Here is a 72,089-nt window from a genome sequence, read left to right as displayed (position 1 = left end):
AATTCATTCTGACTTACCTCCTTTATTCTCATGTGTCATTTTAGATTAATTTGTTATGCTAAATACTTGCCAAATAAATAATGAGCTTTCAAATTAGTCCATATGTATTAAGGCAAGAATTCAATTATTTCTGGATCCATTAAGATTTTGCCATGGCATCAAGACCACTTTTTGAAAAGATGATGGACGTGCTGAGATGTTTAAAAAAAACCGTATGCTATTTATGAGCTGCTTTCTCTTTCCAGCATGCTGGTATGTTACATATATAGACCAAAACACATTCAGCTTTGCAATCCAAATTTCAGTCTTCATTATTTTTAATGAACACTCAACTTCAAATTCATTCCCTTGGAGATCCCTCAATGAATCTCAGGTGACTCCTGATAATTTGCTCAATTTATAATTTGTTAACTAGTGATGTCATATTTGACTATTCCAGAATCCATCAATTCCACATTTGAATAGCTCATCATGATAATAATGGCTAGGATCCAGAGGACCATTTGTGATGGGAAGTCCCGCCTGCCTGTGCAAGATGACTCTGTCTTTGCAGTTTTAGAAACCTCACTTTGATTGGGAGCCTTGTGTTATCAGGGTATCTGGTAACAAGGAAGCTTAAAAGACCCCTTATTACCTCCTTATTAAATGTAGTAAGGTTGGGGATAAAAAATATGCATTCAACATCTATGTTGGCATTGAATGGCTGGCTGGCACTGTGTGCATGTTTGCCTCCCCCATTTAAGCCCTTGTACATTCTTTTGAAGGAATGAAAAGAACTCTAAAGGGCCCACCAAACATACACACATGCTGCACTTATCATGGAAACTTAGAATTGTAGAGTTTAAAGGGATGCTTAGGGTCATATGGTCCAACCCCCTGCAATGCAGGAATCTCAACAAAAGCATCCATGACAGATGGCCACCCAACCTCTCATTTAAAACCTCCAAGGAAGAAGAGTCCACCACCTTCTGGAGTTTGTTCCACTGCAGGACAGCTCTTACCATGAGAAAGTGCTTCCTAATGTTTAGTCAGAATTTTCTTTCTTATAACTTGAAGCTGTTGGTTTGGATCCTAGCCTATGGAGCAGGAGAAGACAAGTTAGTTCAATCCTCCATGTGAAAGCCCTTTAGATATTTGAAGATGGCTATCATATTTCCACTCAGTCTCCTCTTTTCTAGGTTTAACATACCCAACTCCTTCAGCCATTCCTCATAAGGTTTGGTTTTGAGATCCTTGATCATCTTGGTTGCCCTCTTCTGTACATGTTCCAGCTTGTCAATATCCTTCATAAATTTTGGTGCCTAGATTTGGACACAATATTCTAGGTGTGGTCTGACCAAGGCAGAATAGAATTGTATTAGAACTTTCCTTTATTAGAACGCTATACTTCTGTTGATGCAACCTAAAATAACATTAGCTTTTTTGTTGCTGCATCACACTGTTGACTCATGTTAAGCTTGTTGTCTACTGTGCTAAGATCCCAAACTCTTTTCACACATACCATTGGCAAGCCACGTGTCCTCAATTACATCATGCAGTTTGTTTATGAAGATGTTGAACAACAACAGGCCCAGGACAGAATTCTGCGGCACCCCACTTGTCACTTTTTTCCAAGATGACAAGGAACCATCTTTGAGTTCAGTCAGCCAATCAGCTACAAATCTGCCTAACAATTATTTCATCCTGTCCACATATTACCAGCTTCTTTTCAAGAATATCATGGGGGACTTTGTCAATAGCCTTACTGAAAGATATGCTATGTCCACAGCATTCCCCTGATCCACCAAGCTTGTAACTCTATCACTGTGCTGTGGCCCTTCCTGATGTAGTCTGGATGTAACTATGGTATGACTAATGGTGGATCCACCTCTCCCTATTTTTAAGTACTTTCCCATCTCTGGATACTTAGTAGCAGCAGTAGTAGTAAATAGTTATAAGGGGATAATAATGTACCAAACATAGAGAGAGCGCAGTTGGTAAAGGTTGAGACTCTTAATATTTGAAATCAGTTTAGAAATCAGTGGGGAAAGCATACAGAGATCATCAACAAGTAAAATAAAACTCAAACGCATTGGGAAAGTGGAGAACATTTTGTATTCCCCTCTGAATGTTTATTTCATTGTTATTTTTGCTGAGAGAACAAAACAAAAACAAAAGAAAAACAAGGGACAGAGTGTTTGAAAAGAGATCAAAGAGCGTATTGTGATTTTATGCATAACGACATGAATCACAGCAAAGATTTGCCCTTATTCTATCAAAATACTTTTTGTTGCTCTCAACATTTAAGAAAAAATATACACAATTTAACTTTGTTTCAGCAACACCTCGATGAACAGTCTGGGATTGCCTGAGGCTGCAGACTTGCTGAAAGTAAGCAATAATGATTGGGGATGGAGGGTCTGATACATTCTCAATCCATGTCAGTTTTTGCATATTATTCACAGGTCTGCCCTGACCCCTTTAAAGGGACACAGGTGGCAGTGTGGTCTAAACCACTGAGCCTCTTGGGCTTGCCGATCAGAAGGTTGGCGGTTTGATTCTGTGCGATGGGGTAAGCTCCCATTGTTCCGTTCCAACTTCTGCCAACCTAGCAGTCCGAAAGCATGCCAGTGCAAGTAGATAAATAGGTGGGAAGGTCAACAACATTTCCGTGTGCTCTGGTTTCTGTCATAGTATTCTATTGCTCCAGAAGCAGTTTAGTCCTGCTGGCCACATGATCCAGAGAGCTGTCTGCTGACAAACACAGGCTCCCTCAGCCTTTGACTGGACTTAACTGTCCAGGGGTTCTTTATGTTTACCTTTTACCTGACCCATTTATGAATTTATCTGTGATTAAAATAAACTGTACAAAAATATTGCCGGTACATATTTATATATTATATCACAAAACATATATTTAAGTCCATATTTCATTTCAATGCACACATTTCTAATTGCATGTTTTAACCCTAAAGTATACACCTCTATGTTTCTTCTCCTTTTAAAAAAAATTTAGCTGAGAGCTGTATTGCAAAATTTGGAGAATTTCAAAATCCGAAAGCTAATTGTGTACTTATTTTTATTTTCAGTCCAATTGGGGTTGTTTTCTTAAAAATTCCAATTGACCAAAACTCCTCCATGCCAACTTGGAGTCAGATTGGTTTTTGAGAATCTCAATGTAACAGTAACAGAATATAGACATAACGGATAATGATAGCAATACTTAGATTAGACCCATTTAAATTAATGAATATGTTACTTATCCAACTAAGTCATGCTGAAAGCAGATCCACTGAAAGCAATAAACTTTAGCTGATAATTTTCAATTGTTCTGTTTTGAATATCACAAACGTTGAGTATCACCCAATGCTTTAATATTATTTCTGTGGAAGGAAATGAGCCTTAGACAGCTTCTCTGAAATCTGCTTGCACATGAGGCTTCCACCTCCATTTGCACCACTTCTCTTCTCTTTGGCGATCACTCATGGCTGAGTAAGATTGTCTTCCATAAACACAGTCTTAACAGTGAATCTGTAAGTGACTGTGGAAGCCAATTCTGGTTCCACACATCCTTCCACAGTGGTTTGCGTATCGAGGCCCCATGACCACCCTGTTCCCTAAGGTGCAAATAACTAGACAACATATGGCAGCTTAGTTTTGGGGATCAAATAAGGCCACAACTTTATTGGTTACAGATGTGAGGTTTGGCTATTGGCAGTATGGTAAGCAACTGCGTACATCACTCCTGCCAGCCACTGGGAGTGTTTCTAAGAGTGAAGCCAGCAGGGTGGGAATGACCTATGACCTACATCAAATTGGGGTATCCCCCAAACAGTCCCCATTGGAGGAGTGGTATGGCCCTAGCCCCTGTCTAGCGAGAGAGAGGCTGAAAGGCCCCACAGGCTGGGCAATTAAACTTCCCCTGAGTGCGGTGCGAAGAGCAGCAATTGGTCAGTTGGCCCTGTACCCAGGGGAACACCCACCACCCTCCACCATCATTGGCCCATTTGATGGCAGGAATAGGATCTGGCCTGCAATAGGCTGGTTTTCAAGAGAGGCCTGGGGTGCACCCGCAATGCCGCCGGCCCCATAAGGGGGTTTACAGACTTGCCAAATGTCCCATCCTCTTAGCTCATTTCTCCAGCAGTACCTTCATCAATCTATATAGGGAGGACAAAATTTGTGGCAGTTACGTCAAGAACACCTACCAAGGAATAATGTTTTAGATTGCTGAAGGATACCTTCCTTCCACAACAAACTACAGAACTGCACCATGTAGTTTTTGTTTCCCACTTTGAGAATGGTGGGATATCAATAATTTAAATAAATAAAATAAACAAAACTATGTCCAAGAGAGAATTCCCCATTAAACTGCAGTGTAGATATGTCTTATATAGAAGAAAGGGAACACAGAGAGGGAGGGAGACAGGCAAACAGACTGCAGTGTGAAAAACATAGTTGCCACCACCCAAGCACAGAAAAGTCATGTGCCCAACCAGCCAGATAGCCAACCTTTCTGGGAGAAGACAAGGGACTAGAACAATTCCCATTAGCAGCTAATTAATGCAGGGGAAAGTAGTAAATGGGAAGGCTGTTTTGTTTGAGATATTTATTTACACCAGGGATAGGCAACCTGTTCACATGTTGTAGGATGCTAACTTCCATCAGAACCAAGCAGCATAGCTAATGGTCAGTCATGAAGGAAATTAGAGTCCAACAAAATCTGGAGTGCCACAGGCTCCCCCATCCCTGGTTTGCACATAGTCAACCACTCCACTGCTTGGAGTAGGGAATGAGTACTATCCCCTCACCCCATAAAGTAATGGTAAAGATGCTCTCCCTCCCTTTCATTATGCTGTAGCAGTTTCACTTAGCAAAGTTCCTCACTGTCTCATGTTCATGCTCACTCCATGGCATGCCAGATGTGCAGAGGTTCATTGGAACTGAAGTCAATGTAGAAGTGGTTGCCTGCTGGTGCTTTGAAAAAGCCACTTCCTTGAATTAGTCCCAGTTCTTCAGTGAAGTGGGCATTCCACTGACTTTGACAATTCAGTCCCAAGTCTTTATATAAATTAGAACACAAGAGCTTTGTGGGATGAAGCCAAAGACCCATCTATCCCAGCATGCCATTCTCACAGTAGCCAATCAGATGCCCCAATGGGAAGCCCACAAGTAGGACAGCACTCTTCCCACTTGTAATGGTTTATTATTAAACATTATTATTATTATTATTATTATTATTATTATTATTATTAATTTATTAATTAAATTTGTATATTGGCCTTCGTCCGCAGATCTCAGGACTGTTCACAACATAAAATTACAATATAAAAGCACACAACACATTTAATAGGGCATCAGAAATCAATCAGCCAAAGGCCTGGCTGAAGAGATACATTTTCACCAGGTGCCTAAAGATATATAATGAAGACAGCAGCCAAAACTCCTTGGGGGAGCATTCCACAAATGGGGAGCCACTGAAGAAAGGCCCACTCTCATGCTGCCACCCTCCAGATCTCTTGTGGAGGAGGCACATGAAGAAGGGCCTCAGATGATGATCTCAGAGACCAGGTCAATTCATATGGAGAGAGGTCATTCTTGAGGTCTTGAGATGCTTAAGGTTTTCCCAGAAGCTGGTCGTCAAAAGCATACTGTCTCTGACCTAGCTATCATGGCTGGTAGTCATTACTAGCCTTATTCTCCATGAATTTGTCTACTCCTCTTTTAAACCACCCAAGTTGGTGGCCATTGCTACATCATGGGAGCAAAGTTCATAGTTTAATAGTGCACTGCAGAAAGAAGTAATTCCTTTTGTTTGTCCTGATTCTTCAAATGTTCAATCTTATTGGATGGTTCCAAGTATTAGTATTATGAGAGGGAGAAAAAATGGGCTTCAACCAAACAGCTTTTAAAGTAGTCCAGCTTTTAGAAAGAAAGAAAGAAAGAAAGAAAGAAAGAAAGAAAGAAAGAAAGAAAGAAACTTGAGTGCATAAATCTCTCTCTGCTTCCCTAATTCCATTTTCAATCAAAGGTGATTTAATTCTAAGGGAGACCAGAAAACCATGTTTTCCTAATGAAAGCACCGTGCATTTAAAATGTGCCCTTGTCCCCGACACACCATTTGTATACCATTTTACTTTGCGCTTTTTTCATTTTCCCGCAACATTTCCTCCATAATGTCCCTCCTTGTGTCCATTATGTCTCTGCTCACATGCTGTACTGCATTTTAATCAATGCTTTGAGTCAAATCTTTTTCAATGCCTCTTTTATGTTTCCTTTTCTGGAAGTTTTAAAGTCATTTTTTTCTTACTGAGTATATTTTGACCTGCTTGGAGTTGCCAATTTTCAAGTCACTCTAGCTGGCAACTAGACCCAGCTGGAGACTTTTTGCAAATGACAAGATGGCACCCTCACTGTTCCACATACAGAAGCCAGCTTGACTGGCAGTCCAGCCTTCAATGCAGGCAACAGGAAATCATGGTACACTATGACTATGGACAGAAAGGTACCTTAGTGGCACTGAGCAGAAGGGATGCAAAGGTTAGCAAAGGTCTGTTCCAACCTGTATATGTCACAGTCAGCACTGTTTCCATTTGGCTGCAATTCAGCTTCCACTCAAAAACTATTATTCATCTCGCTGTCTTGCTGTCAACTTTGTGCTTCAACACAAAGGAAATGTGGGTGATGAGGGTGATGGAGTCATCAATTATGTACTGTTTACAGATTAGAAAATACAACAATAGTGTGTAATTAATTCACTTGCTTGATTCCTGTTCCAGACCGCAAATGAACATGCAAACTGATGCGGTTCGGCTTCTGTGATTGCTTAGGGTGGATTTCTCTGCCCAGTGGTGGAGCTTCTTGCTCTGGCACTAGGGGTGGAGAGCTGGCGGGGCACACTGCCCAAAGTGGTGGGACGCACATCCTGGGGGCGGGGCGCGCTGCCCACAGGGGCATGGTGCACGTTTTGGGGATGTTGCACACCGCCTGCAGGGGCAAGGCACCCAGCGTGGGCGGGGAGGCAGCCGCGATGGAACCCCACTGGGATTGCGCTGCCAGGGGCGGTGCTTTTCCCCCGCCCCCCTCTTCCTCCATTAGTGTCCCTGCCTTCACTACTGCACTACACTGTATTTCAATCCCTCACCTCTGTTCCCTACTCATCAGCATTTTTCACCCAGGGTTTCTTCCTCACTCTGCTGACTGGTAGAAGGTCCCCCAAAGAACCATTTATAAGAAGTAGGTTGTCTGGGGGGTGGCAGGGGGTGGCACCCCACATGCTAGAACCTGGTTACTGCAATGTGAAAAGATAATGTGGTATGTAACACCACCACCCCCCCAAGTAACCGAAGAAGGAGAATTTGTATTGGCAGAATGAAGTACTGGCTGAAATTCCAAAGGTTCCTATTTTTGCCTACAAGAGAAGAAAGGGCAGCCCTACAGAATAGTTCTTACTTTGCAACCCTGGATTGAGGATGAGATCACCTGACATAATGTGGCTACCTTCTCCCTTACAGCTTTTCCTACAAGTTCCAAAGATATGAGTAGTCCACTCTGAAGTAACTCAGAGCAGGGCTTTTAGTGTGGCTGCCCTGTTTTGTCCATTCCTGCCCAAATATGATAGGCAACCACTAGCTGAAGTTTATGGAAAGAATTGAAGGCCTTTTTTGTTCCAGCAAGGTTTCCCTGTTGGGTCTTTACATTATTTTTAAATTCATCTGCTACTATTTTTAGCTGGTTGTGTTTTTTTATGTTTTGTACATCTTGGGACAGACATGTGTAAGGTGATTTTTATGAAGAAAAAGAAGAGCCTGACAGGAAGAGAGGTGACAATCTTCTGTCAAAACTACCCATGGATCAAGGGAGTTCTTATTCTTGTTGTGCTGAGCTTTTCCTTTTTTATCACCTCCCAGATTTTCCACTGTTCTCCTGAGTTTTCCCTCACTACAGTGGACAGTATACGAATTAAATTCATTCTGGGGGTCCATACTTAACCTGAAAAGTCTGTAATGGGAGGTGCCGCTTCTGCACACACACATGGAGTAATAGAGTGCTTCTGCACATGCGTGTGGTGTGCAGAGCGCTTCTGTGCATGCGCGTGCAGCGAATCCCAGAAGTATACACTTCTGGGTTGGCCACGTTCACAACCTGAAATTTACGTATCCAGAGTGGTACATAACTCGAAGGTCCACTGTAGAAGAAAAGAAGAACAGATGTCATTTCGAAACCTTAAAATCAGAATAAGAGTGAGAACAGAAGACTCACCCATCATTGCAAAGGCAGCCATTAAAAACTCTTTACCACTAATACTTAGCACAGGTTAAACTACTGATGATTTATGATCAACCATCCATAAGAATGCAAGTTTGTTGCAAGAAGATGCTCTTTTTTCCACTGTGATGAGACTAAACGTGCCCATATGGCTAATAGCATTTTTGTCAGCACGATAGATGTGACAGAGACAACAATAAGTTGATCTATTGTACAGGCGTCTTCATTGTGAATCCGCCTATAGGAGAATTTTTTATGATCATCACCTGTGCAATGTTGAATACAAAGGAGGAGCTGCCATTTGCCTTAAATCATGCTTTTTGAAAATGGAGGCAGAATGGATGGAATGAAAAGAAGAAACTGCTTTCTACAATAAAGACTGCAGAATTATTAATGACACTTTTAAAATTATGAATACCAAGAACCCTGAAGATTAAAGGAATTGTGTAGAATCACCAATTGAGGTTGTTGCGTTTGGGTAGGAATCTGGGTTCTGGGTTGCCTCTGGAACTTCAGGGGGGTTGCCTGTGGCCTCACACTAGAGACACGTTAATCAGACTGAAGGCTCTGTGACTAGAAGTATGTAAGTCCCAATGTGGTGGTGTATAGTCCTTGGGTCACCTGACCAATGTTTAGGTAGGCTGGTATGTGGGTGGCGCTGTTGGTTAAACCACAGAGCCTAGGACTTGCCAATCAGAAGGTTAGCGGTTCGAATCCCCGCGACAGGGTGAGCTCCCGTTGCTCAGTCCCTGCTCCTGCCAACCTAGCAGTTTGAAAGCACATCAAAGTGCAAGTAGATAAATAGGTGCCAACTTGAATAAAGCATGGGGGGCAGGCAAGCCCCGCCCTGCATAATCAATCACAAGACATGGCATACACACACCATTTGAATGGCAATGCCCATCAATTTGGGACGGACACCTCTCAAATATTTTATGGGGGGGTGTCAAAACTCCTAGAGTCAGCCCCTAGGAATTGGCTCCTATGCTTGTCATAATTGCAATGTGTGAACAACCTTAATCACACACCTGGATGTCTTACAAGGAAGGTAGTTTTCATCTCAAGAAAGCAAAATGCTTTGCTTCTGAATAAAGCTGTACTGAATGCCCATTATTCTACTTAAAGGGTGGGGGCCTCAAATGAAGGGTTTTTTGTTTTTGTTTAGAAGCTAAATGTCATTCCTCTCAGTCTCCAATTTTAAGCCTGTTCACCAAATCATTATAGATCTCTCCCAATTTTTTTTGGCCCTCCTTATTTGTTTAGATTTGGGAAGTCAGCCAAAATGCCCCCACCCCAAATGTGGCAAACCTTTGAAGTGAACGGAAGCAGAATTAGTCCAACTTTTTAAAGACATTTTTAAAACTGAGAACTGCACCAGAGTATTCAGGAAATGTAAACGTTCTGATACCTATATCATTATTATTACTGAACTGAACATTAGTTTGGGAGATGGGGATCAGATACATAAACAACTTAATTTTAAAGGAACCCTAATTAAATGTGTCATCATCTTGGATGCCTGCATGTCCCACTGGATGAAATCCCAGATGGTAGCCCTCATAGTGTGGAAACTCAAGGGAGCAGCCTAAATTTTCCTATCCAGTGCATTATTGGCATGCTTAGAAGGGCTATTGACAAGTGGCAAAAGAATGATAGCAACTTTTTAAGCAGTGAAAAAGATTCTATCATCTACCAGTCTACCCACCCACCCACCTACCTACCTACACCCTTGTGCAAATTAATTGTAACAAAGCATGTTTTCTATCTTACTCGTAATCCTGTACTCAAAACAAACATAGAAAGTCAGTTAATCATTATGGTGTCAGAAGCCTGCAGCCAATAGCAGGAATCATACGCTGGCCACAATATATTGAGGTTCTACAAAAAAGAGTTATTTCAGAGCTGGAAAAGAGGTATCCTGACAGGACTGGGATATTGCAGCAGGACCTAGCCCCCGTCACACATCAAAAGTGGTGAAGAAATAAATGACAGAGCAGCAAATACAGGTACTTGATTGGTCAGGGAATTCCCCAGACATAAATCCCTTTGAGAATTTGTGGGTTATATGCAAAAGTCGCCTCCGTGATGTTGACTGTATGACTATGGAGAAACTCATTCAGGCACCTATTCAAGTGTGGTACAGAGATCCGAAAATCAACAGTGACTGTTCGAAATTAGTAGACTCCATGCCAAACCGTGTTCAAATGCTGCTTAAAAATAGCGGAGGTCATATCCGTTACTAATGTACGTATATGTGAGTTTTGTACATGTATATGTGAGTTTTGTACAATAAGCTACATTGTTTGTTTCAATTAATTTGCACAAGGGTGTACCTATTAGGCTCCAGCTTACTTCTAAGTAAAGCTGTAAATCCAATTAACTTTTACCCCAACAAATACTATTTTAGTTGTTTCTCATTCTGTGAAATCAACAAAATTACTGTGTAATTTTGATAAATTGAGCAATATTTTAATAATATCCCTGCCCCCTTTAACAACTGCTCTGATAATTAGGGACTCTGGCTGTCTGTGTGTGTATGTACACAGGTAATATATTTTCAGGAAAACTAGAGTAATTCCAGTAAGTTTAATCCAGATTCTAATACTAAAACCATTTTCCCAGTGCAAATCCCAGTTGACCATTCCATTGGCAACACTGTGTGAGTTTCATTCCAGTTTTGGCTTAAATTCTGCATAATTTGTATAAAAAGGGTTTTTTGTTGTTGTTTCTATTAGAGCATTTAATTAGTGATATTTAAATTTCGAAAGTGGTGTCAAACTAATTGGCTGTTACTTGAGTGGATAATGGGTGCTCTTGCTGTCTGGTGAAATTGTTAGCAACCCAATTAGTCTAGAATTAGTATATACATATGTGGTTCTGGCCAGTACCCAGACTATCAAGGAACAAGACCTGTGGATTTAGTCACTCATGTTCCTTTAGGGAGTTTATATTTCATGACAGATTGAAATTATTGCATGTCATCTTTAATATGTGTTCTCTGTCCCAATCTGAGAGACTCTGGGAGGAACAGTGAACTTTAATCAGCCTCAATATAAATAAAAAAAATAAAACCATGTGCAGGTATTCGTTCCAGGTAGAGATTGACACTTGGAGGACAGTGTCAGGATCAAACCTCTTGGACCTTTATAACACAAGAAGAGTCTGATAGATCAGGCTAGTGGCCCGTTCAGTCCAGTATCCTGTTCTCATGGTAGCCAAGCAGATGTCTAGGGGAACCCTACAAAACGGATCCAACTTTTTCTGACCCACATGTGATAAAGGTCCAGTTTGCATAGGGTTTATACAAGTAGACACTCTTTACATGTTGCCAGCATGAAATGTGTATACAGAGCCTATCTCAACTCCCACTCCATGTGTTATCTCTGAGACAAGCAAACATCCTGAGAAATGCCTGGGCTCTCTGCTGATTAAACAGCAGAAGAACTTTCTGACGAGAAGAGCTGTTTAACAGTGGAATGAACTTCTTCAGAAGTTGGTGGACTCTCCTTCTTTGGAGGTGGGGTTTTGGATGCTTTTGTTGAGATTCCTGCATTGCAATGGGTTGGACTCAAGTTGGTAGAGCATAAAACTCTTAATCTCAGGGTTGTGGGTTTGAGAGCCACATTGGGCAAAATATTTCTGAATTGCAGAGGGTTATACTAGATGATGCTCTCAGCACCTTCCAACTCTACAATTCTATGATTATAACTCCTCTGATTTCTTCTGTTTTCTCTTTATTTCTTCAAAATTTCCTAAGAAGTTTCTCTCAAGTCTCCCAAGCCACAGATGCACTATATATTTAAAGAACTGTGATACCACTTTAAACAGCCAAGGCTTTCCCCAAAGAAACCTGGGAAACATATTTCATTAAAGGTGCTGAGAGTTTCCTGGGGTTGGAAACCTTGATGGTTAAATCACTCTGATAATTGTGACAGGCCTAGTGGGCTTTCCTAACAACTGTTAGCACTCTTAATGAACCACAGTTCCCAGGATTCTTTGGGGGAAACCTTCCCTGTTAAAGTAGTGTCTTAGTGCTTTTAATGTCTGGTGTGGATGTGGCCCCAAATTCAGCTTGAAATAAAATCTGGTGCTGAAAAAAGAGCCATTAGGTTGGGCCTATATTTAAAAAAATAACATAAGAATAGTAGTGTCATTCCTCCAGAAGTCTCTGGGAGGCTCCAAGCAGGACATGAGCACAGTAGTATTCCTCTCACTTGTGATTCCCAGCAAGGCTCCTGGATATCCCAATCCTCTATGTATTTGTCTATAAGGGTAATGAAGTTTGGGAGTCGAGGACCTGCCACCCGCTTAGGGGTAAATATGACACAAGGACACATGTATTTTAGGTTAATGGGCTAAATAAGGCCACAACTTTATTAGTTACAGCATGTGAGAGGTATTGGCTTAGGCATTGGATCAAGCAATCTATACATGACCCCACGCTGCACAGCGGGGAGTCATTTGAAGGTTAACACCCAGTGGGAGGAGCTTGTTGATGGAAATACACCTGGAAGCTTCCCCTGATGTCACTGGCGGTCATGCCATGGCCCTAGCTGCCAGTAGGGCATCGGACAGGATCCATAACCGCCGGATTCCTTTAACGGCATACCCGACAAGGGGAGGGGTAGGTGATGGCCACAACCTGCCCTCCAACACACAATACATATTCCAATGCCTAACCGCCACCCGAGCCGAAGAGGCTCACCACCAAATACCCTCACAGCTGCAACCAATCCCTAATGCTTCTGATGATATCGGCCAACCACACGTCATTGCCTTGATCAGACAAATGAACGCCATCATCTCAAAACAGAGCCGTGTCGCTGAACCTGATGTCAGCATGCTTGATCACTTGGCCATTAATGTAACACAATTTGTGGGCCACCACACGATTTAAGAGTTTCCTGGATTTGTCGATGATCACAGGGCAATGACTACCATGCCAAACTCTCCTCTTCAGAAGGGAGGACCAGAACAAGTAGACTCAGGCAATAGAGTAGTAAGTTCATCTAAGTCCTTTTTTATGTTTAATAACAAGTCCATGCTTTTTTTTGAAGGCCAAGTCATTTTCCCCAAGCTGAATGATCAGGATGTCAGGATTACCAAACGCAGCTGCACCGGGCAGCAGAGTGAGGACATGGGGCTGCCGTGGCCGCTTGAATGTGGCTCAACCCAGCCCTCTAGCCAGCCCTATTGGCTGGCTTGATGGGTGGGGCGCGGCAGCCAGGACAGTGATGCAGGGGGCCAAATATGCCCCCCTGCTGACACAGGACCGGCTCCCACTCACAACACCTTCCCTCTGGTAGGAGGAGAGGCTTTACTGCAAAACTCCCATTGAAACCACTGGAACTTAAGTTAGTTGTGACAAACAATTAGCATTGGTTCAATGGGACATCAGTGCAACTAACTCATGCCCTGGGTGAAGGCCATTTCATCTAGTGTTTAAAGGAAATTGATGGCAACTTTCACTTCCTTGTGAGCTCAGCACAGCTTGTTATGCAGTAACCAAGACAACTTGACATTTCCAAGGCAGGAACATGAGAGATAACACCAACTGTTGGTTAAGCCCTTCCAAAAATTTATCTTTGGAATATGTACCAATCATAAGCCAATTGTGCCAAGTCCATGGTGCTTCCCTCACCCCCTGTGCCAGCAAAATATAAAGTTCATTCCTTCCTTGTGGTTTGGCTACCTGCAAAATAAAAGTTGTGCCTTGAGGCAAAGAATAAGAACATAAAGAAGAGCCTCTTGGATCAGCTCAATGGCCCATCTAGTCCAGCACTCTTGTCTCACAGTGACCAAACCAATGCCTGTGGGAAATCCTCAAAGCAGGGCACAAGCAGAAGAACACACTTCCATTCTGAGGTTTCCAGCAACTGGTTTTCAGAAGTGTTCATTACATTACATTACATTACATTACATTACATTACATTACATTACATTATATTACATTACATTACATTGATGATGATTTCATATCAGAAGTACTCAAAAACATTATATTGTACATTAATACACACTAGAAAATAGAATGCATCCTTTGGTATTTGATGGTTACCGAGTATTTCAAAATGTACCACAGCAGCTACAGAGTGTGAAGTGGCAACTGATGTATTTCACGACGCCTTAGAGTTTGTGTGTCTTCATTTGCACCTGCATTCACACTGGAGCCAAGGTGCATGTCCACCCCACTCAGAGACTTAACTTCTATGATCCCTGAAAAATGGCACATCTAGCAAGTTACAATCACTTTTAACTAGGCATCTCTCAGATATGGACAAAATAGGGAGAGTGGTTTTTCAGGAACAGGGATCAGAGAATAGATCTGGGCTGGGGAACCTGTGGCCCTCAAGATGTTACTGTACTAGGGCTTTCAAAATCCCTGTCTATTAGCCATGCTGCATGGTGTGTGTGTGTGTGTGTGTGTGTGTGTGTGTGTGTGTGTGTGAGAATTGGATGCCCAAAACAACTGGAGGGTAAGAGTTCTTGAACTCTATATTAAGAGCTAGTGAACAGGAACAGTTGGAGTGTACAGTAGAAGTGTTCCATAAATGTGGTGCCATTACTGAAAAGACCCTCTCTGCAATTACAATCTGTGTTGTCTCTGAAAACAGGAGAGCTCAGTGAAGCCTCTCTTAAAAAGCTTATTATGCTAGGGCAACAACACCAGGCTTCTTGAGGAGGGATAGATGCAACTCTCATTTTAGCTTCTCTTATTTTCCCAATCTTAAGTTCAAAGAAAGTCTGCACACAAAAATGTGTATAGATTCTAATGTTCATTGCTCTGTTGTATGCATTTTTGTAGGCATATTTGATTAATGTACACTTTCCTCTAATACGCACTTCCTCATTTTTGCATGCCTTATTTGACTGAAGAACTGCTGTCTCTCACAAAATCTGGAAATTTGAATTGTGAGCAATAGCAGCATTTTGGCCCAAGTATTGATTTGGGAAGTGTGAACTGGGGCCCCAACCCTCAGGGAGGTAAAATTCTCAGAGATCCCTGGGTATTTGAATGATTGTTAAACCATTCTTGGAACTGTAGCTCTGTGACATAGGAGCCAACTCCCAGGGGCCAAGGGGCCTCCCCCCATAAAATATTTGAGGCGGCTGGCCCCCACAAAGTTGATGGGCATTGTCATTCAAATGGTGTGCATGCACTGCATCATGTGATCAATTGTGCGTTGTGGGGCTTATCTGCACTCCCAATATTTTATTCAAGTTGGCACCCCTGCTCTGTAAGAGGAATAGTGGTTTCCAAACAACTCTCAGCACCTTTAACAAACTACAGTTCCCAGGATACTTTGAGAAAAGACATGACTAAAGTGGCATACTAATGTTTTAAATTTATGGTATGGATGTGGCCTGGGTAGGCTTGCATCAAAATGCAAACTAAACAGATCCCACACCTGGCTAATGGGGTTGCACTTGGCTCTAGTAGGTCACAGATTATGAATACTTGTGATAACTCTATACAAGACACTGCAAAATCTGAGTAGCCATTCCTTCCCCCGCTTCCTAGTCTGCTCATTTATAAATGTATTAAGGTCAAGGGCAGAGAAATGTCAAGTTATTACAGCAAACATCAGTGCTTATGAATGTTGAAACCATCCCAAATTCCCACAAGTATCTGATTATTATTATTATTATTTTCCAGTTTGCACACTAGACCTTCAGGAGCATTATTATTATTATTACTGTTATCATCATCATCATCATCATCATCATTATTATCAATATTAGTTTATTTATATCCCCCATTTTCCCTTTACAGAACTCAAAGCAGCTTACAGATAAAAACATGAACAGCTAAAACCATAGAAAAACCAAGCATTAAAATACCAGGTGGATTTTTTAAATTTGCCAGAATGTATCTGGCTATACTTTTTAGATGAGACATAGACATAACTGGTGGCTGAAGACTTGCTTTGCTCTTTTCTTCCCTTGCCCACCTCAGCAATATATCACACCTCCTGCATCCTACATAGAGTAGGGGTATTTAAAATGAGATCGTCATAGCGTCCTCTTTTTTGCTCTTCAAAATATGGCAACCCTAGCTAGGTTTTCATACTTCCAGTTAAGAAGTGGTGAAGGGAGAACTTGAACATCTCCTATATACATGATTGTCACATCCTTGTGGAACTTGCACACTAGTTGCCCCTTTGAATACTACTCTGAAGTCCCCAAAGTGGTGATATCTATTGTTTGTGCACCCACATCTTGGCACTGCTCATAATGTGTTAATGAGCTCTCAGTTGCATGGGATTAATTTGCCCCTTTATATACTCTTCTGTGGCCACTGTGAAAAATTGCTCGAAGGCTTACCATTTGGATGTTAAGAAACCATTCAAATCATGCCAGAAATGGCAGAGCATGAGCGTGAACCTTATGTTGACAGTTGATAGATTGGCGAGTGAAGAAACACTCTCTGGATGGACATCATATGTCACCGGGGGGCAGCCTAGTCGTTCTCTTGGAGCCTTTGCCAGTGGCTCATGAAAGTGAGGAACGTTCAGAATCTCTAAATTTCAGAGATCATTACACAACAGCAAATTGGACTCCCATCCTTTCAGCAATCCATCAATAGCTGGCTTGCCTCCCAAGGTCTCCACTCTCCATCTCTTCCAACTTCCCCTAGTTCTATTTTGTTTGACAATGGAGCACATTCCAGGCAAAAATAAAACAGGAAAAGCAATGCAGGCACACCCACAACACAAAACCTCTGTGCATCAAGCAGCCTTGGGTACCAGGTAAAAAAAATGGGCAGGGGGCCAAAATAGTTAAAAGAGACTGCCTTTAAGGGCCAGAGTATCTTTTGGAACTGCATGCTGTCACAGAAAGCAGAATCTCCATAGTTCAAGCCCAGGATGCTAGCCACTACAGTTCTGCATGACTTGCGAACCCATCAATGTAAGTGCAGCCTCCTCAACCTAAATGCAGCCCATTAGCTGTGAACTGTGGGCTACCTGGACAATCTCCCTTCAACGCTTGCAGTCTATAAGCCCTCAGAAATGGTCAGGCTCCAGAGAATCCATGTACAAAATGGTGGTGGTGGTGGGAAAAGAATGTTCCAACTGCCAGTTCAATTGCATCAGTGTGAATTGCAGCACCCCTGAAATGAGATCCAGAAGCAGAGCAACTCTGAGAATGAAAATCAAAGACATGAAAAAAAGGGATTGTGGTGAATAACAGGCCGGTGAAGAAGTTAAGGAAGTTTTAAAAGCCAAGAATGAGCTGGAAGGTGGATGGAGTCATTGGTTGCAACATATAGGACAAAGGGAGTGGCAGAGAAGGAGGGTTTGAGAGAGAAGGAGCTATGGCTATCTGACTGAGATGTGTGTTAGGGCAGGAGGATGGAAACTTCTCTACCTGAGGGTTAAAAAAGACTGCTTCATGCACAGCCTTCTTGTGAGCCATGTGGCAGCAGTGGCATCGCAATGGGGGGGGGGGCGGGGGGCGGTACACCCTAGGTTCCATATCTGCGGGTGTTGACAAGAAGTCACCCTGCGAGGGTTCGTGGTGGCGCGAGCAGCCATCGTTCCGTTCATGGCTGCAGGCATGAACAGAGGATCCCAGCGCCGGTGGCAAACCACTAAGTACAGTGCATGTGCGGCATCACACGCATGTACTGTACGTAATGACAATGTACACGCGCTGTATAGTTGTGTGCTGTGCTGCTGCTCCAGCACCGTATGACCGATTCCTCCATTCAGGGCTGTAGTGGTGATGGAGGGATCCCGGCACCGTCCATATGGCACTGGAGCAGCGCCGGAGGCCAACCGCTATACGGTGCATGTGCGCCGTCACTACGTACGGCCCATGCATCGTACGTAGAGTCGTCGCACATGCGCCCTACCTAGTGACGCCCGCCCCAGGTATCACAATGCCTTCCTTCACCCCTGTGTGGGTTTTTATTTTTGTTTTAAGCTAAAAGCGAAATCCTAATTCTGCTTCAAGACTTGGTAAAAAAAACAAAAACACAAATCCACCACCACCAGCAAAAACACTCTTAGATAATTGATGCAGTCAGCATACATATTGGACAGAACTGGTTTTTATATCTTTCTCCACACAGAGTGCACTTGCTTGCAGAATAAATCACTCTCCCTAGGCTACCATCCAGCAATGTTTTATTTTCAACAGTCAGCTTTTCTCCTTAAACCACTGACCCTCATTCTAAATGCCCTTTACAAAGCTATATTTCTGCATATTTTGAAACTGGTTGCAGATCCTAACAAAGTGGGCCAGTTTTGGACGTTACTGGATTCAAGTAGTTGTCACTACAGGCAGTTTTGGAACACAAAGTGCAGGAAAAACAAAGGGCAGTGCCAATCAGTTAAGATGTTTTGTCAGTGGTGGCCAGCAAACTGGATGGCTTTAAATGCTCTCCCCCCTCCCTCAGTTTCTGGCAGCTGGAGGCTAGTAGCCATCAACAGCCTTCTCCCCATGAATTTGACTAATCCTCTTTTAAAGCCAACTAAGTTAATGGCCACCACTGCCTCCTTTGGAAGTGAGTTCCATAATTTGACTGTTGAAAAAGAATAGTTGGAAGGTAGTAGATTAGGGTGGGGGAGTTATTCATGGCACTCACTAAAAATGTGCTCATATGCCTAAAAATACTGGTGACCCCCCGGACTATAATCTGAAATTGATAGTACAGAACCATGTGGGTGGTGGTGATTATCTTGATCTTGAGAGTTTTTGCTATTTCCTCTGTCCCTACTAGCTATCAGCTCTGTCATCTGGCTCCACTAGGTGACACTGCCAAGCAAAGCATCACCCCTGAGACTTCAGGCTCCACCTCACCCCCCAACCTTAGAGTCTGACCCTACTGATTACAAAATGATTCTCCTAGAATGGAGATAATTGACCAAAGTGTGCTTGTATAGATTAACATCCTTAGACTCAAAGCACATATTTATCCATCCATATTTAATACATTCCTTTCTGAAAACTCCACACAGCATTACAAAGCACGTTCTTTTAAATTAGATTTTTTAAAAGCAAATACAGTATAACTTGGAGCAATATCAGTTTTATTGACACATCTCACTACTTTTTTTATTTGGCAAGAGGTGCAAGCTTTTCTTTAACCTGCTATTGTTTCACATGTTCAAACTAACATTTCTGGATTCAGTTCTGCTGCTCAAACATAGCAACTTCCTCTGTTATAGGCTTTGCTTGGGCCAGGGAGGGAATGCATGAAATTCAGTAACTGCTGCAAAGTACTAGAGGTGAAAATTCTGAGCTTTTCAATACATCTTCCATATTTGAATTGTTTGCTTGCCTTCCTCATTTTGCAGCCACATTTGCAGGCCAAGACTGTGGAAGAGGGGCATCTTGCATATGTCTCCACCAAACAAAAAGAGGTTAAGTAAAAGCCTTGGAGAGGGCCTTTGGGGGGTAGTGGCACCCTAGTTATGGAACTTAACTTATTAACTAACTTAATAAGACTAATCTATGCATAATGAAAACAAGTAACCTCAGACAATACACTTTGACCTCATTGTTTTTTCAAAGCCTTTCTATTCCCTTCCAACACAGACAGCATTCATTTGTGGTCTTGCTTGCTGCTCTTGCAATGCAAGGGGGCTATTTTCATCACCTTCCCTCCTGATAAAGCTTTTACCAAATGAACTGATGGCTGAATATTAGTTGATTCTGTTCACAACACTGGGATTTATGCAGACCCCACCAGAATGTTAGTGCAGAAAATCACAATATTGGGCACATAATTGTTTATGTTGCCATCTTACTGACTCCTTTACATAGGTTAGCAAGAACACAACTGGGTGACAGTTTAATTATTTGAGAGTTTAATTATTTGAGCTCTGATCTTTGACCAGGTTTTTTTTCTCCTGTTCCCACTCCCACCATATAGGAAAGAATATTATAGTTATTTCCACATTTCCAGTACCCCAATGAGTAATTCATATTAATCCTTTGTACAGTGGTACCTCGGGATGCGAATGGGATCCGTTCTGGAGCCCCGTTCGCATCCTGAAAGGAATGTAAGACACGAAGGCGCGTCTACGATTGTGTGGGTCGCGTTTCACCACTTCCGCGCATGCGTGTGATGTCATTTTGAGCGCCTGCGCATGCGTGAGCAGCGAAACCCAGACGTAACACACTCCATTACTTCTGGGTTGCCGCAGAGCGCAACCTGAAAGCACTCAACCTGAAGCTCATTCAACTCGAGGTATGACTGTATACCCATCAATTTATAACAATTTATTCTGTGAACTGCCCTGAGACCCCCGGGTATAGGGTGGTATATAAATTCAATAAATAATAATAATTTCAGGGTTTTTTTTTAATTCTGTAGGTTTAGTTCTACTCATAGTAGGGCCATTGGGCTATCTCCAATAAACTCCTACACAGAGTAGAGCCATTGAAATTAAGGAATGGAAGTTGGTCATGTCCATCCATTTCAATGGTCCACTCTGAGTAGGACTAACAATGGAAACAGCTCATGGGAATTAATGCTCATGGGTAATTTAGGTCCATTAATTTGAGTGGAACCAGTGCTTTTTTCTTAAAAAAAATGTCTAGGGGTACTCTCATTTTCCTACTCATATTGAAATACTGCCCCTCAATGAGTCCAAACTTAGATTCACAAAATGTTTGGGGGTATGCATACCCCTGCATCTCCCCAGAAAAAAGCACTGAGTAGAACTGAGTGGAACCTTCACTTTATGCCTGAGTAGAATTTGAAACAGGAATTAGCCTGTTATATAACTGACATACTATCAACTGTGCCACCCTGTCTAGAATGAAACATATGTCTACTTATTTATTCTATTCATTTCATAAAATTTCATACAAAGCTTGATTGTGAAAAACCTTGATTCTAAAATGTCTATGACTTTATATCTGTGATGTCATATTCATACAAGCGAGTCATCAACTTCCTGCTGTAGGACATAATAGAACAGTGTATAATTATTCCTGGTGTGGAATCTGCTGTTGAAATGGAATACTGAGGATGAAACGGTAAAATCTGCTATGATAAAATGGGCACAAGATGTTGGTCATAACATTATGTTTGCTGATTGGGAACAGTTGTGGACCACCGGTATGAAATTTACAGCATGTAATGCCTTAAGAGAGAATATTATGAAAATGATATATAGGTGGTACATGACCCCAGTCAAGCTCGCAAAAATCTACCATTTGCCCGATAATAAATGTTGGAAATGTAAAGAAACTGAAGGAACATTCTTTCACCTTTGGTGGACATGCCCAAGGATTAAGGCGTACTGGGAAATGATTTATAATGAACTGAAAAAGGTATTTAAGTATACCTTCCTGAAGAAACCAGAGGCCTTTCTCCTGGGCATGGTCGGCCAATTGGTGCTAAAGAAGGATAGAACTTTTTTTTATGTATGCCACTGCAGCAGCAAGAATACTCATCGCAAAGCACTGGAAGACACAAGATTTACCCACCTTGGAAGAATGGCAGATGCAAGTAATAGACTATATGGAACTGGCTGAGATGACCGGCAGAATCCGAGATCAAGGAGATGAGCAGGTGGAAGAGGATTGGAAGAAGTTTAAAGTATTTACAAAAATATTGTAAAATATATGAATGCTGAGGACATTGAAAATGAAACGAAGGGGTTCTAGTGACTAAGATAGGTAAAAGTATAAAGGGAGGGATAAAGGATGAAAAGGAACAATGAAGGAACCTGCTGAATTAATTTCTAACTGGAATACAAGAAAGGAAGGCGGGTGGAAGTAAGGGAAATAAGGCTTTGAATGTTATAAATTTGAAAGAGAGCCTTTTTTATGTCAAAATTTTCTTTTTTATGTTTTCTCCTTTTTGTATTTTTGTGATTTTTGTTGATTATTGTTGGTTTGTTAAAGTTTTTTTTTTCTTTTTCTTCTGTAAAACCTAATAAAATATTATTAAATATATATATATATATAATTATTCCTGGTGTGGATAGGTTGGAAAGAAATAGCTTTTTCTCCCTCTCTCATAATTCTTAGGCTGTCTATAGACACATCAAAGAAGCATTCCAGTTAAATGTGTTGTAAATTTAAACAGGGAAAGCAGGTAGAGAAAAAAAGGGACTCCACAGCGCCATCTGGTGGCACAATGATATATCACATATACAACACATATAAATCACTTTTTCTTTACCAATCTAGCTGAGTCTCTAGAATCTGAGGTATTCCAATGAACCTTAACAGTTGGAGCTCTGGGACAGACAAAAGTGAGGAAGTCTTCACACAGTGTGTGGTTAAACAACATAATTTACCACTCCATATTTGGTGGTAGCCACCAAGCTGGATGGCTTTAAAAGGGGATTAGACAAATAAGGCTATCAGTGACTAGCAGCTCTAGTGGCTGTGTAGCACCTCCAGTACTGAATACCAGTTGCTAGGAAGCACAAGTGGGGAGAATACTGTGACCCTGATGCTTGAGGGCTTTCCATAAGATTTTGGTTGCCCACAATGGGAATAGGATGCTGAATTAGATAAGCTTTCGGTCAGATCCAAAAGGAGCCTCTTATGTCATTAAGTGATGGGCATGTGTTCCTATACCAAATTTAATGTGGGTTCACATGGAGTGCATTGTTGGATAGTCAGTGTTTGTGACTGGAAGTAGAACTCTGTTGAGCTGCAGTTCCAGTGCAGCAAATGGCCAGTGGGTGGTATTGAAGCTCTCAGTTCAGCAAGGCTCATGTGACCCAAGAGGACCATAGAGTTTTGCCTGGGTTTATGAAACAACTAATTTTGGCTGGGTTCAGTCTGATGAGCTGCAGGGTGGATGCACTAGGGAGAAAGAAGACAACTCATTCCGGAAGACGAACCCCCTGGAAGAACGTGACATATAGGGGCAGGAATGTTAGAAGCTGTGTCACTGGAGCTGCAGAATCAATGCCCTCACCTCAGACACCAATTCTGCATCAGCTTCAGATTGCTGGTTTAGAGAGGCCAGCTCCTCAGGACACAATGCATTTCCTGCAGTCTTAATGAAGCAAGCAAGTCAAGCGGGAGCTCTGGGCTTTCATTGTTCTTCTTTTTTAAAGGGCAAAATGATTTTCCCCTCCCCTTGAAGTCACTGTGGATTTCTTACTTTCAGTAGCAAGTTGTTGATTTTTATTTTTATTTTGTAATAAATGTTCAATATCTTGTTCTGTGGGAAGGAACACATAGAGCCATACGAGCCTTTTAAACCCCTCACTAGAGTGGAGAGTGTGGTGTATAGGAAGCCAGCAGAACTTGTTATTATGCTGCAGTGATTCAGGTCCGGGACTAGTGTAACGCTTCCAATAGGAAGCCTGCTGGGATTTCATTAATATTTGAAAAAGTCACTAATATTGGGAGGAATGCATACTGCTGCTAGGATAAGGCCAAACTAAGAGGTGTGCTATATTGCTGAGAGCTAAAATTAAGAAATTCCCTAAGCACCTTTCATTCAGCTCCTCTCTGGCTGCTTTCTATGCTGACATCTGGATTACATGATCTTTTTTCTACCAGAATCTTTATGAAGTTCTGGACAACCAGTTACTGTCAATTACTGCTGAGAGTTTATGTGTTCCTTAGGTTCATACTCTCCAACATTTCTCTCCAACATATGCAAATATCATCATCATCATCATCATCATCATCATCATCATCACCATCATTATTTCTATGCTGCCCATTAAAAATTAAAAAACTTCTATATGCACGGCTGCCATCAGATGCCTTCTCCATACCCACCAACATTTCACCAATGAAAATAGGGATGTCCTAAGGAATAGCAGGACATTCTGGGATCAAATCAGGAACTGGGACAGCTTCTGTAAATCTGGGAAAGTCCCTGGAAAATAGGAACATTTGGAGAGGGTGGGCGCGGCTGCTATGTGGCTCAGATCTTAGTTCCTTTGTTTATTCTTGGTATTTCTGTGGCTGTTAGCAATGCATGAGAAGCTTTAATCAGAACAGACATTGTGGTAGATGGGTAATGTTTCAGGATATCATCCTGTACCCTATGGTAGCCTTTTTATTTTGAGAATCGCAGCTGTAGTAAGAAGGGCAAAAAAGTGTGTGTGTGGATAGTCAAAGCACTCTGTCCTTGACACAAGTCAGGTGATGTATTGTCTCCAATCCAAAATGAGAAGCCAAACTCAAAAGCAAAATGCTAAAATTTATACAGAGCAGGAAAATCCCTCCATATATATTTCCTTTTTCTGATGGTAAGCTACTTGTGTGTTGGGATGCAGTGACGGGACGGGTGCTGGGGGAGAACAACACACAAATGGAAGATTAAGGTAGAAAACTCCCTATGGGGAGAAAGAAATCATGATCTTTTTTTGATGAGGACAGATAATAAAGTGCTGGGGATGTAGTTAAACATAAATCAGTACATATCACATCAAATTCATGGTGTACCCTATCCATTCTCAGCCTTGAGTCAGGGACTGAATGTTGAAAGGGTTTCATTCTTCATTAAAGAACAGATCTGTGAGCGAGCAAGAGACTGATAAGTTTGAAACTCTTTTGATGGTGAAGTTGAAATAAAAGGAATGTAAATTGCCGTGAATTATCTAACAGAAAACAGGATGATTCATTTGTGTCCAGGTTCTGGAGCACAAATCCATTTAAAACCATGGATTATAACACAAAGAGGGGTGCAGAAGTCATGGCACATGAGCAGAATGTGGCCTCCAGGCCTCTCTATCTGGCCCTTGACTTTCTCCCATGACCACAGTTCTCTCACAGGCCATGCACTTCATTGTGATCCATCAACTCCTTGGACACTTATGCCTCGATCAAATGCACCTTTGATGCCTCATGTTTGCCTGGCTAGCAAATGGAGGGTGTGTGGGTGTGGATGTGTTTAAAACATCTGACTTTTACATGGTTGGAATATGTAGTCTACTGTATGAAGTGTGGTATCCTTAGCTTTGTTCCCTTTTGCTTCTGGTCATACCCATTTTTTCTTCTGCTCCCATCTACAGCTGGCATGTGGCCCCTAACATGTTGACCACAAGGAAATATGTCCCTTGAGCTGAAAAAAGATTTCCCACTCCTGGTGTATATTAAAACCACATTGCTTTTTGTGATTGGGCAAAATTCTGCCATATAGGCTCAGAACTGGGTTCAGCAAACAACAATTGCTCCCAAACTAGGACAAATAGCTCCATCCATTTCAAGCCCTTTTCTGAACCAAATCAAGCCCTATTGTGCATTTGATGCAAAAGTGTGACAGCATCCCCAGTATGCCTGACAATCCCATTCCTCCATTCCACCCCCTTTCTGCCTACATTTCTCCATTTTAGCCCTTTCCATCTAATTCACTCATTTGCCTGGTTGCCTGCCCTGGAAAGGGTAGTGATGAAAAAATAAGAATAATAAGGAAGGAGGTGCCTCTCCCTCAGCACACCCTAGTCTGGTATCTAGCACACTGTTGTGCCCGTGAAGCCCGAAGCTGTTGAAAAATTCATTTCCCCAGTGCTGTTGACAGCTGTGGGAGAGATGAAATGAGCAAATATGCAACCAGTTGCCCAAGCTGGATCAAAATCTGAGCCTGTGAAGAAATGTTGGTGCTGTAATGCTCCCCTCATACTTGAAGTGAGTATTGCAAGCCACAGAGGCTTGTATTTCTGATGCAAAAAGCACAATATTCAGATAAATCTCATTAGATTGATTGCATCATTAGGCAGTCTTTAGTTGCTCACACTTCAAAGCTGCCACTGTCCAGTGCCTAAAACCAGTTCCATGCATTGTATTTAACACAATTTCCTTTATTAAGTAAACTCAAAGCAGCTTGTCCACATATACCATTTGATTTTTTTCTCTTGCTAGAGTGCATGTACACACCATGAGTAAAGGAACAGGGCTATGCAGAATCCATGAGTACTTTGTTGATGCTGGGATAAACTGTGCTTTGAGATTTTAAGTGTTTTGGGGGTAGGCACTGGTCTCTTTGCCCTAAGAATAATCACTTTATATGATGGCATTTGTGCTTCTATAATAAGCTTAGATCACAAGTAACAAGTATGGCCAGTTGCTCAGGTGTTCCTTGACTGTGGCAGTGCTTAAAGAGACAGGTACAAAATGAACCAGTACACTTTGAGGTTTGCTGTGGACAATGATTGCAAGATGCAACAGACATTAAAGCTCAGCCAAAGCTACTTAGTTTTAGTTTTGTCCCCCCCGCCCGCCCCCAGCATTATTGAGAATACACCTCTCTTATTTACGATGTTTCAACACACCTTGAGAAATGGTTGTGCCATTATTTGTGTTGCCTTAAATTGCTCTGATTCTCACTCACAACAGGGGACATAAGAATTTCCTTGCTGGATCAAGCCAGTGGCTCATCTTCTCCAGCATTCTGTTCTCACAGTGGCCAGTGATGACATCATATCCAAATCTGAATGGCTCTATCATGAAGGGCCCTCTTTCTGTTCCTATTCTCACTTATTAGGAATGATCATCTATGTGACTGATCCAAGAAAAACTGTGCTCACACTCTCAGTTGTCCTCAAATACCCTTTAAGATGTCACACATACCAAGTCTGATTAGCTAGACAGTGCCATCATGTTCACAGCATGATCCTTGATTGACTGGGATCACTGATGTAACAAGAAACAAAGCAGCAGCATCTAAGACAGCCTCCTGCAACCTAGTGCTGTCCAGATGTTGCAGGTCTACATCTTCCATCATCTCTGACCACTGCCCATTCTGGCAGGGGCTGATGGGAGTTAGAGTCCAACAATATGTCACCAGGTTATGGATGGCTAATCTAAGCAGCATCAATGAGAAGACACAAAGGCAATGAGCAAAACTATTTCGGGGAGAATTTAAAAAGCGGTATGTTGTTGTTTTTTAATACAAAGTGCTTGGGGAAAATATTTCTACCCCAGTGAGATAATATTTCCAACCTAAAAATAAAATCTGAATAATTCAGTGCAGACCTAATTGACATCAACTGAGTATGAATACTCAGCAGGTTCATTTGCTGCAGAGTATTAAGATTTCATAGCAAATAGTTATATGACTGTACTTTTAGCACAATACTGATGATACACTAAGTATAAGCTGCTAAGTATAGCCTAGTACTCATCATATTGTCCTAGTTCTCTCCCCTCCCTCCTTTATCTGATTCATGTGCAGATGGTTTGGACCATAATTTAACAAAGACCTCAAACAATAATGAAATTGTGTGATTTCTATGAAGAACCTGCCTCTTCCTTTCAATCTAATTCTCAAATGGTGGTCCATAAGCCAAAACCACAAAGATTTTTATGAAATGACAGAGATATTGTATCTAATTTTAGGAGCAGAGAAAGAGCAGCTGCAAGGAGCTTAGTTTTCCACATCTCTGCCAGAAAAAAACACTCGGCTCCAACTGCAAGGTGTCCTGAGACCACAGGGCCTAAAGGGAGCACAATTGCGCCTCATCTATCAGCCAGAGGATTGAGTGATACCCAGCTGTATCACATTACTATCTATTGCTTGTAAGCTACCCTGAAAGTCATCTGACTGAAAGGCGGGATATTAACAATCAGAATACATGCATCAGGTATGGTGAACTGTAGGCAAATGCACCCCTTTAAGTTTCTTCTAAGGCCACATTCCTCCTAACCAAGTCTCATCCCTCAGCCCTCCATGAGTGTTTTGCCTGCATGGAATGTGACCTAGAAATCCTCGGTGACTCTTGCTTGCTTCAGTGGAGGTCAGATTGGAGCCTGTGTGGAAATTATCCAACTTTGCAAAGGTCATACTTGTATTCACTGATTCGCCCACTTTTGCCATTCACTACAATGTGGTCTAGGGACACGGGTGGCACTGTGGGTTAAACCACAGAGCCTAGGGCTTGCCGATTGGAAGTTTGGAGGTTCGAATCCCCACGACAGGGTGAGCTCCCATTGTTCGGTCCCTGCTCCTGCCAACCTAGCAGTTCGAAAGCACATCAAAGTGCAAGTAGATAAATAGGTACTGCTCCGGCGGGAAGGTAAACGGCGTTTCCGTGTGCTGCTCTGGTTTTACCCTTACCTTTACAATGTGGTCTCCAGAGGTTTGTCCAGAAGAGATGCAGCCCTTGGGCTGAAAAAAATTCCCAATCCTGGAAATAAACACATAAATAATAGGGATGTGCACAGCCCTATGTAGCCCCAATCTGGGGGGTCCTCTATCAGGTTGACACACCCTGGGCCGAGCAAGGGACCATCTGCCTCATCCAGAATCTGCTCTTGAATTGATTTGGGGACTGTTCTAATATTTAATTAGGGATTGATTTTTTAAATAAAAACCAACTTAAACGTATACTGTATGACCCCTTGGCCTGAGGGTCCCCAAGCCTGGTGCAAAGTCCCAGGTTCCATCAAAAAGTCAGTAACCTGGCACTTTCACAACCATCACACCCTGTCTGCCACAGTTCACTGAAAGCTTCCTGTGAACTTTTGGAAAGTTCATTCTAAAGAAAAACTCCGTTCCAATCTTCAGTTGAAAGTGAATCTGCTGCCTTGAAGTCTAGGGCAAAAGGAAATTGGTAGTGTGCCTTACTAGGTGAGTAAGTGCCTGTCAGCTGCTCTTATTGCCTCCAGGGTACTTGTGCATCACTCTCAAAGCATAAATGCCCAAGACAGTGTTGGCTACTTAACAGTTGCATTTCATTTGTGTTGTTTCCTTTGAGGCTCATAAGGTGTCCTCATTATTAGCAGCAGAAACTGAGATGTAGGTGATTAATCCTAGGCAGTCATTAATTCCTAGGGTGAGGAGGGAGGAATCCAGTACTATGCAGAATGTGTTGTCCTTCCATACTGAAACATCCAGCCAAGAGTAAATCCCTGAGTGCATAGACTATTTTATGAGCCACAATTCCATTGTTAAATTGAATGCAGGGCATTGGTTAATTACCCAACATATCAGCCAGCTACATAGCCTCTTTGGTTTTTATAACAGTGATAATGATCTCTTTAGGAAATCTCTCTTCTTGGTGTTATACCCAAGGACACCAAAAATGATGTTTTTATTATTATTATTCTGGATATTTTTTCATTAAGAATGCTTGGAATAAAGTTAGGAATGCAATCCCCTCCCCCTTCTCTCTCTCGTGTGTGTGTGTTGCACTTTAAGTAGATTTGGGCAACCTTTCCCAAGTGAAATTTCTGAAGAATCTTTGAGGGAAGTCGGCGTAGGATGTCACCCAGTGCTATGTCTGAGGGACACTTTTTCACCCGAAGTACAGTATGGGGATCTTTTCATCAGAAGAAACAGCAAAAGAAGTCTGTGATTAGACTCTGGTTGTATGTATCCATTAAAGAGAAGTACCCAGAAGTCGATCCAAAACTCATGTTAAAGAACCAAAGGACCAGGACCTCTTTTGTTTGTTTCACCCTGAAGGCAGCTGAAAATAAACTGGGGTTAAACAGCTGGAAATCTTTTCAGAAAACCCCTTTCTACTTGTTGGGCTGTTCAGAGAAATAATTAACTTTGAAGATCTTCATAGTGGAAATGTGTTTAGATCTGTGTACCTCAAAGATGGGAGAGCTAGGAGCTTGCAAGGGATTCTTAGGCTTCAGTTCCAACCAGTGCAGCTGATGACCAGGGATGAGGAGCCCAAAACATTTGCAGGGCACCAGGTTGGAGAAGTCTACTTTAAATAGATAAAACAAACAACCTATGTATGCTGAACTTATTGGATAAAGGGTAGGATAAGAATGGAATAAACAAATGGGTGGGTGGGCAGATAAATAGGGTGGCCATTGTGGCTTAGTGGTTTGAGTGTTGGACTAGGAACTGGGAGGCCAAGATTCAAATCCCCAATTCACCATGAGGTTCAGTGGGTGACCTTGAGGCAGTCACTGCTTTTGAGCCTAAACTACCCCACAGGGTTGTTGTGAAGATTACATTAGGAGTGGTAGAACCATAAATGGCACTGTGAACAACTTGTAGATATAAATGCAATAAATTGTAGGGACCACAAAAAAATCTGGGGGAAATATAGACAGCTGCATGGTTAAAACAGTTTTTTAAATAAAAAAAATACATTATTTTTTTAAAAAAAATTATAGGCTACGCAGAACTCTCTCAAGGCAGCTTACACAGAAACAATGGGCTGCAGGAAAATGACTGAACATCTATTTTGCATTCAGAAGGTCCCAGATCCAATCCCTGGTAGGACTGGGAGAGACCCTGGAAATCCTGGAAAACTGCTGCCAGTCAGTGTGGGCAATACTAAGTTCCATAAACCAATAGTCTGACTCATCTTAAGGCAGTTTCCTATGTACCTAACTTTGGATATAAGTAAGAAAAAATACAGCACAAAGCTCCCATTGGAACTTCAACATACGAACGTGAAAGAGCACAGGATCCCTTTACAGTGGTACCTCGGGTTACAGATGCTTCAGGTTACAGACGCTTCAGGTTACAGACTCCGCTAACCCAGAAATAGTACCTTGGGTTAAGAACTTTGCTTCAGGATGAGAACAGAAATTGCACGGCGGCCGCATAGTGGCAGCAGGAGACCCTATTAGCTAAAGTGGTGCTTCAGGTTAAGAACAGTTTCAGGTTAAGAACGGACCTCTGGAACGTATTAAGTTCTTAACCCAAGGTACCACTGTATTCTTCTATCCAGTCAGAAACAGAATGGTTATAAGACAGAACAAGAGACAATCCAGCAGAGACCACCTAAAGTCATTTTTGGAGTGGGGGTTAATTCTTAACTTTTAAAACTTCTTTATTTTTCAGTTTCAAAATATACCCTAGACAAACAAACCCCATATACCCCCTACCCCTCAATAGTCTTGAGAGTGACTATGGTAGACTGGCAGCTTCAGCCATCTGAATTTGGGGATGGGGAACAATTTGCATAAATTCCATTAGGTAACTGAATCTCCAACATTTTTGATCAGGAATGGTAAAAATGTCATTGGACTCAAACTCCCAACTTTCCTAGTCAGGCAGGGATGATGGTAGTTAGAATCAAACAACAACAGGATTTTCACTCATTTGCACCTATGAGATAAGGATTGAGGCAGTCCTCATCAATGAACCATAATGATCCAATTCCCAATTTTCATTTAAAAAAGAAAGAGTGTTTCTAGCATTTATAGAACCTGACTTACAAGGCAAAATGTGCAGGTACTATTCACCAGAAACTTGCCTTCCCCCACTGTTCAGTTGTGTTGGTTTGTTTGGAGTATTTACTTTGTCTACCTCCTCCCCCCCCAAAAAAAAAATTAATAATCTCAAGGACACCCAAGCATCTTCCATCCCTGTTTTAGATGGCCTCCCCAGCCAACATTTTCCGCCAGCCACCAGCCTCCCCCCACCTACTCATTTATTTAAAGCTCAGAACTTGCTGTTAAAATGGAATACACAAGACGAAATGGTTAAATCGGTTATGATAAAGTGGGCTCAGGACATTGGGTATAATATTATGTTTGAGGACTGGGAAAGGTTGTGGACCACTGGGCTGAACTTCACTGCATGTAATACTCTGAAGGAAAATGTAATGAAAATGATATATAGATGGTACATGACCCCAGTTAAACTTGCCAAAATATACCATTTGTCTGATAATAAATGTTGGAAATGTAAAGAACATGAAGGAACATTCTTTCACCTCTGGTGGACCTGCCCTAAAGTGAAGGCCTTCTGGGAAATGATATATAATGAGTTGAAAAAGGTATTTAAGTATACCTTCACTAAGAAACCAGAGGCCTTCCTTCTGGGTATTGTCGGCCAGAAGGTGCTAAAGAAGGACCGAACATTTTTTATGTATGCAACAACGGCAGCAAGGATACTCATCGCTAAGAGCTGGAAAACTCAAGATCTACCCACACTGGAAGAGTGGCAGATGCAGCTGATGGATTATATGCAACTGGCCGAGATGACTGGTAGAATCCGAGACCTGGGAGAGGAGAGGGTTGAGGAAGACTGGAGGAAATTCAAGATTTATTTACAAAAATATTGTAATTTGGTTGAATGTTAAGAAGGATGCTAGATCATAAATAATTGCCTACCACTGAATTAGATCTGAATTTGACGATAAGTGAGATTAAGGAAAATACAAACTTTTTGGAGAATTGTTAGATTTTATTTAAATGAGCGGAGATAAGATTGCAAATAAGTGGGTAATTTGCTTGGAAAATTTTTTTGTAACGATGCAAGTGCGAGCGGGAGACGCGAGGGAGTCCAAAGAAGTGTCAAAATTATGTTATGATATAAGTAATGTTGTTTAATATTTATGCATTTGTATTCAAAAAACTTTAATAAACATGTATAAAAAAATAAATAAAGCTCAGAATATACAGAGCTCCAGAGGCAAAACACTTTCCCATCCATTCTGCAAGTCTCCTCTCTCCTTCCCCCCTGCTCAATATTTTACAGCTGGTCTGTCACGCTGAGTGTGTTGGAAAGGGTCAGGCAGTGACTCAGAGTTTTGCTAGGGGTCACTGGAACCATCATAGCTTGTCACTGTAAATGCCACATATATATTTTTCCCCTTGTTGAAAGTTTGTGAAATAAAATTAGGCAACGTTCTATCAGGCACACGCTGCACAACAGGGTCTGGGCAGTAGGAAAGCCTGTGGATACAAAAGCTCAGCAGGCATTCACATCCTAGCAACAAATTGGTATATATGTAGTGAATTTCTGGGTGGAATTCTGTACCACATTTTTATGAAAGATCTGTCTTTACAAGCATATCAGCTTGCCAAGTGGAACCATTGCCCTGCCCTTCCCCTTGTAGTATTCTGGGTTTTCTCCCAACCTACATGAGACAATTTCAGGGGTACAGGGCATAAACAGGGGAGGTGGGTAGGGGAGCCCCATTGCACAGATGACCCACATAAGTTACATTAATGTCAAATGCTTGCTTTTAAAACAACAACATAAAACAGTTGAAATTCCAAGGAAATCCTGCAACAAATGCTTCCAACCAGCGCATTAATTGTGTATCCAACCCTTAGGTGACCTTGGGCCAGTCACCATCTCTCAGCTTAACCCATGGGTTCTTGTGAGTATAAAATGGGAAGATGGGGAGTCATGTGACCACCTTGAGCTCCTTGGTGGAAAGATGGCATATAAATGTAATAATAAAATAATAACAAGGAGCCCTGTGTGGCAAACAAGTAATAAAACATCCTAGAAACAATTCCAGTGCAGCTGCAGACTGGGAAAGAGATGGAAACATGGGTTGTATCCAATGGGAGATTTTTGCCCCTGGCTTAGTGGTGCCCTTTGGATCCATAGCATTCCCCCAGCCCAGTCTTGCAACACAAGAATGTAGTAGTTAAGAGCGGTAGTTTGCTTCCCCGCTCCTCCTCCACATGCAGCTGCTGGGTGACCTTGGGCTAGTCACACTTCTTTGAAGTCTCTCAGCCTCACTCACCTCACAGAGTGTTTGTTGTGGGGGAGGAGGTGAAAGGAGAATGTTAGCTGCTTTGAGACTCCTTAAGGGGAGTGAAAGGTGGAATATCAAGTCCAAACTCTCCCTCCTCCTCTTTTCTTGCTAGCAATGCTCTGATGCAGGTGAGGCTAGGGCTGCAGAGGATTCTATGATAGTGGGGAGCAGATCAAAGAGGTCAGGATTTTCTCTCCGAGGGGGAGATTTACCCTCTCCCATGGTCTCTGGGAGGCTTACTCAAGGGGCATAGGTTTGCAGAGTCTGAATAGTAGTGGTATTTCTCCAGTTTTATTGCACCAACAATAAACAGATCATGCATCATTAGCTAAGATTACTGCGAGAGAGAGAGAGAGAGAGAGAGAGAGAGAGAGAGAACAACATCCTCTTTGTCCACTGATGGCAGGCATGAACTTGCCATGTAATGGTGCTGCTAAATTGAATGGACATTTGCTATGGAATATGAGAGGCCTCTATTATGAGCTTGCTGACTATTATAATCAGTGCTGTTTCTACTGAACCTATTGATTTCTGTAGGATTGTTCTCTGGAGTCTCGTAGAAGTTCGTTCAAGGGCAGCAGTGTCAACAGTGATGGGCTACAATGAGCTGCAATTTAATGCATTCCTTTGCTTAAGTCCCAGGGTGCTCTACACTTGAACAGATTTGACAGATTTTCTGGCAACATTTATGTGGATTGAGGATATATTAGATAATATGTAACACTTCAAGCCTCCTTTTGCTGAACTGTTGCTATGGAGACCCAAAGGCATCCACTGGAAATTAAAATATGAGTGAATCTTGGCTTTATGGGATGGAAGCATTTGACAACGGCAGTTGGGAATGCATTCCATGAGAATTCATGACTCCTATTAATTGAATCAATTTATACTGATTAGAGCTTTGCAGAATATTCCCAATGTTAAATTTTTAGGATAAAAATAGCCATTTCAGTGGGGTAGAAATATCTTCCAAAAGCCAATTTAATATTATAAATATATAGATTTAATGGTGTTGGTATAATAGTTGGTATAATAGTCCAGACCTGTTTTTTACCTGGTGGCTTGAACTAGGGATGGATGAATCTGGAAATTTTTGTTTCTCTCCATTTGGTCAATTTTCATATGCATAACATCCAACATTTCCTATGCAGTTTTACCTAGCATATGCTAGGCATCTGCAATGATCGTGTGGTGTACCCCAAATAATGAGCTGAAGGTCCTCACATATCTGCATTGGATCACACAATTAACTAGGCATCTCAAGATGGTTCAGGAACTCCTTAGAGCTTCTAGGTAGCTCTGTGAGCAAAGCTCCCCTCCCCACAAAAATTGCACACACAGAGCAAAAATGAAGCCAAGCTGACTACAGAAATGCCCAGAGCTAGAGATGTGCTGGATCTTTCATTTTGACAAATAAGTCTAGATTTCCGCAGGGCATTCCAGTTCCATTTATTTGCTTTTTCCATGGATCTATGAACCTGCCTGTCCTAAAGCTAACTACTCCAACAATACATCCCCAGATTTTGCTGGACTACAGCTGCCATCATCCTTGAGCAGTGGCCATGCTGGCTGCAGATTATGAGAGTTGGAGTCCAACAACATCTGGGAAATCCAAGGCTGGGGAAGGCTGTCTGATAGCTTCTGTTAGCACTGGCCCTGGGTTTCACAAACTACACTGGTACCTCTGGTTACGTACTTAATTCGTTCTGGAGGTCCGTTCTTAACCTGAAACTGTTCTTAACCTGAAGCACCACTTTAGCTAATGAGGCCTCCTGCTGCTGCCGTACCACTGCTGTGCGATTTCTGTTCTCATCCTGAAGCAAAGTTCTTAACCCGAGGTACTATTTATGGGTTAGTGGAGTCTGTAACCTGAAGCGTATGTAACCTGAAGCATATGTAACCTGAGGTACCACTGTAATGGCAGCTTGGTAAGCCCCAAATCTGGGAAATGTATGTTGTTCCATATTGCTATCATGCTGAAGTATTAGAGGGTGGTATTCCTTCCTATTTTGAATCTCTTTTTCTCTTTCTCTTTCCTTCTCTTTCTCTTTCTCTTTCTCTTTTTCTTTCTCATGGTGTATTTTTCCTGCTCCTCCCACACTGCAATTTTGGCTTCCAGAACAGGCAACAATATCAGGTGCTGTTTAGAAAGAGGTGAGTGGTAAAGTGTCCAGAACCTGCAACAAATACTGGAAAAAAACTTTTTATTTAGAGACAAATGAACAAATAAGTCTATGGAGCACCACTAGCCAGCAAAAGTGACACTCGCTATTGGGAAGTTTTGCCCTCAGTGTCTTTGATAGCAGCTTATATGATTATGATTTTTATGACTTTGTGCTGACTTGCCTTGAGAATGAGGATATTGCATCTGTTCTCAGGAGAATCCCTTTAATTTTGTCATTTAAGTGCCTGGAAATGTAAATTCCTGATCTAATCCTCACGATTGCTTCATTGTTTACACTGTTTACCACAAAATGTGCAGCTAATAATGACACTGCTGCAGCTGTGCTCGAAATCTGTAGGCTTTAAGGAACGTTCTCGGATAGTTTCAATGTTAGTCAAATAACCACAAGGCAGATTGCTTGGGAGTCTTTGGCGGCTGCAATGACAAAAGATGTAGCAGGGGGAAGAAAACAGGAGGGAGAGGGAAGTAAAAGAAATCTGCTATGCTGCAAGCCATCATAGAATCCTTCCATTACTGATAAATCCAGAGCATATATGGAATGGCATCACAGTGATCAAGCAAAGGGAGCAGATGTCCATATGGTGGTAAACCAACACTTCCAGTAATGCGATCAAAGTTGAGCACTAGTAATTGAAAAAAGAAAGAAAATGTAAACAGCATATTGGGTAGGACGTGGATAGGGAACCATTTTAAACCTGAGAACCACATTGTCCCCTGACCATCTTTCCAGGGGCCACATGCTAGTGGTGGGGAGGGCCAGAGTCAGAGGGATGAGTGTAAATATTGCCCTCCTTCCAGGCAAACAAGAGGCATTATCAGAGTACTAAGACACCTTCTAGTCAAGCAAAAGAATCCAGGGAAAGTTTGAAGAAAGGCAAGTGAAGGCTGTTGCCTGGGATGGGTTGTCATCTAGAAAGACTTCTTCCTTTTTTAAAAATTAATTTTTAAATTACAAAATTATAAAACATACCACACAATTTATCACAAATACATTCTTATTAGACTTACGTCAGCTCCTCTGATAATCCTCCGTCTTAATCACTTCTTACGCATTTCCTAACTTAATATTGCCTTATATTAATAACATATCTCCTATCTCCTTTTTCATTTTTACAATATTTCTAATATTAATTCTTCACAGAGCTTCTTGCAAACCTACAAACGTTGTCTGGTCATCGCAAATACTTTTCAAATAGTCTGTAAATTTACTCCAGTCCTCGGTGAACTTCTGGTCCCACCAGGTTCGGATCCTTCCTGTTAATTTGTCAAATTCCGCATAATCCATTAATTTCATTCTCCATTCTTCCATCGTTGGTAATTCTTCTTGTTTCCATTTTTGGGCCAATAATATTCTTGCTGTTGTTACTGCATATAAAAAAAGCTTACCTTCCTTTTTATTTATATCATTTCCCACAATACCTAAAAGAAATGCTTCTGGTTTCTTTATGAATGTATATTTCAACATTTTTAAAAAATCATTATATACCGTCTCCCAGAAGCATTTCACCTTTTTACACTCCCACCACATGTGATAAAATGTTCCTTCTTTTTCCTTACATTTCCAGCATTTATTACTTACTTTACACATTTTTCTAACTTCACTGGTGTAATATACCATCTATACATCATTTTCATCACATTCTCTTTTAATGCATTACATGCAGTGAAATTTAAACCTTCTTTCCATAATTTTATCCAGTCAGTATGGTGTAGTGGTTAAGAGCGGTAGTCTCGTTATCTGGGGAACCGGGTTCACGTCTCTGCTCCTCCACATGCAGCTGCTGGGTGACCTTGGGCCAGTCACACTTCTTTGAAGTCTCTCAGCCCCACTCACCTCACAGAGTGTTTGTTGTGGGGGAGGAAGGGAAAGGAGAATGTTAGCCGCTTTGAGACTCCTTAAAGGGAGTGAAAGGCGGGATATCAAATCCAAACTCTTCTTCTCTTCTTCTTCTTCATTCAATTGTATATTATACCCAAAGTCTTTGGCCCAATGAATCATAACCGATTTAACCTCCTCATCTTTCGTATGCCATTCAAGCAGCAATTTGTACATTTTGGACAAATTTTTTGACTCATTATTCAATATTTCTTGTTGAAACCTTGATTCTTTTTCAAAAAAAACTTTTTCTTTAACATCTTGTTTAAATATTTCATTGACCTGATAATAATGTAACCAATTGTTAACATATTCTTTTACTTCTTCATATGGTTTCAATTTCCATTTGCCCCCTTCTCTAATTATTAAGTTCCCATATGTTATCCACCTCCCACTCATATTGACCTTTTTTACACTCATTGCTCACCTAGAAAGACTTCTGGGGGCCAGACAGAGAAGCCTGAAGGGCCACATTCAGCCCCTTGGTCTGGGTTCACTACTGCTAGGACAAGGGAAAGAGATGTATTACTAGCTGGTGATATCAAGAGAATAAGCGTATGCATCGGTCAGCTCATGGGCATTTTGCTCCTGAAAGCAGAATCATTTCCCCCACCTCATCATCAGTTGTGCCAAGCCTTCTGCCCTGGTATCCTTACACTTCTCTAAAACTCTTCTGAAACATATGTTGGTTTTTCGTTTTATCTTTACTGCAAGGATTTCATTTAAATTTTTGGCAGTGGTTTGTCCTCACCCTTTTATTGCAAAGGCAAAGATTTGTAATAAGCATAAAGAAATCAATAAACAAATAAAAATGAGGTAGGAACATGATAGATACATCTTATTGTTTTGTGTGATGAGTAACACACATTCTTAAGGGAGGTTGAAGCTGGCTGTGCAAAGTGGTTCAAAATTTAATGCTAGAGGAGCTGAGGAAGCTTGAATTGTTGAAGACCCAACAATATGTTCAAAGCCTTTCCCCAGACTCTTTTTCATCCTCCTTTGGTTGGGTAGAGTTTAATTGGTATATGTGCTCATATCTCTTCCAAACAGAGGCGTTGCTTTTCACTAGTTCTGCATCTTGGGTGGACCCATCAGACTTTTATGCAGCTAGGCCAGAACTGACTTAGTGCAGTCAACACTGATTCATATATCCTGCCTCACTCTAAATAGTGCTTATAAAGCTTCTTTGGAAAACAAAAAGAAAGCCTCTCTAGAGAGGAGGGACAGGAAAACCCAGTATCTAAACATTCAAAGTGATTCCTTCCCTTTAGGAATCCAAGTGTGACTACAGACTTAAGCAATATCACTGCTTTAAATCAATCCCACTGATATTGGAGGTATCACCGGGGGGGGGGGGTGTCTGTGGGAGGAACTTGAAGGAAATTTGACAGACACATAAGTTTCCAAAGACCTCTTTGAACAGAAGATTTATGAGGAAGCAAATCCTTCTTGCAAAACTTAGAATACAGTGGTACCTCAGGTTAAGTACTTAATTCATTCCGGAGGTCCGTACTTAACCTGAAACTGTTCTTAACCCGAAGCACCTCTTTAGCTAATGAGGCCTCCAGCTGCTGCCGCGCCACCGGAGCACAATTTCTGTTCTCATCCTGAAGCAAAGTTCTTAACCGGAAGCACTATTTCTGGGTTAGCAGAATCTGTAACCTGAAGTGTAGGTAACCTGAAGCGTATGTAACCTGAGATACCACTGTATTAGAGATTGGTTCCACTGGTTCATTTTCACTGCACCAGCCTCACTGCTGTCTCACCACTTCCCCTCTTCCTCCTGGTAAGTAGCAATGATGCAACTGACTGCAAGTGAGGTGAGTGTCAGTGCCAAACTGCTACTAGTTGGGGCTATGCCCCCACAAAACAACAATGGCCCTTTTGAATTTTCACTGAGAGTGAGAGTATATGCACTGAGAGTGCATTGTATATTTTGGCACTGTAAGTATTAGAGATTTCAGAGGCTAAACGTGATGTCTTAACAAAAGGCTCCTGATGTGAGTAATTGGTGCATGTTCTACTATACTCCAGGAATCCTTTGAAAAGGGAACCCTTAAAAAAAGAAGGCTGAGGTGTGATCATCATTGAAAATGTTTGCCTAATGTTATTTTAGAGCAGGCCTACCTAATTATTATTTAACTATTATTATTTTTCACATTTATAGCCCATCTTTCTTCTGTCTTGGAACCCAAGGTGCCTTCCTTATGGTTCCTAGGTAGTCTCCCACCAAAACGCTGGAGACATCTGGACCTACTTAAGCATCAGCAAAGTGGAGGCCTCTTTTGCCTGTACCCTGGGACCACTGACCTATCAAGCTGAAAGCAATCCACCAACTATAGAGGCAGTGCCGGATTTACATATACGCTAAACAAGCTATAGCTTAGGGTCCCACTCTCCTGGGGGCCCCCCAAAAAAATTCAAGGAAAAAAACACCTGGATGTACATTTCCAAAATATAAAATAAAAAACAAATAAAATAAAACCTACATACAGCAACTTCTTCTTAATTGTATTTCAGTTCAACAACTACTTTGATAAAATACATATTTTGTTATGTGCAAATGGCTTTAGATACCTATTAGGTCCATAAGTATACAGCATATATTCAACACAAAAAAACAGCGACAATTTGTTGTTGACAAAGGACAGCTGGACATATAAAGGGCCCCATTACCTTCAGTAGCTTAGGGCCTCATCAAACCTAAATCCGGCACTGCATAGAGGATCATAGGAACTTGTGACTTATACCAGCTGGCTAACACCAGGTAAGAAAATTTGTTCATCTACCCCAGTATTGCATTCTCTGATTGGCAGCTGCTCTCCAAGGTCTTAGAGAGAATGATCTTGCTCATCACTGTCTCCCTGATTCTTTCAAGTCTGAGTATGGCAGGGATTTAATTTGTGCTCCACTACTGGGTTACAGTGCCTCTAGGACCAGTGTCAAGCATGGGAGCTGGATGTGGCCCTCCAGACCCCTTGTTACTTTCCCTAGGCTACACATCCTTTCTCCAGGCCACAACTCTCACTGGTTTTGCTACAAGACCCACTTGAATGTTCTTGCTTGTCTAGAATTTGTCGTCACACTGTGATAACCCCTCCTGATTGTATGGAAGAAGGAATATGGGTGGTGTGCTTGGAAAGTTGACTTTTTGTGTCTTTCTTCTTATTTTTTACATTTAAAGCTCAAAATTCACACTTGCCAATGAAATATATGACCCAAAACACAATCATCCTTCAAAAGTCACACTTCACCAAATTCTGCAGTACTAGCCAATTAATGTGTACAAAATATACTATGATAAAGTATGTACAAAACTGCATATATTTGTGAAAATAACTTTTTTATTTTTTTTAAAAATGCACTGAGTCAGGGGGAATTGCTTTGCAAAAATGTGAATATTGGGATAAATATGCACTACAATGCTGATGATTTTTTGGCAGGATTTTTTTTAAAAAAAGCCATATTCCTACAGAAATGTGAAGGACTGAATTCAGGAATGGAAAAACAAGAAACAGAGAACTGAAATGGTTTGATCCCACCATCCCTACATGTGCCCCCCAGAAGAGTCTTTGGAAAGGGAATCCAATCCTTAGGCTGCTGAAACAAAAAGAAAAAAAGAAAGAATCCTATCCCTGGCCTAGTAGCTCAGCAGGGACTTGATGAACCTCCCAGTTTAGCAGGCTGCCTGGGACTACAAAAATGATGGGAAGGAGCTGTGAAACACGCAGTAAATCACTGTTCATGGTTAGAAGGGTACATTTTTATTCGTAGATCACAATTTGTGTAACGTTGCTCTTGAATTTTAGTTGCATTTTTAAGCCATGGGAAGCCGTAATCATTGAAGCAATAACTGGTGCAATGTGCTTAAAATCATCTCAGTCTTATTTATGATGATTTTTTTAGAGTTGGAGGTGTGAGGGCTGCAGTGCCCACTTGATAACAGGATGTCCTGAATTACTTCCATGTGTATGAGAGTCATGATTCCAAGCAGAGTGAAAAAAATAAGTTTCATTCCATTGCATTCCGTTGGTATCACGTATTTCTCTGCCCCCTCCCTTTGTTTTTCTTTTTAAAAAAACAAAAAACCTTTAGACTCGCTTTTCACTCTCCCTTCAGTTCTCTCCCTTTTCTTCTTTTTGAAATATATATAGTTTCCATAGTAACTAATGCCAATAGTGAGAAGAGCAATAACTTAACTGTGCGACAACAAGTTCTATACAAAGACAGAGCCTGAAATTCTTTCATATGCATTTAAAAGGCTTTATGCACTCCAAGTGATGGGTTAATTGAATGTTTATTTCCACAAAGTTTATAGTATAAGCTGAACATTGTACAGCTACAGTCAATATAGGCTTTAGTTCAAGACCCTAGGCATATCCCACTAGGCTGTCTGCATAGAACCTTGGTATTGAGAAGCAATCAGCAAAACCACCTCATTGTTGTATGGGTTCTATATATTTTCACTGCAAATGTTTTTGCAGCTAGTGAACATATGACCTTAAAACAGTTGCTTCAAAAGATAAATGTCATGTAGCCAATTACTGAACTGTCCAGAAAAAGGATATTGGGGTTCCAATGGGTAGTTTGATGAAAGTCTGTATCTATTATGAGGCAGCTGTGAAAAAGGTGAAATGCATTACTGGAGTGATTAGGAAAGGGATAAAAAATAAAACCACTGGTATAATAATACCTTTATTCAAACTGAAATTTGCAGAAGAGGACAACCAATATATTCAAAGTGTTGGAGAAATTCCACTGTGAAGAGTGTTTACAACGTTCAGGGTTTCTTCTTCTTTTAAGACTAATAAGGAATGATGTAACGGTTGGTTGGTTGGCATCCATTTGTCTTGAGAGACAGTGGAAGAGTGCCTTTGGGGTGAAGTAAAAAGGTCAGAAGGTTACAGCACCTGCTGTGGCCGTAGAGACCAAAATGGGAGAGACATGTTTCGTTGCAGCTGGGGCAGACGAAGGCATCTGATTATGCTGCTGCAGATGGACCATGGCGTTTCTTCTCACTGCACTCCATGTAGTGGTCATTCCTCCTCTGGTCACTGCTGTGGATGCAAGACCTGACTGCCAGTTTCCAGGCGCTGTAACAGAGACATATAACATGATGGTCGGTCTTGAGAAAGTGGATAGAGGGAATTTTTTCTTCCTCTTGCATAATATTAAAACTTGGGCATATCTAATGAATCTGTGCATGTTGGAATGATAAAGTGATGGTGACCAACTAGGATGTCTTTACAATGAGGCTACAGCTATCTGTGGCTAAATAGACATTGGATGTCAATTGCTGGGACTCACAGGAAAAATATTGCTTGTGGGCTTCTGTAGGCATCTGAATGCAGAATGAGATGGCTCTTTCAGAGCCTTGGAAATCATCCTTTGAGGGCTTTTGCAATTAAAGCCTGGGTCTTCAGACAAAAATAAGCAAATATTGTGAGTGGCAGCTGAAAGCAAAAAAGCAATATGATAATGACTGGCCAATATTATAAGCAGGGAGGCAAATTTGTGGGCAAGAAGAAGGTGGTGGTGGTGCAGCTGCTACACCAGAAGGTCTCGGTTGCTTCTGGAATTCAGAATCATGTCAATGTGGGAATTCTTCTTTGCCCAGGAGCTGTGCATTCGCCATAAAAGTTCATCTCTCTTCAGCAGTTAACCAATTCCTCTTGCATCTCAACTCTGTCTGCTTCCCTGTAGCTGGACATTAAATTCTTCCTTGAAGTCCCAAATTGTGATGTTTTGAACTTATTTGGCAATAAATTATTGTGTTACTGCCTCTGCTTTATTCCTCCTATAATGGAGAGTCCTGGGAACTGATTTATTACAGCCCTTTCCCCCCTTTTGTCACATATCCCATTATAAGGAAGCCATGACTGCCAAGCTTCTTCTCTTAGTAAGTTTTCGATCTGATCGGCTGCCTGGAAGTTTTAGAGCTGATTGCATTGTGGCTTCGTGACTAACCCCTGACTTTGGGGTTTCACCAGCTTCCTCCCATAAATAAATAAACAAATGGGGGGGGGCATTTTTTGGTGGTGGAGGAGAAAATTAAAATAAAAGTGGACGCAGCCCAGTGGACTGATTGTGATGCAAATCACTTGGTCATTAGATTGATTGATTAGATTGATTAATCACTTGGTCATTAGATTGATGGTTTGTGAGATGGGTGTGATAATATAACCTTATTCCTCAGCTGTACTGCATGGATCATCTGAGAAGGGGGGCTTTTGGCCATACCCACCACTGGCATGCGGCCCCCAGAAAGTTAGGCAATGTTGAATGTGGCCTCCGGGACAAAAAAAAAAGTCAGTTACACTTGGCTTAAACTTTGTTGAATTTCTTTCAAAGCTGAGTTGGAAGTCAATTTCCAGGATCTGTGAGGGATGCTAACAGGGTTTCAAAATGGTTAACAAAATGTTGTGTTGAAGGGGCAGAAGAGGATTGTACATATTCCTTCATATCATATTAAATGTTTGACATGCTTCTCAGAATCAAGTTGCATGGTTTTAGATTATAAAGATTGCTGTGTGTCTAGTGGCTCTGGGACATGCTACCCAACTACATTCATTAAAATGCTTAATCTTTTAACTCTTCGGTGATGGTTTATTTCAACTGGTTCATTATTGTGTGGACTGAGAATAAGCTTTGGCTGCAAGTTATCTCCTTTGTTACACTAGTGATGGTACGGTTAGGGAGGCTGGCCCTCTGCTGGTCCTGGAGGCCCAGCAAATGCCCAATCATGCAAATCTTTTGGAGCCAGATCTATGAAAACCTCCAGATCTTATTAAAACAAGAAGCACAACTGTCAAAAGATTAATTCTGTAAGCATTGTCAGGGGCAGTGATGAGGAACCTGTTAACCTTTAACTCCCTTCACCCATGACCATTAGTCATGGTAGCTGAGGCTGTAGTGAGTTGAGAGGTGGATGAGAGTGTTACAACATATGGTGGTCTGCAGGCTGAGAAAAGTCTGCCCTAAGTAATGCCATTGCCTTCGAATTTATCTGATTCTCTGCCTAGTAGGCATCCCAAATTTATGTTTTGCCTCGCTAATATAAGGACAATTTTGTTTTGCTATGCCTTATTATTCTCCTTACCTTACAAGGTTTCTTTGAGGATGAAGCATGAAGAAATGTTTTTCTTTATCATCGTGATTCTGCTTTTGCTTATGCTTCATTTCTCCATCACGGCTCCATCTCGGAAAGGTTTATGAGACTTGATCTCACAGACATAGGCAAGATGCCTATCTTTGAGTCCTTCAAACGGAAATAATTACAAACATTAAATTTCTAATCCGAAATTTTAAAAAGATCTTTATACAAATGAATAGGGTTGCAATCAACTGAATTTTGAGTTCAGTTTACCCTGTTTCCACATCAATTTGCATTTTGTGTAAGTCTGCATGTGTTTGCATGCACATTTCTCCTAATGTGCATTCCTGATTCCGGTGACTGGATGCTGAAGGTCATTGCTTATGCTGCCTAAATGACACCACCCATGCACAAGGTGAAGACATCAGCAGACTTGGCGGAATACCAAACATTTTGAGAGAGAGAGAGAGAGAGAGAGAAGAAAATCAAGGGGAGGACAAATCAAAAGATATCCCACAAGAGTGGATCATGCAGAGCGTCCCAGGTTCAATCCCTGCTGTATCCAGGTAGGACTGGGAAGGAACCCTGCCTAAAACCATGGAAAACAGCTGCTAGACAGTGTAGACAGCACTGAGCTAGATCAAGCAACGACTCAGTATAAAGCAACTTCCTATCCTTCTAAAAGTCCCACCTGCTATTCATGTTTGCTTTCTTTCTCTCCTCCCCATTACATTCCACTCAGGTAGCTGAAAGACAAATAACTATATAGACCAAGTTGGAACCTAGAACAAATGCAACAATGAAGATAACTTTGTCCAGGTACTATCCAGGAAGTTGCATCGTCGAATTGATAGAGTGGCCCAAGGCTCACAAGAAGAGAAGGTTCCTTGTGTTAGGAAATTTCTTTGAGGATCTTTGCCAAATGAGATGACCTGTTTGGTTTTTCTAGATTTTCCAGACAATGTTCTGGTGGAGGCAACAAGCAAGTTTCAGTATTTCATGCAGTGTGCATTTATTCTTGTAGAATTTCGACCCAAGAAAAAAACACCTATCACTCCTTTCCTGTGTAAGGGCACTTCAACCCAGCAGAGGCATTCTGCTTCAGGTTTGGCAAGCAAAAATATGAGTGTCCTTGGAAAAGAAGTGTGTCTCTCACCATAGGTGTCAACTCCCTGGGGCTCAGGGTGTCTGAGCACCCATCAAATTCCCCATGAAGGGGCCAGGCACCCACAAATTTCAGTGCCAGGGCCATGCACACTGCATGGCACCCACAGCCCCGGGCACCCATGTTCGTGGGGCCAAGCTGGCACTCCTGCCTCTCACTATCCTGCGCAGGGAGAAAACTGCCTAAAGAAGGTGTTGGAAACTTGTTCACATGCTACACTGAACACAGGTACAACCTGTCTCTACACATGTACAAGTGTTTATGTGAAACTCTGTACACTTGTTGATTTGTACAGCTCAGTTATTATGTATTCTTTGAATGTTACACTTAAATAATTGTACAAATGTACAGCTCAACTATCTGTATACAGAGGTACACAGATTATGCACACATTGAATGTAACTTGTAAACACCGCTTTTGTCATCTTGGGATGCACAGATGCTTTCCAGTGCAAACACTCTTTAAATTTTTTATTATCTTAAGGATTATATCCATAGATAAGCATCAGTGGCTGTCTTCAGCATGCCACTGCCTCCTGAGTTATGTTGGTCTAGTTTGTGGGAGATGGCCTTTTCTTCTGTGGCCAGGGAACATCTTTCCAAAACTTGGCCCCATTTTTGATGACCCTCTGCAGATCCAATAGGACTTGGCAAGGGTAATTGGTAAAGCATTTGATTGGGTCCTTTATAAGACAACAATTTAAAGGGATTTTCATTTTTATTTAATGGAAACTGACAAAGTTATTTGAATAGGGCTTGGAAGGAAAAGACTTGAGTGGCTCATCAAAGAATACCACAAAGAACAGAAGAGCTTTAAAAGCCTTGGGGGATCTTAAAATCAGAGCTGCGGTGGGGGTGGGGCAAAGTACGGAATAGTGTTCCATTAAGCTGGATGGGGGGACGCAGGTGGCGCTGTGGGTTAAAGCCTCAGCGCCTAGGGCTTGCCGATCGAAAGGTCGGCGGTTCGAATCCCTGCGGCGGGGTGCGCTCCCGCTGCTCGGTCCCAGCGCCTGCCAACCTAGCAGTTCGAAAGCACCTCCGGGTGCAAGTAGATAAATAGGGACCGCTTACCAGCGGGAAGGTAAACGGCGTTTCCGTGTGCGGCTCTGGCTCGCCAGAGCAGCGATGTCACGCTGGCCACGTGACCCGGAAGTGTCTCCGGACAGCGCTGGCCCCTGGCCTCTTGAGTGAGATGGGTGCACAACCCCAGAGTCTGTCAAGACTGGCCCGTACGGGCAGGGGTACCTTTACCTTTACCTTAAGCTGGATGGGATCAGAGAAAAATATGCCCATGCACAATCTGAAGTCAGGGAGAGAAGAGAACCACCACACCAGGTTCATCAAAGACTATCACAAAGAAGAGACAAGTTTTACAAACCCTTGGATTCTTAAAATCCAAGCAGGAAGTAAATGGAGCGATGTTACATTACACTGAATGGGGACAGAATAAAAATGTGCAAAATCTAAAAATTAGGTAGCAGAGGAAACTGGCTGGCAGCATCACCCCTGGACTAGTTGTAAATAAGAAGGCAGGCAGGTGGGGACTGGCTGAGAAGCAGATATTGGCGGGGTAGTGCCTGCATTTACCCTAAAGCCCTAAATGGCTTTGGCCCTGTACACTTGAAGGAGCATCTCCACCCCAATTGTTCAACCCAGACACTGAGGTCCAGCTCCAATGGCCTTATGGCAGTTCCCTCACTACAGGGAACCCTGCAAAGGGCCTTATCAATAGTGGCATCCACACTGTAGAACACCCATAATATATCAAGGTGATGAGTAACCTTTAGAAGACATCTGAAGGCAGACCTGTTTAGAGGAGTCTTTTTAAAGTGTAATGTTTTATTGGGTTTTTGTATATGTTGGAAGCTGCTCAGGGTGGCTGGGGAAAACCAGTTGGATGGGAGGGTACAGATACCATCATCATCATCATCATCATCCAGCTGCCACTGCTCCCCTCCCTTCTCTTAGTTTTTACCTCTACAGTGGTTACACCTCCACAGAATCTAATACAGTTACTTCAGTAAAATACATTGCATATGTATCATGGGGTGGGTGGACACTGTAAAGAAACATACAAGAGAAATGTTTCTGAAACCTGAACTAGTCTCACAGAAATTTACCCCATTTGTTACTATTTTCATCCCCCCTTCCTCAAAAAACTTGGGCAGCATTGGGGGGTGGGAGCAGGAATGGAATAACGCTTGTGTGATTTCATGTTGTTTAATAATCTTAACTGATTCAGTGGCTTTTTCAAGGCAAAAGTGCAGGATGTTATTATGTTTATTATCTTTCTTTATCCTGATTTATGGAGAATTTGAAAGGGCTAATGAAATGACTTGGAGATTACTTATGTCCCTTTATATTATCTTGTTACTGAATATGTATGACTAAATTGTATGATATATACTTAGGTTGATGGCTTTGTTATATACAACTGCTGTACGATACTGGATATGGGAATTATGGCAGATGGTTAACTCATGAATAAATAAAAGTACAATACAATACAAAACAAATGAACTATATATTATGAACTGGATACGCAGCTACTTTCCTCTGCTGCCCTGACTCCCATTATCATCATAAACTCATCTGATCTCCCATTTTGATTTTTCAGTTCAGCAAATGTCTGTTTTTGCCCATGCCAATAGGTGAGCCTGACCTTGGAGGTTACTGGGGGGGGGGGTGGATTCTGTCTCCTTAATATAGGCTGTTTAAAAATTAATACACCTTGTTTCCTAGGTCCTACCTTAGCAAATTCAGAATTCTTCTTGCTTTCAGTATCCTAAGTTTGCTCGGGCCTTGAAGCCTATCTAAACAGTGTCCCGCCCCCCTGGTCCTGAAATGAGTATTTTCAATTGCTTGCTCCCCCCCCCTAAAATCTAGGGAAAGACCTTGCAGTCTTGGAATGTTGCAGCTGACCCCACTCCTGCCTCCTTTGCCCCACCACCGCACATGGTAGCTAAGTCTCTGAGGCTTCTATCATTTTACTTATTCACAAAGTCTCCAAAATAACTTCACCCTGGGAACCATCATTTTAATGCCACACAGCAATGCCCCAACAAAGAACATAGCCATTGTGTCTAGCAGACATTGATAGCCTTATCCTCCATGTTTTTTTTTTTTCTAAAAACCCTTTAAAGTCATCCAATCTGGTGAATTTCACTACCTCTTTGACAACATCATTCTGGGAAACTGAAACAGCAATTCACAGCAAACCAGCACATGCTGCTATTGCGACCTGCCTGTCATTACAAGCATGGCATACCACAGAGGGTGGGTGACACCAGAGTGCCTGCCCCCCAGCCTGATACTGGACCAGCCAGTGATGACTGAATATTGCAGGCAGTCATTTCCCCTCCCCACCTATCCCGTCCGCATACTGCTGTGGATGCAAGCATTGCATTAGATATAAACCTGCTTCCCCTCTTTAGAAGAGAGTTAATATTTTTCAGTCTTTAAGATATTGCTTTTTCTTACCTTACCAGTCTTCATCAACATCTTTTATCGGTATTTTATTTTCATTTAAATTGCAGCCCTTGAAAAGCTCCTCTCAGCAGTTTGCCACATGTGGATTAAGAAAAATGAAGCAGATATTTTTTCCCTCCCCACTCCATATCAAATGCTTTTCATGACCAGAATATATGAAACTTAGCAGTGATTATTCCTGTGCCCTTTTGATATGTATCACTGCAATCTCGTTGCTCACAAAGATACTCAGAGCAAAATATAAATAAGGGTCTGGAGTTCTTTCCCTCCCTCTTATTCTCTCATCTTAATTTAACTCAAACCAGCATTTTCAATCATCTCAGTGGCAAAATGATGTAAGGATTGATGCAGCCATATTGCTTGAACCATGGTTAGGCAATCTGGAATGTCCTGAAGATTCACACCCTCCTCCTCTTTCTCCTCTCTCTTTGGAAGCAAATGTTCCACTCCCTTTAATGGTTTCAGCTAACCATGGTCTGCAGTGACATTTGTGTGTGTGTGTGTGTGTGTGTGTGTGTGTGAATAATGGTTCATTCCAATCCACAGTATGCAATTGCATGTAGCAGTAGGTTTGCAATCTGATTTGAGCTGAAGGTTATGAGTGAAAATATTTATGAAGCTGTTGAGATCACCACAGCTGTTTCTAAAAGTTAAAATGGGAAGATGGATTTGTGCACAAAAGGGGAAGAGGAAGTGTGGAGGAAGTGGCAAGATAATGTTGAAGATTGTATGCTACACTCATCTAAACATGGTTGGCAGATTTGATAATATTACATCAATCAATCAATCAATCAATCAATCAATCAATCTTTATTGCTGTCAAAGACCACACAGGATAACATTACATTCACAATACATCTGTGGCCAGGTCTCACATTTTACCCCTGTGCAAAAGTGCTTTTGGCCACTGTGAAAACCTGGGCATCTATATTCAGGATTGAATCCAGGAGGAGAGATGAATTGAAAATGCATGTCTTCAAGAGAAATGTAATCCTATCTGGGGCAGATTGAAACCCTATTACCTGTTTTTCTTTTGATATACCTGGAGCAACACGGATGATGAAGAAGTAGATGTGATGATGATTTCAATGTATATCCCATCATTCCTTTCGAAGGAGCCCAAGGTGGCAGCAGTATAGAAATTTTTAAAATAAATAATAGGCATAGATTCAAATGTATAAGTAATTACTTCAAACAGAAAGGGCAAGCAATTGAATGTTGTATCATGTGTTTCTTGCAGCAGGTTTCATGCACTTGCACTTCCTGAGCCACTTCAGAAAAGGCCTGTTCTCATATTGCTACCCTCCAGACTTCTCATGGAGGGGGCACATGAAGAAGGGCCTCAGATAATGATTGCAGGGTCTGGGTTGGTTCACACAGGTGGATGCAGTCCTTGAGGTATTGTGATCCTATAGTTCAAATCCAGTTTCCACAGGATCCGCAGAATTGTCTTCAACTGTCTCTTTAATTTTTTGTAGCAACTATATTATGATCTGTGGAGAAAATCAAATTTACGCTATTTGCAAGTCCCTTACATCTCCTCCTGTTCTACCTATTGGATTGCTGAAGCTGGTTTTAGCTTTTATCATGTGGCTGAAATGAAGAGCAAAGAGAAGAAGAAGAAATGCTAGAAAGATTCATTTCTAAGGGAGTAATAAATAACCTTTAATGTGACTTTTTAAAATGATGTTCTACAAAGTCTATTTAGATAAGGGCCTTCCAGAGGCAGCTGGGTTATCACAAAGAGTGTTATCTGAGACTCCAAGGGAAAAAACCAAAATTGTTAAATGTTGAAAAACCTTCTCTTCTACCCCCCCCCTTGTATAAAGAGATCTAAATAGCATTTCTTGCCAGGGGACAGAGCTGAACAATTCAGAGATGGTGAGAATTTAATAATCACTGGTGTGGGCCAAACCAATAGTTCCCCTCAAAATTTGCCAATTTCTTACTGGGTAGCGTTCAATGTCTTACTAAGAGTATATAGCAGCTTGGGACCAGTTCACTAGAAGGCTTACCTTACCCCAAATATGCCTGATGGCTTTGATCTGCAGAACTCAGAATGTTACAAAGGCCACATAATATTCGTTCCACATTTGTAAGGAAACGATCTCTTAACACAGGATCTCCTATGCTGTAAAACTGCCTGTCCTTTTACACTGCTTTCACTGTACCCTTTCTGGCACCTGCTAAAAATGTTTCTGTTTAGACAAGCCTACCTAGACATGTAAAGTTGCTGTGCATTTTAATTTGTAATTTTAGCTTATAATGTATACATTTATCTGCCAATTTTATTCATTTTGCATTTTCAAAAACTTGTTTTTAATGTTGATTATTTTTAACTCAACAATTTGAATGTCTATTTCACATCCCTTGTAAACTGCTTAGCAGTTTTTATTTACAGTTAGGAGGCGTGCACATTTTGTTAAATGAAAGATAAACATTCTGGCAACAGACAGGAGAGCAGAAGATGCCTTGCGAAGTATAGTACGTAGCCACAATAGCTGTGTACTACTTCCACTGTTGGGAGTTGGTGTGCCTCTGAATACCAGCTGCTGGGAATCTTAATTGGGGAGACTGTTGCTCCATTCATAAAATATATTCTGTTCCTCATCTGGAGATGAATTGGTGCCATTGTCCATAGCCATTCTTAGCAATTCCAGAAGGGCCAAAGACTGGGTTCTACTGGGAGCAGACCCATTGAAATGAATGGCTATAACTGAGTTGCATCCATTAATTTAAATGGATCTGCAACTTTTTATCTTAAAATTTGTGACAAGATACCTTGCTAGCTCGAGAATTGGGTACTGGAGGTAGCTGCTGAAGATTGTTCCTGCTGTCACAGAGGAAAGGGTGCTATCACTTTTATCCAGGGGTATATAGGATAACACACACACACACACACACTCATCTGCATCCCTTTTGAGGCCAGCAACATCCAAATAGATCATTCTGGTCACACAGAAACAGGGCATGAAGATGAAAGCATTCCTGTTTTCCTTCCCGATGCTTCAAAATCCAGAGATATTCTGCCTCTGAACATATCAGCTTCATTCACAGCTCGTTGCTAATAGCCTCAAAAGACTTACCCTCCATGAATTCATCCCCATGATCATTCATGAGTTTTCAAGGTCACTGGTTCGGAGCCCATGGTGACATCCATCTACCACTGCAGTGTGAATCGTTATAATATGATAAATCCCCCTGTTGAATTACGCATATGGAAGTCAATGGCAAACTTTACAGAATCCAACCTAGACCCTTTTCCGGAGTTCAGCAAGGCCTGAAGAATGAAAGAAGAAAAACAACAACAATATATGCTCAACATTAGTTACTGTCACCAATGGTGTGTTCAGGTGTGCAGGTCAACACCACAGAAGAATGTCAAAAGTCTGTTAATATTCCCAAGTTCCTTTGTTTATATGGGGGGGGGGGAATCCAAAGCTACAGCTATGTCAACATTATTAATAGAAGGGCACAGAGTTCCATACATCTGCCCCATGTATGGCAGTGGCAGCATGAATAATTAATGTTTTGTCTACCTTAATAGCTCAGTATGTTTATGTTGCTGAGCGCTCACTTTCTATGCTACTCACATTTTATTACCATTGATATAATTTGTCACAGGGGAAGAAAATTAGAAAAGCGTAGAAGTCACACAAATAAATGCATTTTCTTTTCTTTTTCTGAGGAAGTTCAAGGTTGTATTCCTTTTACATAGTTGCTCGCCCTGCCTTACACTTCATCCAACAGTTCACGAGAGTATTACTAATTTTCTTTTAAATGCCCTTATTGGAACTGATCATCTGATGAATTAATTGCACATAAGGCATACATAACATTGAAACTCATTCTTCGTCCCAGACGTTGATTTTAAAAAAATCTATCAGTGCCAATGCATATGATATGAAGTTGAAAGAAACACTTTTAGTTTGAACAGTCTAGTGAAGGGAAGGGAAACTCTGAACCGCCATCACCCTTGACCACTGGCCATGCTGGCTGGGGGACCTGGAGCTAATGGAAGTGGTGTCCAACAACATTCAGAGATCCACAGGTTCTGTGTTGTAGGTCTAGTGGGTCATTATCTCTGGACATGGATTTTGTATGGCTTTGCAGAGGGGGAAGTTTGGGGGGATGTGGAGGCTAATGGCAGCTGGTCCCAACCAGATTGATGGAGGAGGCTTTGCTGTCTTACCTCTACCTGTGGCGTAGTGAAGTGGGATGTTATTCCATTGTATTCTGTTCTGTGATTAAAGTGGGCTCAAATACCTGATGACATAATTGTTACTAGGTGAGGTCTCTAAGGCTCCTGCTTCAATCGCTGGAGATGCTGGCAAAAGCTCCTCTGCTCTCTCCAAGACGATTTTCTGTTTCATTTCTGGGGTCAGTGTGAATTTCTTTCTGCATTAATGGAGAGAAGCAATATTCCACACATCATTTGCTCAGTTCAGTTTGTTGATTTCACAGATCTTGCCAGTGAAACACCCCAAGGTTCATTTGAGCCACAAGTCTACTCATGAATTATCACAATTAAAAAAAACCCTCTCTTTGCCACCTTATCCTATAGATGCTGGGTTTAGAACAGAGGTGAAACTAATCCCCCTCCCCATTAAATTTCCTTTCAAACCCTCTCTTGTGATGCCATTTATTCACACAGTGTCAGTATTTGACATGCATTGCTTCCTGATTTCCATATGTGACATTCTAAAGTATTTGACAGTTGACATGTCATATCATTTGCTAACTGTGTAGGATCCAGCCTAGTGTTGGGGAACCTGTGGCCATAAGGAGGCTGTTGGACTCTAGCTCCCATCAACCCTAGTCAGCATAAACAATGGTCAGGGAGCAATGGGAGTTGTAATCAAACTATTTGGGGGGGGGTCTCAGGTTCCACATCCCTGATCTAGTTCATTTCCCTTTGCTTTTAGTACTGTAAAAAATGGGATCCCTAAACATTTCTGGTAGGACAAGGACTCTTAGCTGCACAATGGACCTTCCCCATCCTGTCCTCTTCCCACTTGCATGCTGTGTGCCCTTTAAAACTGCAACAGAGGCTGCTGGGCATATTCACTTCCTCAATAAAATATTTGAGGGGGCTGCCCCCCCAAGCTTGATGGGCATTGTCATTCAAATAGTGTGCATGCTCCGCTTACCTTGCCCACCCCCCAATATTTTATTTAAGTTAGCACTTCTGATAGAGTGTCTTTCCTCAGACTGTACTTCCTTCCAAAGGGAGTGGGTAGTGCTGTGGTCTAAACCACTGGGCCTTTGGGTCTTGCTGATCGGAAGGTTGGCGGTTTGAATCCCCATGATGGGGTGAGCTCCCATTACTCTGTCCCAGCTCCTGCCAACCTACCAGTTCGAAAGCACGCCAGTGCAAGTAAATAAATAGGTACCGCTGTGGTGGGAAGGTAAACTGCATTTCCATGAGGTCAATGGGACCATTGGGCCAGAAGTGGTGTAGTCATGCTGGCCATATGACCCGGAAAGCTGTCTGTGGACAAACGCTGGCTCCCTCGGCCTGAAAAGCAAGATGAGTGCCACACTCCATAGTTCAATTCAACTCAACCATCCAGGAGTCCTTTACCTTTAACTTCCTTCCTAATTCTTTTTCAGTTAGCACTGGATTTTCATATTGTTAGCTCCATGAGGACCACATTCATGTGTGTTTTTTTATGATTTCAAACGGCAGTCTTACCAGACTATTTAGTTATGCACTCTGTGTCACCTGAGGTGAAATGTCCCACTGCTGCCCCCGCAATTGGGATGCAAACTCGTCTGCCACACCAGGTGTGTGAGAGATCCATTCTAGACCTGGCAGCAGGGCTTTGCATCAGACCCTCTCTTCAGGTGATGCCGGTGCAAAGCTCCACTGCAACACTGGGTAAGGATGGAGATCCTTTTCAGTTTGCCACCTCCCACCCAGAAGTGGGACTTTGTTTTGGCTCCTCCCTTCAGGAGAAGCTGGTGCAAAGTCCTGCCACACCACCAGGTGGGTGGAGATCTGCTGCCCAGTGTCAAAATTGAGTAGTGGAATGCTGCTCCTCTTGACAACACAGCAGGAGGGGAGGCGTTCCAGAAAGCTTTGCTGCCAACCCCTCTCTGCCTCCAGAGGCTGGGGGAACCAACAGTAATGCTGAATGGTGGAAGGGGGAGTGACACCCCTTGGGGGGTGCCATCCGAGATGGCCACCTTACCAAGCCTCATAGGCAAGGTTGGCTCTGGGTGGAGCCCAAAAAACAAATTTAGGGCTCTCTCAGGGAGAGGAAAGTGTGGGGAGTTCCATGGCACAGCTAAAAATCCATGCAGAAGTGGAGCTGCCTAGATGGGTATGACCCCATGTCCCAAGAGAACATCAGATTAGTCTGCAGGGATCCCACCCACTCCCAACCTTGGCAAAGTAAGACTTTACTGGTGTGTGTGTGTGTGTGTGTGTGTGTGTGTGTGAGAGAGAGAGAGAGAGAGAGAGAGAGAGAAATTAATTCTTTTCAGAGTCAAAACAATGACATGATTCATTTATAACCTGAGGATTTCTCACTCCTCTGTCACAAACTGTCAATGAATCAGTATAGATTTCCCTGCTCACCAAACTGAACGTCCATTAATCATATTCAGCTATTCCAAACTTTGAGAAGGGTGGGAGAAAAGAAATCTTGTTTCACTGAAGTGAGCAGAAATACCTGTAGAGGTATTGCAAGACAGTGGCTTGTTTGTTTGTTTGTAAGAAGGTAAAGAAAATAATTAGGGGAATGAGCAACTGATTTAGCAGAAGAAACAAATCAGTCTAATTTATTTTAAAAGCATTTATAAACTTGCAATTCATGGAAGGTAACATACAGTAACACATGTGATAAATATAAAACACCATAAAAACAGTGGGGCAGAAAGATCATTAAAACTACTGGCTAATCATAGGCTTGTTTATATAAAAGGGAATTCAAAAACGAGGATGACTGCCAAATGAAAGCTGGAAAAGTGTTCCACAGCATTGAACTGGTGGCACTAAATCCCTGATTTCTAGGGGAGGCCAGATGACTGTCTATAACATGGGAGGGAAAACTAGCAGCTCTCCTTTGGATGATCGTTTGGATGAATGAGCTGGGATCAGGGACGCCAACTTGAATAAAATATTAGGGGGCCCCAGGTAAGCCCAGCCCCACATAACTGATCACATGACATGGTGCATGCACACCATTTGAATGGCAATGCCCATCAACTTGGGGGGAGGGGACCCTCCTCAAATATTTTATGAGGGGAGCCCTCTTGGCTTCTAGGAGTTGGCTCCTATATAAGAATTCATGCAATCCTTAAGGTATCCTGAGCCTATGTTGTCCAGGGCTTTATGTACAAGACTCTTGAACCTGGTCTGATAACACATGGGCAGCCAGTGCAGATGTTTCACCAGTCGTGTTACTTGCTGTTAGCCTCCACAAGCAGCCTAGGGTGCCTGTGCATGTAAGTGTGGGGAGGGACGTCCCCAGTTATTTGTTTTCCAGAATTATTTGCACTACAGGCTCAATTGGTGCCAGCTTGGCCCTCCTACAGTGGCGGTTTTGTCAGTGATGAGTTAATGGAGGCAAAATTAGTCTTCTGGCCCTTTCATTCTCATCTTGGTATTTACAAAGAGAGACATTGGGACAGGCTGCTCTTGGTGCCACCCACTGAGGTTGAACTTAGCTTACTCATCTTCAGGCTGCCACCACTAAAAGAAGCATAAAAGGCCACAATTATGCCACAGTGGTCTGGCTTCTTAGGAGCAAAGAGGTGGTTGATTGCTCTATTTCTCTCTGATTGGAAGCTTGATCATTGTCTTAAATGCAGTCCATAGCTATACACACATTTCAACTCTGAGGTTGCAGATTATTGCTTTAGCATCTTTTTTAAAGCAGTGGAGAGGCTTGAGACAGTGTTGTCTTGCTTATTTGGCAGCCATTTGGCTGTAGAGGAAGCTCTACTTTCTTGCTTTGCAGTTCCGATTCCTTCAATTTGACCCACAGAATGAGCTACTCTAGAGAGTGGTTGCTTCTTTAAGAGAGGGGATGTTAATAAAAGCCCTACTGCAACACAAGGAATGTTTAGAAGCCCCTTGAGCTTTCCTGAAAGTGCATCAAACAGTTCTCCTAAGCAACAGCAATCAACTTCAATGTTGCACAGCATTATAGGCAGAGGTGTACTATTCTGGGTTTGTGGAGGGGTTGTGGGATTGCATCAGGTTCCAGCAAGATCCCTGTCTTCAGCATCCTAGAGCCACCTGCTCAGCAACAAAGGGGAGCTTTTTAATCACTGATAATTCTCCTCACCTTTTGTGCTGATTGGAGTCAAAATGTATAATCTAAGAAGGTTGTGAGTGGGAGGCAGCTTTGAGGGGATGTGGCTGTGAATTTGCTGAAGGGAACCCATACTTCTTAATTTGCCACTACATTACTGGCACACAGCTATACTTGGGCTTATACTTCCTGGTGAGGCCAGAGTGTGATGGAATGCTGGGAGTTGTCTTTTTTATATTTACACAACAGAGCGAGGCATTACATAGTGTACATGTCCTTTTCAGAGATGGTTTGACCTCTGGTTCAAATGGATTGTACTTCGCTGTAACTCTGACAACATGCTTTTCTCTCTCTCTTTTTATTTTTTGTAGAGCAAGTGCAAACGGGCTTTCTTAGTCCAGGCACAAAGGACTTCTTTGATTCCATACAGTTCAAACAACATTGGCAGAGCCTACGCATACAATTCCTCTCTACACCCTGGTCAAGAGGGGAGATTGAGACAAACACACACTTTCCAATCCTGCTTTTAGTCAGTGCCCTCAGCTGATCATGGCACAGCATGAATGAGATCATGGCCTTTTTCCTGACCCAATCAGTAAGATACTTTGCTTTCTGCCTCTGTACTCTCAGTTGCTGTGCAGCTGTTGGCCAGCAGCTGAATATAAACTGATTTCATGAATGAACATTCTGAATGAGGTGATGAGAGATGAAATCATAACGATACATTCTGTAATAAGCCCTAAACAGCTTTGGCCCTGTATACCTGAAGGAGTGTCTCCAACCTCCATCATTCAGCCCAGACACTGAGATCTAGCTTTGAGGACCTTCTGGCAGGTCCCTCACTGAGAGAAGGGAACCAGGCAGAGGACCTTCTTGGTAGTGGTGCCTGTCCTCCTGTCAGATGTCAATGGCAGCCCTGCTCAGGGAAATTTTTAATGTTGTCATCACTGACAGTATGAACCAGCATGGTATAAAAGCTTTCCCCCAACCTTGTGTTTATGCTGGCAAGGTTTGAGGGAAACTGTCATCAAAAACATATGGAGGGCACCAGGTTGGGGAAGGCTGCTGAAATCATGTGTACAAATATCTAATTATGAACACACATAATCAAACTCCTAGAAAACCAGGCTCTCATGTTGTTTTACCTGCCATAGAACCCTGATGCGTCTAGGAAGGAGACAGGGCTCTTCTCACACACAAAAATAGACAGGATGTCTTGCAAGACAAGTCACTCAGAGGAATACAATAGAAATTTGCCTTATACCTAGCCAGACCATTTGTCCAACTCACTCTGGATTGTCTCTATACTGATTGACAGTGAATTTTCAGAGTTTTAGGGTCTTTCCCAGTCCTGCCCTGGGGGTACCAGGAATTGTCCCTGGAGCTTTCTACATGCAATGTATGTGCTGTGCTTTTGAGCTATGGCCCTTCCCCTGTTTATATTATGCTGCTCTGATAAAGCTGTCTCTCATCCAGAGAGAATACTGCTCAGAATGCCAATTGCTGGCAATTACAAACAGGGAGGGGTGCTGTTGTGCTCAAGTCCTGTTTGCAGGCTTACTGGAGGCATCTGGCTGGCCACTGTGAGAGCACAATGCTGGAACAGAGATGGGCCCTTGGTCTCATCCAGCAGCATTTTTCTTACACTATTATATTCTTCACTAATGCTGGGCAAAAAGTGCTTCCTGGTCTTCAAAGCCATATTCTCTAGCAGCAAGAGATGGGAAGCACTTTCAGTTCTTTCACGGGAATGGACAAATCAAAATCTTCAGACTTTCAAGAGTAGAAGAATCTACATTTATAATGGCCAGCATCAGTTGCGAGTCATCTCTTTCTCTGCCTTTCCTCCCTCCCTTTCTAAGGCACAAAGTAGTGGCTACCAGGGGCATTGTTGATTTATGCACAGATTGAAACATAGCTACCAATCAGATCATGCATTTCTCAAAATATTGTGCTCTTGTTTTGGTTAAATAATGTGCACATGAATGCATATCTTATGCGGGGAAACCATATATCTTCAGGAGAAATACATTGTAAAGCACACAACATTGCATATTTTAAAGAGGGTAATGGGTTCATTTGTTTTGTTCTTGTACTTGCCTTTTATTATGAACTTTGTTTTTTTATTTTGTATTTTATGCTGTAAACTGTCCTGAGATCATTGGATGAAGGATGTTCTACAAAGTTAATAAATGAATTTGGGGGAGAGGGATGTGTACAAAATGTGTACAATTTGCATGCAGTTTAAGGCTTGTATTCAACTCTATGTGAGCTGTGTTCTGCATGTGCAATGGGTCTTCCCCTTCTCAAAATATGCGCCAGAGAGACTCCCAACACTTTTGAGAGGGTTGCACCAGGGCAGAAGGGGAAGTTCTCTTGTACAAGCAGAAGTCTTGCTGTTGTGCAAGCAGAAGTTGTTGCACAAGTGGAATGGCAATGTTATATACAACCCCAAATGTGCGCAGTGTGTGCTTGTTACAACACAAAGAAATGAGATGTAAGAGAGCAATGACATTGTGCATGCAGAAGTGAAATGGAATTGAAAAAGGTTGATCTGTCCATCCATCCCTAAATAATTATGTTTGGAAAAGGAAATGAAAGGAAGAGGGGCATAGGGGCCTCAGCTGCTGGCCATTATAAATGTATGTTCCCCAACCTGCAAGTTGAATAACTTTACCAACCCTCTAAAACATTGTGGGCATCTTCACTTCTTTCTATTTCATCCCTTCCAGCCCCATGAATGTTCCCTTCAAAACCTTGAACTACACTTAGCTCAATCAAACAGATACCTAAAGTTCATGTTAAAACAGTGAAAGCTACTCCTGCCCCCTCTGCATGTCTCCACATGGAAAGCCACCTCAACCACTACTTTGGGGCCAGTACAGAGCAGGAGGCAGTTTGGTACCCTTGCCCCAGGACTTGGAAGGTTAAGCCAGCCAGGGGACCCCGCCAGGGGCCTCCCAGACTTAAGCTGTCATGCCCTGAATGCCACATGCCTCCCAGCTGACTGGGGACCCCTACCCTGGGCCTCAGACAAGCTCTGCGTTGGTATTGCTGCTTTGCATTCAAAGACTATGAAAAGAAAAATGAAATGAGGAAAATCAGAGTTGACTTTTTGAACTCCATTTCGGCTTTTCCTTACTATTCTGGAAGAGGCTATTTCTTGTTCTCTGTTGCCATCTAAAGGCAAACATGAACATAGCGAGACAAAGTGAATCTGAGTCAAGGCAGGTGAAAGTAAATATGTTGCCCAGAGCCATAGAGATACTTGATGTTTCATTTAATCCCTTGAGAAATTTCTTTCAGAGAGACTAAACAATTTTTTTTTTTTTTATGTTGGCATTAAAAAGAAGAAAAGCAGAGTTCTGCTAATGCTAAATAATCACTCAGTCGATCTAGGTTCATTGTTCATGTGAAAGGTCATGACAAACCTGCAGCAACAGTACAATAAAACTACAGTGGTACCTTGATTCTTGAACTTAATCCGTTCCAGCAGTCCATTCGATTCCTGAAATGGTTTGAAAACCAAGGCATGGCTTCTGATTGGCTGCAGGAACTTCCTGCACTCAAGCGAAAGCCACACCAGACGTTTGTCTTCTGAAAAACATTTGCAAACCAGAACACTAACTTCTGCATTTGCAGCATTCGGGAGCCTATTTGTTTGACAACTAAGCCATTCAAGAACCACGGTACTATGTATATACATCCATAATCTGAGCTAACATCCATGATGTAAGGTAAAGGTTGCCAGAGACACCAACAAACTCAAATCCAGCTTGATTTCAAATTAAACTTCAGAACCACCACAACAATTTATAGCAATTTTATTGTATTTTTTTCCTGACACCCCCCCCCCCCAGCCAGTGCATAGAGGGCTACACTTCGTGTTATGAAGCACTCAAAAGAAACTGGATAATTTCTGCTGGGATGTACCTGCTTGCTTTTGTGAATAAAGGTTTCATAAAGTGATCTCTTGGGTCACAATGTAAGGGGCAGGCTAATGTGAAGTCTTCCACAACTACAAGACTGTCTGCATATGGGACCTGGTTGAAGCAGCCATCCAAGACTGCAGTGGGCATCACTCGGAAACACAGCTCAATAGAGAGATTTCTTTAACGAAACTGGTGAGAGTTTAGTCAGATAACTAGCTCTAAAATGCTCTGTTCTCAAGAGTGGATAAAATGTGGCATTTCTAATTAGTTGCAGGTCACTTCTGGACTCTAGCCAGAAGAGCCAGTCCCTTAGTTGACACTTATTCAGGGTCAGTGCTGAGCTCATTTCTAGAAAATAATAATAGTTTAAAACCTCTTGACAAGCTGCTTTCTGGGGTTGGTTATTATCTAATTCCATATAGCAGAGCGCAAGAAAACACTGAATAGGCATAGTAGCAATTTTAAAAAATATACTTCAAGTGAGCACAATCCACTCTTGCCTTAACTGTTTGGCACTTGGCTTATGTATAAAGAGATGCTGGTAGTCGTACCTTGGCTACTGAACGCTTTGGGAGTCGAACGTTCCAGCTCCTGAATGATTGAAAACTGGAAGTGAGTGTTCTGGTTTTCAAATGTTCTTTCAGAAGCCGAATGTCCGATGGGGCTTCCTGCAGCCAATCAGAAGCCACACTTTGGAAGTCAAATATTTTGGAATTCAAACAGACTTCCAGAGTGGATTCTGTTCTACTTCCAAGGTACAACTGTATTCCTGATGGTAGACAGAAGGGACGGCGGCAGGGGGCGTGATCTGCAAATTTCCAAAATGGAGTTTGAATTTTTGATTCAAGCACCATCTATACCTAGGACTGAGTATGCCCAAAATCCCAATCTTGGGCTTAGAGTAATTTATAGATAGGCTTTCCTGTTTACAGTATGTGCCGAACATCTCAAAGAGATTTTTGAGGCCCAATCAGGAAAGGATCATTAACTCATCCACATTCATCAAGATCGAAAACTTTCTGCTCCTAATTACTGGAGAGGGGGAGTTTGCACTGACTAAATATTACACCAAATCATTAATATAAAAGTTTAAAAGAGTGGGAGCCAGAATGCCACCTTGCTTCACTCCTTGCAACTTTTTAAAAGCATAGTCATACCACAATTTAAATCTACTCAACCCCTCATTTCTGTGTTGCTGTATAATTCATGGATCAATACCAGAAGTCTGAAGTCGATGTTGGCAATTTGAAATTTCTCCCACTGTCTATTTTGATTAATAGAATCAAATGCAGCAGAAAGTTCAATAAAGGCTACATAGGGATTATACTTATTGTTCTTGGTATATTTTCTTATAATATGGTTCAGGGTAAAACACACTGATCAATGATACCATGTTCTCCTCTAAGTCCCACTTTAAAGCTAGTCTGATAGTTTTTGAAGGAGATTCCAGGCACATAGCTTTGAGGAGATGTCTAACAAGGTGACTGGAGGATCATTCCTATGCGCTTTCTTATAAATTTGGAAATGATACTCAATTCTCATCCAAAGGCCATCTGACCCATGCTGTTTATGGTGGTAAATAAGACAGAATAGGCATCCAGCATTTTAAGTATTCCTTATAGAGCTCAGGTGGAAGCAGATCTTCTCCAGGAGCTTCATTTGATTGTAGAAAGAATGTAGGGCTTCAACAAAGCTAGTAGTATTTACCCAAGAATGTAAATAATATTAGAACACATCCCTATTTTCCTCCAGTGGATTTATATGATTCCTAATAGTTTAGTCTCCCATCCAAGTAACTTAAGAGGATTAAATGACCTTAGCTTCAGCTGTTAAATGCAGAATGTGTAAATTCAGGAGCTGGAAAATGAAAAAACAAGAGATCTCCTATTGTGACAACTCCTGTTTGCCTAGAAATATGCAAACTTCTCCATTAAGCTCATTCTCTTCATATAATGAATCTCCATCCTCTTCCCTATACAGAAGTTGGCGTTTCTCAAGACATCACCTGTCAGTTGTGGCAATTCTTCATTCCAAACCACTGGGACTCCATGTTTCACAGAACGGTCAAAATGCTCGTTAAAATATAAGAGCTCACTTTGTTTCAATTTGCATTAATGGCTCTGCAATTAGATAGCTGGACCTGTAAATATTTTTTATGGCTCATTACTTGCAGGTCATACATCCCACAGCACAATTTTTTGAGGTGCCTTTGGGAAGCAAATGTTTGTTATCACCTTCTAGAAACTGTGTGTTAGAAATTGGGCTAGGCCAAATGGGTGGGGACACTGGGTTCCCATGCTGAAGATTTGAGACAGGATTAACAGGATTAATTTACACAACTGGCTATCAGAAAATAGCCTACAGACCCCCAGAATAGTGTACCTGAGCTTGAAGTTTCAAACTCTGCTTACATTTTGCATTTTCCTGCCCATGACACACTTCACACAACCCAACCTTACAAGGATTGGTAAATCGTGTCGGTTTCATATTTCCAGTCTTACATTCTGTTTAGAGCCCGTTTCCACATCAGTTTGCAAATGGGTGTGTCTGTGTTTTTTATGTCTCCATGGAAATTTATACCATTTCTGGAAGCATTTCTATTTGTATGCACTTTTGCATGCGTTTCCCCTGTTATAAACCTTTTTGTGCTATGTTTTTGTTGGAGAGCTGCATTGCAAAATGCAATGCAGAAATGTGGATTTTGAAGGATAAATGAGTTTCACTTTACATATTGGTTCAGGAATTAGGCATGCCATGCCCACAGCAAAATACAATACACAACCGTTCCAACATGGAGCTTTGTTTATCTCTACACTAGTCGCTGTGGTAAGTGCACTGAAACCCTTTGGTTTACTCTTTGGCTTGGAACATCTTCAACTCCATCCAGGAGTTTCCCATAGAGACTCCTCAGGTCTTTCCTTTATTCCAATGTTTCTGTGTCTTGCTTAGATTCAGGAACCTATTTTAGTGGATACAATTTGAGCCCTTGTTTAAGATACATAATATTAGTGCTGAATTTCTGGAAATTAACTTATGGAACACGACTTATTTTAAGTGATTTCAATTATATCTGTTTAACTTTTTTTCCGTTTCCAAGGCCCAGAGATGTTTCATTTACCTACGCTTACTTTTTAACATCTTTATTTAATCTTCATTTAAATACAATTTTAAAATTATCTGATGCTCACGACATGATTGCCTAACGTGAGATAATAGCACCCATCCCACTTAGAGCAATTTATTATAATTATCCACTGAGCTGCTCCAGTATTTTTTTAAAACTTGAACAAGGGAGAATCAATCTCTTATGTTATGAACAGCTCCTTAGAAGTAAGTATTCCATCTTGCTGACATCAAAGTATTGTGCGCAGGAAGCCTGAGAGAGCATCTCTTCCACAATGAGTGTAGAAAAGAAGAAGGAACAACACAGAGATGTTACCACAAATGGGTTACACTCCCACAAACCAAATGCTCATGCAAGACCACCTAAAACAGGGATAGCAGACATTTTTTTCATCCTGAGGGCAACATTGCTTTCCATACAACCACCAAGGAGCCATATGCCTGTGGTGGGTGGGGCCTGATGCAAAAGTGGGAGGAGCAACAAACACAATAGTCCAGTTTCTACGCACACCCCTCTCTATCCCGCATCCAGGTAATGAAAAAGTAGTATGGACACATTCCAGCCATACACACAAACATACAAGAAGGGCATGAAGCAAGACCAGTATGGGGTGGGGTCTGGTGAGAAGGGCTGGGGCCTGGAAAGTTCCCAAAGGGCTGGATAGAGAAGCTTGAAGTACATGGGTCCGAGATTCCCCACCCCTCTTAGAGCCTCAGAAGAGTGTGAGAGCAGGGTAAGATCAGGAGTAAAGAGGGGGAAGGGAAGCTGTTTTGTTGGCTGTCACCAACTGTCACCTGTTGGCAGCCTGTTAATCAGGCTAAAGAAAATCCACTCCAGTTGGGCATTATAAGAACTAAGCACTAGTCGTAGGGGTCAGCAAACTTTTTCAGCACGGGGCTGGTCCACTGTCCCTCAGACCTTGTGGGGGGCTGGACTATATTTTTTTTTTTGGGGGGGGAATGAATGTATTCATTTGCTGCACAAATAACCCAGAGATGCATTTTAAATAAAAGCACACATTCTACTGATGTAAAAACACCAGGCAGGCCCCACAAATTACCCAGAGATGCATTTTAAATAAAAAGATACATTCTATTCATGTAAAAACACGCTGATTCCCAGACCGCCCATGGGCCGGATTTAGAAGGCAATTAGGCAGGATCCTGCCCCCAGGCCTACCATGCACTAGTGCCTGGCTCTTTTCCCTCTCCTCACCTATATTTCCTTGTGTGTCGTGCTTTTTAGATTGCACATTTGAGGGCAGGGACAGTCTTGGTGTAGTGGTTAAGAGCGGTGGACTTGTAATCTGGTGAACCGGGTTTGCTTCCCCGCTCCTTCACATGCAGCTGCTGGGTGACCTTGGGCTAGTCACACTTCTCTGCAGTCTCTAAGCCTTATTCACATACCAGAGTGTTTGTTGTGGGGGAGGAAGGGAAAGGAGATTGTTAGCCGATTGAGACTCCTTCAGGCAAAGGCAGAATATCAAGTCCAAACTCCTCCTCCTCCTCCTCCTTGTTTTATGGATCTGGAAGCTATGCTCCCCAACCCCTGGCTAGAGTGAATGCATAAAATGTCTACCCCTTCTTTGGTTACTTCCATATATTCATTACATGGACTCATGTGGTCTTTCCTCCTGTGTCTTCCGTACTAGAAAACCACACACCTCACCCTTGGGTTCATCTCCACCGCAGCTTTATACAAATCAAAAGTTATGGGAGGCTCCCTTCCAATGTCTGTCCTCCTATTCCTTGCCTGATTCACCCATTTACAGTAAAAATGTAAAGTCCTCGTTAAAATCTCAGATGGAAAGTAACTCAGTCTCCTCTGTCAGTTGCATCTACATTGGTAAAGAGATATATGATATATATTTACGTAACCCAAGCCCTGAGAGTATAGAGAATGAAGAACACACTACATTTCTATAGCAACTTACACGAGAGATGGAAAGCTATAAGCTTCAGTTTCAGAAAATGACCACAAGAGGGCATGACAGTGATACAGAAAGAAGAGAAAAGTAAGTATTTTAATCTAACCTTTTCCAAGTCGGGCTTCGGTTCTCCTTTAGGAGATCTTTCCCAGAACATTCCCTTTGACATTCTTTTTGCAAGCCATTTATGAACGGTGTTATTTGGCAGCCAACACTTGCCTGTCTCTTAAAGGCATCTCTCATGTTCCTGAAGCATCTGAAAGTTGTGAGCTTTTAACACATTCTCTCTAAACAGTATTGCTCTTAACTGGTTTGCATAGTGGCGAGAAGCAACAGCAACACCATCAATGCTCATAGTTATACAGCTAAGGGTAGAACTCAGGGTCTTGCTGTACAGCAAGTCATCAGATGACCCCCACCTTAAAGAGTGAAATATGATAGGGGCAGCTGCAAACAAGCCTAGCATCTCAGCTGGTACAGAATGTGGTGGTTAACTTGTTTCTGAGGACAAATTACAACCTGCATAAAGCACTTTGCTTGTGAGATTTACACTGGCTGCCAGTTTACTAGTGGGCAAAGTTGTTATGAGTATGTAAATCTCTATATAGTTTGGAATCAGGTTACCTAAGAGATCAGCTTATCCCTTATATACTAAAGAGATCACTGTGGTCTGCAGCCAAGTCTCTGCTGCAAGTTCTCAGAAACCTGCTCCACAGTAACTCAGAGAAAGGCTTTTAGTGTGGCTGCCACTGTTCTGTGGAATAGTGTTCCCCACCGACTTTCCCTGCTTGGTAAATGGGTGCTTACAAATAGTGTTGGGTTTTTAATCCTATTTGTTGTTTTTCTGTTTAACCATTTTTAATTAATTAGCGTGTAGATTGCCTTTAGATGGTGGTTCTGAAGGTGATTAATAAATTATTATTAATAAGTCAAAAGAACAGGATAGGTCCTACAAAATATATAGACTAGCATGTTGCATATTGTTCCAGAAAGGGCAAAATAGGTGGTTGCTGTTGGCATCCATCTGTCTGAAAAGACAGTGTGCCTCTGGGGAAGAAATCAAACCTCTAGAGAATTACACCAACTATTGTGGCTGCAGAGACCAGTTCCTTGTAACTGCTGCCTCTTGGCAGTTTTTGTTGCACTAGCAGCACTGAAGTGACCTCTCTGGGGAGCAAGCCTGGGCAGTGTGTATGGAGGTCCCAGGCTGCCCAGGAACTGAAGTAGCAAACACAGGTTTAATATTGAATTACATTTCACCTGTAGATGATGGTACAGAAAAGAATAGTCCCTTTCCATCATGTGATCCTGCTGTTTTTTCTTTTGCTGTGCTCTTGCTGTGCTCAAGACAAGGGAACATTCTGGGGTTGTTGGTTTTGTTTGTTTGTTTTAAATTGTTTGAAAATGTAACAAAAGTTTTGCTTTGGGACTGAAAGAGAATGCAAAATCCGAAGAAGATAAAATGAAATACCTCTGAGCTGGTGACCTTCCTCTTAGCCTTGGTGAAAGCAAAGCAAAGCAATACATTGGCACGAGCTCGACTGCTGAAGTTGCCAGAAGGAGACATACAAAACACCATCTCAACCACCTTAGGGACTCTTAGTCCTTTTTCCTCTACAAAGCAGCAGGTATGGATTTTTTTTTTCCTTGGAGGTTACTCCTGAAGCCTTTCTCATGAATGAGTTTAGCCACAAGGCAACGGAGGTTTAGGACCAGAGTTTTCTTCTTCTAAATGGGCTACCTTCCCAGGTTGTCAAGCCCCTCATTTCCCTCAAAAGCATGTGCAGAAACCACCTCCTTGGCCGTTGGACCCACTATTGGGCTCAAAACACCAGAGCCCATCTTCACATGCAGTGGAAGTCCCTAATTCACCTAACTCACCAGGTTCTTCTGGTTTAGCTGACCAGTCTAAGCTGTTCCTGGGATTGTGGCCACTGTTGCATGCTGACAGCTTCTAGGAGCCACAGGTGATAGCTGAGTGCAGGGTGGGGACGAAAGGTAGACATACTACCCCAGAAGAAGCAAGGCAACCCAAAAGCAGCATGAAGTGTCCCCCACAAGAGGTACTAAAGGTAAAGGTAAAGGGACCCCTAACCACAAGAGTTACTACCCACCCCCCTAACTCCCAACACACCCTGCGGGTTCACCTGAAGGACCTAATCAAATTGGATTTCTCCTGCATCCCTACTTCTGGCTAAATTCCTGCAAAACAAATCTGATGAGGTTTTAGAGGGACATTTTAATTTGTGGCTGCTGTATTTCTGTTGTGGTCATAAAAGCATCTGCTCCAGACAACCTTGACACTTTATAAATCAATTCATCATAAACTAAGCCGTGGGTTGTAGCAAAATGTACTGTTCTCTTCCTGAATATAATTCCTGTTAAACCACAGGATAGAGCTCTTAAGTTTGAGAACATTGATCTAAATTCTTGTTCACATTGTTCTGAAATGGTCTACACATTAAAAAGAAGAAGAAGAAGATACGCAGAATGATAGTAACAATAATATGTGTGACTACCAGTTCACGGTCCTGCAGGTGGTCTATTGCATTAAAATCTTCATGTTACAGAGAGGGGGGGGGGAGAGAGAGAGAGAAGGAGGGAGGGAGGGAGAAGCTCCTCTGCTTAGGTAAAGACAGGACTACAATCTTTTCTAATGACTTTCCCTTGTGTGGGGGGTTGGCAGGGCCGGATTTAGGTCTGATGAGCCCTAAGCTACTGGAGGAAATGGGGCCCTTTATATGTCCAGCTGTCCTTTGTCAACAACAAATTGTCACTGTTTTTTGTTGTTGAATATATGCTATATGGTAATTTATGGAGCTAATAGGTATCTAAAGCTATTTGGTGTATGTAGGTTTTATTTCATTTGTTTTTTTTATCTTATATTTTGGAAATGTACATCCAGGTTTTTTTCCCTTTATTTTTTTTGTGGGGGCCCCAAGACAGTGGGTCCCTAAGCTATAGCTTTTTTAGCTTATACATAAATCAGGCACTAGGGGTGTGCAGAGGATTTGTAGTAGCAAGAAGAGAGGTTAATAAGAACATAGGACGAATCTGAATATGATTAAACAATGCTCAGTGCACCTTAGCAATGAAGTGACAATCAACGATACCCGCTTACCCAGCTCGGGGGTGAGTGGCAGCAGAGGTGTAGCAAGGCCAGGTAGTGCCAGTGCGGAATTTTTTTGTCACACCCCCCCCCCCCATCAACAGCTCGGGGTAGACTTGGGAGTCACGGGCGGGTGCCAAATGTCCACCCCTCTTCCTATGCCTCTGCACCGCCACCCCCGCAACTCCCAAGTACCCCAAGCCGTCGGGGGAAGGGGGGAGCTATGCCGCTTTGCCGGGGTGCTGGCAAAGTTGCGTCCTCTTAGGAGTCACAGCTCCTGTCTTTCCGCCCCCTCCCTCCCCGGCTTGCTGTAAAGCGGAAAAGCAGGAGCTGCTTACGGCGAGCCGGGGACGGAGGGAGGCTAGGAGGGGGGGGTCCCCGGATCGCCGTAAGCAGCTTCTGCTGTCAGCAGAGGGATCCCACTGCCATCCACACGGTGCTCCGGCGGTGCTGGTGGCAAACCGCTATTTACAGTGCATGTGCAGCTTCACTATGCACAGCACATGCATTCGACACCGCACATGCATTGTATGTAGTAGTGGTTTGCCACCACCACCACCCGAGAGCCATACAGATGGTGGCAGGATTCTCTGCTTGCGGCTGCAGTGGTAGTGGAGGGATCCTCCACTGGCAGCTGTAGCAGTGACTGAGGCATCCTACCGCCGTCTGTATGGTGCTCGGGCAGCGCTGGAGGCAAACCGCTATGTACAGCGCATGTGCGGCGTTGCTATGTACAGCGCATGCATGCAACACCATGCATGTGTTGTACGTAGCAGCTTGCCACCGGTGCCACTCAAACGCCATACAGACGGTGGTGGGATCCTCTGCTCGCGGCTGCAGCCGCAAACGGAGGGTCCTTCACATGTGGCTGCAGCGGTGCAATGGCTGCTTGCACCGCCGTACCCGGGCCGGGTAGGCAGGGCAAGCACCCCACGGGTGCCTTCTTGCCACCCTCCGGTGCACCGCCCCTCTCCCCCACCTTGTGACGTCACTGAGTGGCAGTTGTGGCTTGTTGCTGGTTCCCCCTCTGTTCCTGGGGGGGCAAAAGTTGTCTTTTCACTGCTGACCATTATCCAACCCTAAAATTATTAACTGTAGTCATGGGCAAGCAGCAGGGTGGAGCCTGGGTCTTCGTTCCAATTTGACACCTAATAATAAAAGCCAGCTGCATCTGGGTTGCCCAGTCAGCCAAAGAGCAACCATCCCTCCTTCCCTCCATGCTGCTGCTGTTTAACTTGTATCATAACTTTGCTTTGCTTTCATGTGTACCCAGTATATTGACCTTGCAATTGTTTTACAATGCTTCCCATGTTTGGAACCAGGAAGGAATTTGCATGCAGACAAATTGGGCCCATTTGGTGGTTCTGCCTTCATAGCAAATGTCACAACTTTGGGTGGATGAGGTATTGGATGAAATTCTAGTCCATTGAAGGATTGGGATGAAGTGGTGGATCAGCCTATAGCAGGTGCAATCTCAGAGTACACCATTAGAGTGGTCTAAGTGGAAGGCCCTGTCCAGAAACCAAGTGTGGGACAGAGTCATAGAACTTCCAGAAGCATCTGGCAGTGGACCTGTGTCTTGACGTCGTCCATATCCCAGGCATGACCCTGCTTAATCTTCAGCCCTCCATCAGGAGGCTGAAATGCATATACATCCAAGGCCTGAGCTAAAGCCTACCTACATCTGTAATCAATAAAGTTGTGGCCAATTTAATCCCAGATCATCGTCTTGTCAAGTTTGCTCCATCACACTATTACTATTGCCCACTGGTGTAGAAGAGGGGGTGCTGCGATTGGGTCCGCAACATAGATTCAGGATGCCAGCTGCATATTTTAATACTTCCAATACCATTTGCATTATGGCTAGTCATTTGTTTGCTTGCTTTTGCTTCTTATATTCTACCTTCTTCTCCAAGACCTCAATGAGCTGTGCATGGCTCTTCCATTCTCCACAATGTCCAACAACCCTGTGAGGTAGCTTAGGCTGAGTGATGGTGACTGGATAAAGGTCACCCAGTGAGTTTCATGGCCAAGCAGGGATTTCAACCTTGGTCTCTCAGTTCCTAACGCAACACTCTAACCACTATGTCACACTGGCTCTCAGACTAGAACTCACATCCACTTGGCTGTTTTCATCTCACAGGTTCATAGGAAGGTGACATACTCAATCAGACCATTGATCCATCTAACACCAGCTGTCTTCAACCTTTCAGACCCAAATACCCACCGTTAACCCAAACGTGCATTTCAGGATCCATTTATCTTTTCTCTTTTTTGGTCACACATTCATATGGAGGTGGTACTGCTGTTGTTACACACCTTAGAA

This window comes from Podarcis cretensis, assembly GCF_951804945.1.
Source record: "Podarcis cretensis genome assembly, chromosome: Z".
NCBI lineage: Eukaryota > Metazoa > Chordata > Lepidosauria > Squamata > Lacertidae > Podarcis > Podarcis cretensis.
This window is presented reverse-complemented; position numbering follows the sequence as displayed.